The following is a 56,313-nucleotide window of genomic DNA, read 5'->3' as shown; positions in this document are numbered from 1 at the left end:
TTACGAGCACCAGCATGTTCAAGATCGCGGTAGTAGCGGCGGTGATCAGCATAATGATCGCAAAGGTATTCCACTGCAGCGGCATTTGGGCAGTGAAGGGTGTCCCGGAAGTGGACAAATTAGCTGTTCCGTTAGTATTCATGGATATAAATTACGGCGTGCCAAATCGCGGAAAATGCGATTAACAGAGAAACTTCTGCAGTTCAGATTGGACAAAATTCTTTGTGCTTGTGGTACAACTGGTTTTTGCACTTCTCATTGCTGAGCATCTAGGAGGTTCTTCTGCTACAATATAAGTAGTAGGAAAAAGGAGCACGATAGCTTTTTCTTTGGGAGCGGTATCGGTATCATATTGCACACATCATCTAGGTTTTATGGTAGACATTGACATTGTTCAAACATTCGCTGTTGTCCATGCTGATACAGCTTTCAACTGTCTTAAACTGACTGGATAGTGGATGGTGGCGGAACAGTCCGCTAACACGGTGTTTGCAATTACATTACTCGTACTGATCACAATTAAGTATTTATTAAACTACGGGTCACCTTTAGTGAAGCATGGCTAAAAGCACGCACCCGCAGAATGATGGTTTCCATGCCAGCTGGGAAAAAAAATGGATTTAAGACAGCAGTAGACAAACGACTGAGTACTGAAACACTCCGGGTGACCGGTATTTAATTGTAAGTACCGTACAATATGTGACTGTGTAGTAGGGTCACTAGTGTGTACTAGAAGTGAGTGCTATAATAAAAGTTATTATAACAAACATGTAACACAAACTTTTCCGTACACAAACTGTAACACCAGACTACTTTTCCGCTGAAGTTTTTATTGACCGTGTCTGCAAATCTCGATAAGGAGTGATTCCTTGTATTTGCAGACGTTAAGCATTAAAACCTAACCTGACCTAAAAACCTAAAACAAAAATAAACACTCTGATTAACCGTCGTAAAAAAACATAATACATAATATGGCAAGGTGGTGATCGTTAATCGAACATTATTGACTCATTTCAGTCCGTTTTCGAAACAGCATCAGGCCTTTCTGTCGTACCACGGTTCGCTAGCGGCAACGTACGAGCTGCCGCAAGATGCCGTTACAGTATGATTTTCGTGCAGAGAGGCGAGTAGAAATAAACCGAAAAAAATGACCTGATTGACTGTCCAAGAGGTAGAGTTGAATGAACAGTCGCTCCAGGCTACCAGCTTCTGCGGTTTTTCTGTAGCGGCTTGCAATCTTGCTGTGCCTTACAAGCTGCCTACACCGATCGCCGAGTCAACCAACGTACTTCTGCTAAAGCTTTCCGAAGTTTTGTTTTGATGTTTTTCATCTCATCAGCAAGAATGACTTCCACCGCAAGACTCGCCTGGTTACTGCTTGCTATTCTTTCCATCCGGGCTGAAGCTCAAAGCCCTTCTTGTGCGCCAGCAAAACCAGCTAGCTGGAATGGTCTAACCGGCGAAGGTACATCTGCTACGGTTGCGTTACTTGCGTATACATCACATACTTAAACAACCATGTACAAGCTTGTCCGGTAATTTCTGTCGTAAAGGTACAAAATTTGCGCTTAAAACGATGGCCAAGTCACTACGCTTATCGGATTGCCTAATGCGCTCCGCACTTTTTGTCCATTACTACACCGACCGTTTTTTAGCCACCTTCCGCCAGGAAGTTACTGTTATTCTCAGTAAATTGTCTGACGTACATGAAGCCACCAACCAGCCAGATGTATGTTACGTATTTAAACAGTGTGGCGTGGCGCGCCGTAGCATGGAGTCTGGCGCAACAGGCAGATTTGTGTATTTCGCTCTATTGTGCGGGCAGAAATTACCGGACAAGCTAAGCTTGTAAGTACAAACTGGTCCGATAATTTTTGACGATCAAGATAGCGAAGTATACAAATTCACGACGCAGTGTAGTGGCAACTGTCACAGCGCAAACTCCGCGTTAAGTAACTGCTGCTTGTACCTTTACGTAGGAAATTACCGGACAGGCTTGTACATGTATTGATCCGTATGTATTATAGACAGTGTGTGAGTTTGTTTGTATATAATTACTGTATGTATAACAAATATATAAGAATTTTGGTCATTGTGGTTCGTACAACGGAAAACGCATTTAAGCTTCGAAGACTAAGCGGTTTCCATAAACAGATGTGCGGCCGGAGTTTTTTGTCAAACTAGTAATTCTTATCGGAGCGCATTTCTTTACATTCGTCTGCTGCGATTAACTTAACAAAACTCGAATGAATCCATCGACAATGCAAGGGTTTGTTGCAAGAGCTACGTCTACGGTAATGTTGCACTGAATACTGATTGCTCCCGTAGAGAAACTATCACTGTTTTGCAGCACTGTATAAGCAAGTTGATCGAGACTACGCCACCTATGTCGGCGAATTATCCGCCATTGCCAGTGCCAACGTAAACAAACCGCTGAACAATGACACTGGGCTTTTCCTAACCATCGTCATCCAAGGGCAACAGAATGCCCAGTTGGTGGGCGACATCGCCAGTGGAAAGCAACCGGTCAACGAAGCCAACTGTCTCACGATTTCCAACCAGACTGTCACCCAGATTAACGGCGTTATGCAGCACGCTAACGACGTCATTCCCGGCGCCACCTGCGACCAGCTCATACAGCAGAAGGCCAACTGCGATATGGCACAGACCGGTCTGCAATGCGAAGGTGACCATGAAATCATTAAAAATTCAGTTCGCTGTTGATCTAATTGTACTTCTGCAGTACACTCTTTCTTCACTTTAAGACGAACCAAAAAATATAGAATATCTGTATGAATATGTACTACTTCATGAACGATGACTTTTACGGTTGAATGCTTTATGATTACCAATAAAAATATCTATATTTAAAACTGTTTTCCGTATCAATTATTTATCGTGAATTTTGATGAATAAGGCAACGCGTAAAACGTTTTGGTAAAGCATGTATAAATAAGTTGGAAATTTACAGGAAGATATCAATACATTCTCCAGCAGCTGGGCCAAGTGTTCGTAGAGCTGTTCGTCGTGGCTGATGCCAATGCCAACGCAACCAATCCCGGGAAGTATCTGAACAATTTCCTGAGTGCCGCTCGCAACGTCCGCATAATGCAGAGTGTCGTAGCCGGTACCGCCGGGCCATTCAATGCCACGGCCTGCGAGTTGACGCTTAACGACAACGCCGCACAGTTCCAAACTGTTCTCAACTCCCTCACTGATGTTTACTAAAAGGGCAGCTTGTGTCTCGAGCTAATAAATTTTGTGGTATTGTCACTTTTAGCAGTCGAATGTTTTTTTAAATCCGATTTACACTTCCAATTAAAATGTTTTCGTTCAACCGGCACAATGATCCAAAGTCCGCAGCATGCGAATACATCGTAGTTTATACCTGGAGTTGTTATGACATACTGCATCAGCAATAATTGTACAGAAGCGAAAAATGAAAAATCATTAGAAAATCGTGAAGTTATAAACCGAGCGCCATTGTTTTAAACTTCGGTAGCGGCGTCAGCATTCCAGCTGATCTCGGCTTTCTAATACAGAAATTACTGAAATGATTTATCGCGTACATATACTTCTGGTGCATATCACGCGCAATAAAGAAAAGACCTAGTTGACCAAATCCTTGTTTGCTCGTAAGCAACGCCGACAAAAAACAATGAGGAACAGCAGTTTAAGGTCATCAAGGAAGTGGCACAATAAACATCGAATTGATTGCTGCAAGTGTTGGCTTAGTAAGAGTGCACACATCCACCTGTCTCAGATCAACATCCGTCCAACTACGCTCACTGCCATCGGGTTGGAAACCACAGTACCTACAAAATCATAACAAATTCATATTTATGAAAGGCATGCTATGCATAATGCAGTCACATAAATCTCTAAAACCTACAGCTGAAAGAGTCGTCGAATGGAGCGCCACTGATTGGGATACTCCAGAACGTCCACCCAGCGCCGATGGATGCAGCGTACTTTGTTGTGTACTGTTGAATCAAGCGGAGGGTAGTTTATTTCCGCAGCGAGCAGAAATTTGCGGAGCATACCGGCATCACCATCATCGGAATGCAGCATTAGACACGTCATTGTAACTGGAACTTTCCGGTTTCTATCTTTCAGTTCGGCTCTGGTCAGATCAGCTTCCTGCCGTGGAAAGTCGTCGTGCCAAAACACCTGATATTCTATAACCCCGGTAATATCCTGGATTACATAATTGCGCAGCATGAGACGCTGGCAAACGGTCATGAGTTTGGACAAATTGTCGCATTTCCAAATGCGATCGGCGTGATCATCACTGGGCTCGAGCAAGTCGTACATGTCACCCCAGTTCGCAATACCGTATCGTGAGAAGCCATCTTTGATTAGGATATACAACAGCTGCATCCCCTTGATGGTCAACAGCGCTCCTAACACCACTGTGACGGCGCACAAGTCTGTGAACTGGAGGTCATCGAGGAGAGCGAGGCTTTTGGTGCCCGCGGTTAGGGCCTGATTTAACGCCCAGCTGAACTTATACATGGGGTCGCAGCTAACAACGTATTCAGAAAATTTACTCGGTTTCACTATCGAGCTGTCGATGACAAGGTGTCGGCTGGCGCAACCGTCGGATAACAGCTGATGCCACAACGCACAAACCCTTAAATCATAAAATACGACACCTTTATCATAGAGTCGTATACTGCAGGTCGTACACTGTTTATAAAATTTAAGTGATCTTCAAGCAGCGACAAGAGTTCTTGAGAAAATTTTTTGTGTAGACCTTAAAACTAAGAAATCTATCTTCTTGCAAAGGTCAATTTTTGTTTGGCGTTACCTTTTTGCCTTTGCTTGAGTGTACAGGTCCAAACTGATTAGAATGCAGGCCATAACCGGATGAACCACATCACCGATCCATCCATCATTACCTACAATTTCAGACAACACACTTAGTTTGCGATATAAAGCTTTTTAACAGCAAGCTGGAGTACTTATTTAATGCAGTTAAAAAGATCCACAAGACAGAAGCTATCATCTATCTGTTGACTCTAAGCGTAATTTGAAAGTACCGAGCAACAAACAGCGAAGCATTGCTCAGCTGCCCTTCTAAAACATCAAATATTACTTTAGTGCCATATACTCGGTGAATAAAAGGTGTAAGACTATAAGGATACTGAATATTAATCCGTGCTGAGGAACTTCAATCAGAGTATAATTTAACAAGGGCAGATCCGGAATCGGGTACATGTTAGCACAGGCTTGTGTTAAAGTATCCAGGTCCCATTCGGCACGATCGTTAACATGCTCATCACGCAGCTGGGCACAGATAAAGTTGAAAGAATCGCCACTGTTGGCGACGTAGAAGCGGTAGGCAACATACCCGTTACCAGGGGCATAGCCTCCATGTGGAATTGTGGAAGGGGTTTGTGCTGCCGTGTACAGGCATTTTCGCATGGCGGTCAAATCCAGCATCGCAATCCCGCTAGCATTCGGGAAGTGCACGCTGAATTTGCGATAGTGCAGTCTGCTAGTTTGGTTGAGCAGCGGTGGCGCATCGAAAGCGGTATCAATCGCGACGGCAATCTGCCATAAATGGACCACCAGACGTTGTGGCGTAGTCGCATGGTCCAGTTGCACATAGAACATATCCAATCGAGTCGTTGGCGTAAGGACTCTTGCCGGACGAAAAACGTGTGGTCCGTTCTCGGTGTTGCGCAGCGCTACTTGCACTGCGTAACTGCCAGTTGCTGTCACTTCCCTGTCTATTCTATACTTCAAAGTATGCCAAATCATCGCTTAAAAAGCGTTGAGCCCGGATGTAACTTGAGTGAATTTAGCCGACGGGAGCCGTAGTGGAATCGAAGTTAATAAACATGAGATCCTCGTCGATATCCTGAACATATCCCAGCCACCAGTCCCCGTTCTTTCGCTGCACCATAACCGTGTTCCCGTTATTGATCTCGCGTGGCCCGCATGCTAGACCCCGAAAAGGATACGTTGTGATGGCGTCCATGGCAGACGTAGGTTTGCTAATCTGCAAAGAAAACCTGACGAATTACCAGGATGAGATTTGTAACAAGATTTAAGTTTTTCGGCTTTTTAACAACCACACCTTGGTGCGGATATCTTTTCAAATGCACCAACCACCTTTGCTCGAACGAAATTTACGCGGCAAAATTTGATAGTTTTCAGGAACGACTTAATTGCAGATCACTTCGAAACTGATTACTTTAAAACTGAATATCACTGTAACTCAAGTCTTAAAGAGTTAGCGATGGCAAACTCGATGCAGGCCAATGGCAAGCTCATTGTATGACCTTAGGCGCCAGCTGGGACTATGCTTTTAGCTTGGCGGGAGACGTTGTAGAACAACGCCTTACCCGTTTACTGTCTACAGTCAGAGAAGATTGATGATTAGATGTTCTAAAAGGCTATTATGAGAAATGGTGTCAGGGAGCTGAGCAGCCTATCTTTACAGAATCGTTCGATAAAACTTTTCAATACAATGCTCTCTCGATGGCACTGTGTCCTAATATATTGTTATAGTGGCGCGGGTTCGTTCGACTCCCGCGATCGGCAGATCTTTTCGGAGTTTCTATGCGAGCTTGCAAAGGTCCTGGCATGGCACACCACCTTAATCTCGCTGACACAGCGCATATGATTCTACTGCATTATAAGTATACTTTTGCCTAAAATAAGAAAAATGTAAAAATCCTCACAACTACTTATGTCGCTCATTGAAGAAAATCTTCAGAAAAATCTCACGTAGAGAACTGGCTAACGCCGCTCAAAGCGGAGCCAAACTATTATACAACACGGCTGCCGTTGCCAACATGTTTTCTGGATCTGAAGAGAGAGTGAAGAGTCTGAAAACAATGTTGCGAGAGCTGACACCGTTTTTAGACTAAAACCAGGAGGAGGCTAGAATAAACAGAATTCCGCGCGACGAACGAGCGGTTGCCAAAAACCGAAAGCACCACATAACCGATCCATGCGCTATCATAATTATGCAATCCAGTTTATTAAAGCAGGATTCTCTGTGCGAGACTGATCCCGCCTCCAAATCTGATTGGCCAGAACCAGTCCTACCTTTTGATCGGCCAGAACAAGACTTACGTTTCCGATTGGCCAAAACCAGCCTTACGACTTTCAAGCTTTTAACGTTACTAAGCTTTCTAAACCTTAGTGCCTGTAGGAACTTTTGCCTGATAAGCTATAACAACCGATTCTACCTTCTGCTTTCGACAGTACTAAGGTTTCGAAACCTTAGTGCCTGTACGAACTTTTACTGTACATGATCAGCCAGAACCAATAGTTTACCAGATTAGCCAAAATTACCAGATCAGCCGAAACTACCAGGTCCAGCTTTACCTGGCCAGAACTACCAACCAGCAGCCTTACATTGCTGATTGACCAGAACCAGACGTTCGGCTTTCAAGCTTTAAGCTCTTACTAAGCTTTCGAAACCTTAAAGCCTATACGAACTTTTACTTGATCAGCCGGAACTGCTAGATCTGCCAGATAAGCCAGAGCTCCCGGATAAACCTGAACTACCAGGTCAGCCAGAACTGCCAAATCTGCAAGATCAGCCTGCACTACCAATTCTTCCAAAAATTACCCTTCCAAACCCATTAAGCTTTCAAAGCTTTGTAAAGCTAAGCTTTGGAAAACTTAGTACAACTAGGCTTTTGTAACCGGAAAGACACGCGTGCGGTACCCGCCCTAATAAGCCTTTGGTCACCTAAATCCACGCGTGCGATACCCGCATAAATAAGCCTTTAGTAACCGAAAGCCTTTTAAGCCTTTGGTCACTGAAGGCCACGAGTGCGGTACCCGCCTTAATTAGCCTTTGGTTGCCGAAGCCTTTTAGGCCCTTGGTCACCGAAAACTTTTTAAGCCTTTGCTCAGTAAATGTTTTGTAGCTGAAAGGTGCGTGTGCCGGAGGAAACCTTTTCGGCTTTGTAGCTGAAAGGTTAGTGTTGGGGATCCACACTTTTAGGCTGTGTAACTGAAAGGTGCGTGTGCAGGATGAAGCCTTTTTGGCATTGTAACTGAAAGGTGGATGTGACGGTTGAAACCTTTTCGACTTTGTAACTGAAAGGTGAGTGTGAATCATACTTTTAGGCTGTGTAACTGAAATGTGCGTGGGCCGGATTAATCTTTTTAGGATTTGTAACTGAAAATGCGTGTGCGGGAACTATACTTTTAGGCTGTGTAGCTGAAAAGTGCGTGTGCCGGGTGAAACCTCTTAGGCTTTGTAACTGAAAAGTGCCTGTGACGGTTGAAACCTTTTCGACTTTGTAACAGAAAGGTGCGTGTGCGGGAACCAAACTTTTAGGCGGTGTAGCTGAAAGGTGCGTGTGCCGGGTGAAACCTCTTAGGCTTTGTAACTGAAAGGTGCCTGTGACGGTTGAAACCTTTTCGACTTTGTAACAGAAAGGTGAGTGTGGATCATACTTTTAGGCTGTGTAACTGAAAGGTGCGTGTGCCGGATGAAACATTTTGAGCTTTTAAACTGAAAGGTGCGTGTGCCGGATGATACTCTCTAAACTGTGTACCTGAAAGGTGCGTGTGCCTGAACCATACTTTTAGGCGGTGTAGCTGAAAGGAGCGTGTGCCGGATGAAACCTTTTTGGCTTTGTGGGAAAGGTGCGTGTGCGGGAGCCATTTTTTTGGCTTTGTAGCTGAAAGGATGAAACCGAAATCTGAAACCGTGTGCCGGATGAAACCTTAAAGGCTGTGTAGCTGAACGGTGCGTGTGCCAGACGAAACCTTTTTGACTTTGTAACTGAAAGGTGCGTGTGCGGGAACCATACTTTAAGCGGTACGAGGACGAGCTTAGTACATGTGATAGACAAAAAAACTAGCGAGAGAATCTGATAACCATTTGCGTGCTGTGCAACACTGTCAGCCACCTTAGGCTGGCGGTAGCCGCGCGCCGTCACGCAGCCGTTAGCTGAACACGGCCTGCTATTTACTGTAACGCACACTCGTATTAAAATTTAAATGCGAGTTTTGTTTTGGTTTTATAACTTTGTTTATAATTGGTTCTCCGCAAAATTTCCAGTAACCAGTGACTGACATTAATTAACCAAGCTCTTGATAATAACGTCATAAAATTACCATCTAAATATAAAGATTCATCTGGCGAGATGTACTACGATGAGAATATCACCGACGTACGGCTACCTGCCAGTTTGTTTTCTGCACCTGCGATGGAGATTTCTTGCGCGAGTATCAGCGTTGTTTCGGGCCTACCGTTGAGTGAGAAGAGATTGTGGCGTTCACAATCTCTAAAGCAGAAGGTTTTCTTCCATCGGTTGCAGCTGACAAAGTGGCTGCAGATTGGCACCATAATTTCATGAGCGCTCATCCTCAGAAAAAGAGAAAACTTAAAGATTCTCGTCTGCGCGCCGAAGCAGGGCTTATTGCGACGGACAGTAAAGTAATCGCAGCGCTCGAGCAGTGGGAAGCAGAAAAACCTCCAGAAAAATAAGCGAAAACGAAACACTCGTAGCGGACTTAGCGATGTGACAAATACTCCGACTAAAATTAAAAAATCTTTCAGAATGGGTAAAAAGTGAGTCCTCTGAAATTTCACATGTGGTTCTACAAAGTCGAAGTTTTACTGTAAGAAATAAAGTGTGTGGTATTACTGGGGTGATTATTTGTATTAAATGTGATGTGTTTACCAGCACTGACAAACCTGGGTGGTTGCCCGTGTTGCACGGGCCGGGCATGGTTATCAGATTCTCTCGCTAATTTTTGTGTCTATCACATGTACTAAGCTCGTCCTCGTATAGCTGAAAAATGCGTGTGCCGGGTGGAACCTCTTAGGCTTTGTAACTAAAAGGTGCGAGTGCCGGACGAAACCTTTTTGACTTTGTACCTGAAAGGTGCGTGTGCCTGAACCATACTTTTAGGCAGTGTAGCTGAAAGGTGCGTGTGCCGGATGAAACCTTTTTGGCTTTGTATGAAAGGTGCGTGGGCTGTAACCAGGTTTTCAGGCTGTGTAACTGAAAGGTGCGTGTGCCGGATGAAACATTTTTGGCTTTGTGAGAAAGGTGCGTGTGCGGGAGCCATTTTTTTGGCTTTGTAGCTGAAAGGATGAAACCGAAACCTGAAATTGTGTGCCGGATGAAACCTTAAAGGCTGTGTAACTGAAAGGTGCGTGTGCCAGATTAATCCTTTTAGGCTTTGTAACTGAAAGGTGCGTGTGCCGGATGAGACCTTTTAGGATTTATAACTGAAAATGCGTGTGCAGGAACTATACTTTTAGGCTGTGTAGCTGAAAGGTGCGTGTGCCAGATGAAACATTTTAGGTTATGTAGCTGAAAGGTGCGTGTGCAGAAGTTACTTTATAGTCTTCCGCAATCGGAGCCTGTCTGTGTCAACTTGGCCTCAGCGAACGTTATTCCGATTCTACTGAAATTCAGAAAACCTGATTACTTCGAATTGTTTAGCAAAATCCCGCTGTTGACCGAGATAGCCTTTGCACTGCAGCGCGGCGCGTAAGCGCCGCGCGCTGTGCTTGTCCTATATATTAAAGCAGAACCGTTATTCCGGAACGCTCCTGCCTCCAAAACGGTCTGATTGGCCAGAACCAGCCTAACCTTTCTGATTAGCCAGAACCCGCCTAGCGGGTTATAAGCTTTTGCAGCCCCTTAAACCTGTGCTTTTGCGCGCTTGTCCTTACCAAGTTTCCGAAACTTAGTACCTTCACCTGTGAAAACCTTCGCCTGATAAACCGGATCCCAGCTTCAGCATTGCTCCTTACTAAGCTTCCAAACATTAGTTCTTTAAGAAACCTGATAACTTTAATTTACCGGTACCGTCTTTTAAGCCTTTAATAACCTTGCGGTACCACCTTTTAAGCCTTTGGTAACCGAAAGTCCCGCGTGCGGTACCTGCCCTTTTAAGCCTTTGGTCACCGTCCACCGAAGGGGACGCGTGCGGTACCCGCCTTTTTGAGCCTTTGGTCACCGAAGGCCGCGCGTGTGGTACACGCCTTTTTGAGCTTCTGGTCACCGAAGGCCCCGCGTGCGGTACCCGCTTTTTTGAGCTTTTGGTCACCGAGGGCCTCGCGTGTGGTACCCGCCCATTTGAGCTTTTGGTCACGAAAGGCTACGCGTGTAGTAAACGCCTTTTTGAGCTTTTGGTCACGGAAGGCTGCGCGTGTAGTACCCGCCTTTTTAAGCCTTTGATCACCGAAGACCAAGCGCGTGGTACCCGCCTTTTTGAGCCTTTGGTCACCGAAGGCCACGCATGTGGTACCCGCCTTTTTGAGGTTTTGGTCACCGAAGGCCACGCGTGTGGTACGTTGGCCACCGTAGGCCTTTTAAGCCTTTGGTCACTGAAGGCCTTTTAAGCCTTTGGTCACTGATGGCCTCTAGACCCACACTTTTAAGCCGTTTGTAACCGTGGGCCGCGTCAGCGCGGCGCGTCCTGCTTGTCCTATATATTAAAGCAGAACCGTTATTCCGGAACGCTCCTGCCTCCAAAACGTTCTGATTGGCAAGAACCAGCCTAACCTTTCTGATTGGCCAGAACCCGCCTAGCGGGTTTTAAGCTTTTCCAGCCCCTTAAACCTGTGCTTTTGCGCGTTTGTCCTTACCAAGTTTCCGAAACTTAGTACCTTCACCTGTGAAAACCTTCGCCTAATAAACCGGATCCCAGCTTCAGCATTGCTCCTTGCTAAGCTTCCAAACATTTGTTATTTAAGAAACCTGATAACTTTAATTAACTTGCCGGTACCGTATTATAAGCCTTTAATACGGTACCGGTACCACCTTTTAAGTATTGCAGTATCACCTTGCGGTACCACCTTTTAAGTATTTAGTAACCGAAAGTCCCGCGTACGGTACCTGCACTTTTAAGCCTTCGGTCACCGAAGGCGATGCGTGCGGTACCCGCCTTTTTGAGCCCTTGATCACCGAAGACCACGCGCGTGGTACCCGCCATTTTGAGCCTTTAGTCTCCGAAGGCCACGCGTGCGGTACCCGCCCATTTGAGCTTTTGGTCACGAAAGGCTACGCCTGTAGTACCCGCCTTTTTGAGCTTTTGGTCACGAGAGGCTACGCGTGTAATACCCGCCTTTTTGAGCTTTTGATCACGAAAGCCTACGCCTGTAGTACCCGCCTTTTTGAGCTTTTGGTCACGAAAGCCTACGCCTGTAGTACCCGCCTTTTTGAGCCTTTGGTCACCGAAGGCCACGCGTGCGGTACCCGCCCTTTTGAGCTTTTGGTCACCGAAGGTCCGCGTGCGGTACCGCCCTTTGAGCTTTGGTCACCGAGGTCCCGGTGCGGTACCGCTTTTGGTCACGGAAAGCCAGGCGTGCGTGGTATTTTGAGCTTTGGCCGAAGGCCAGCGCGTGGTACCGCCTTTTGAGCTTTTCACCGAAGGTCCCAGGTGCGTGGCCTTTTGAGCTTTGGTCACGGCTACGTGTAATACCCGCCTTTTGCTTTTGTCACGAAAGCCTACGCCTGTAGTTCCCGCCTTCTTTGCCACCCGCCTGTCGCCCTACCTGCCTTTTGAGCCTTTGGTCACCGAAGGCCACGCGCGTGGTACCCGCCTTTTTGAGCTTTTGGTCACCGAGGGTCCCAGGTGCGGTACCCGCCCTTTTGAGCTTTTGAACACGAAAGGCCCCGCGTGCGGTAATCGCTTTTTTTAGCTTTTGGTCACGGAAAGCCAGGCGTGCGGTACTCGCCTTTTTGAGCCTTTGATCACCGAAGGCCACGCGTGTGGTACGTTGGCCACCGAAGGCCTTTTAAGCCTTTGGTCACCGACTGTTTTCTAAGCCTTTGCCCATTGAAGGCGTGTTAGGGTTTTGGTCACCGAAGACCTTTTAAGCCTTTGGTCACTGAAGGCTTTTTAAGCAATTGGTCACTGATGGCCTTTAGACCCACACTTTCAAGCCGTTTGTAACCGTGGGCCGCGTCAGCGCGGCCCGTAAGCGCCGCGCGTCCTGCTTGTTAAATAAGTATGATGTGGCGCAATATTATGTCACATGGCACGCACAATATTATGTCACTCCTCCAATCGAAAATGGTGTAGCAACTACTGTACTCGAATAGCTGGCGAATTTTTTTACGTTTATATTTTACCGCTACTTCAACCTAATACAACTATCCGTAGGTTGCTCCAAACGTAAGAAAGCTTATGATTTTGTAGGTCATTTGTGTAAGCATGACCTTATTTATGACCTTTGCTCTTTAGTAATGAGTTGGCATCACACACTGCTGAAGCTTCGGTACGAGATTTCTCGTAGCGAAGAATCTGTACTTCTATTTGCTGCAAGTTTGCAGTGGCTGGAAGAAATTTTGCACTCTGGATTTCACCACGCCATTGCCCTTATCCCCACGTTTCACCCATATTCAGGGTAGTATCTACAAATGCTGCTAGCAACTCAAGCAAAATCTGGATCGCTAGGTTAACATAGCGGTTACAGCGGTTTTTGCCGTATGTCAGCTGCTGACATCGGTCGTGTCGCTGTCCAAAACTCCCCCGAAAACATACAAATCCATTTTGATTTGGCAACGTTTTGGCCATGCTCTTACCCTGTCAGTTTCAATACGTACAGAAAATATTAAAAATGATTTCATCATTTCAACATTTATATGGTCACTGCATATCATGCGCCACACGGAAAAGAGCAAGTTGCTCAAATAGTTGCTTGCTAATTCAACAAACCGAGTCAAAGTTCAACAAACCGCATTAATTGCTGCAACAGTTAGCTTAGTAAGAGTGGATACCTCCACTTGTCTCAAATCAATATCCGCCCAATTACGCTCACTGGCCACTGCCATCGGGTCGCAAACCACAGTACCTACAAATTCACAACAAACTCAAAGTTTCTTGGAGCCTAGGCAGTCACATAACACTTACAGCTGAAAGAGGCGTCGAATAGAACGCCACTGATTGGGATACTCCAGATTATCCACCCATCGCCGAAGAATGCAGCTTACATTGTTGTACACTGTTGAATTAATTGGAGTATAGTTCATCTCCGCCGCTAGTAAAAATTTGCGGAGCATACCGGCATCACCATCATCGGAATGCAGCATTAAGTACGGGATCGTAAGTGGAGCTCGTGCCCGGTATTCACTGAAACCAGCTTGGCCGCGCGGGAATTCATCGTGATAAAACAGATGTTTCATGCGACCGTCCACCGCGTAATTCCGCAGAACCAGACATCGACAAACGGGGATGAGTGTGGTTAAAGTGTGACACTTCCAAGCTCGATCCACATTATAGTAATCCGGTTCCATTAGGTCGTACCAGTCAGGCCGATTCGTAATGCCATCGTATGTGGAGCTATCTTTAATCAGGATATAGTCCAGCTGAATCCCTTTGACGAAGAGTACCGTCGCCAAAACTTTTGTAACTGGGGGTAAGTACGCAAACTGCGGATGATCCATCAGAGTGAGGCTTTTCGTGTCAGTGGCTATGGTCCTATTCACGGCCCAGCTGAAGTCATACACATTGTGGCAGGAAAGCAGTTTGTAAGATAAATCTTTCGGGTTAAATATTGAGCTATCAATGGCAACGTGTCGGCTGGCGTACGGATCCGATAATATCTGACGCCACAATGCGCAGAATCACCGCACTCCAGCGTTAAATGCGAGATCGTAACCGTAACCTGTCCGCGATCATTCAAGCCCGGTGCGTCCCCGGGAAACTCGTTAAACAAAAACAGATAACCCATTCCGATTGTAATATGCCGCACTGTATAATTCCGTAAAATCAGACGCTGACAGACGGTGCTCAGTCAGGTCAAACAGCGGCACTTCCAAATACCATCGGCATGGTCATGGTCATCAGGTCCTAGCAAGGAGTACATGTCCGGACAACTCACAATACCATCAAATATGTGGCCGTCTATGATTACGATATGGTCCAGTTGAATCTCCTTGACGGTCAGTAGCGTTGTCAATAAAACTGTAACGGCGGACAAGTCTGTGGACTGCCGATGGTCGAGCAGAGTAAGACTCTTAGTTTCAGCGGTTAGGATGTTATTTAATGCCCCGATGAAACGATACTACACGGCGTCGCAGCCGACAACATGTGCAGCCAGTCCTTCCCTTTCAGGATTGAGCTATCGATGACAATGTGTCGGCTGATGTAACGGTCAGTCAAAAGCTGATACCACAATGAGCAGACCCTAAAATGAATACGGTTTTGTGGCAGTATCGGCGTACAGTGTACAAGTACTGCAGTGCGACTGATAAAGTCATAATACGGCTGTGCGTTGCACTAACCATTACCTGTTCCAAACAAATTAAAGAAAAATTTCACAGAACCGTTACCTTTTTACTTCTGCTTGTGAGTGCAGGTCCAAAGTGAGGAGTACATCGGCGATAACCGAAGGCACCACAACACCGATCCATCCGTCATTATCTACAACGTGAGTTGTAAACTTATTCCACTATATTAGGATGCATTCACTGCGCTGCTTTTAGAAAACGCTTGTCACAAATCGGTGTGTGACAAATCCACACTCACCGTAAATTAATCCGGCTTGAGGGACTTCAGTCGCATTAACCGTATTCAGTTTTTAGAGATTCTAACATTGGCGGATCCGGAACAGGATACAATCTCGCGCAGGCTTTGGTTAAGGTGTCCAGATTCCATTCGACATGCTCCTTAGCGTTGTCGTGATGGAGTTGGGCGCAGGTAAAACGTAAGAATTCTCCAGCGACACCAACGTGGACTCGGAGTGCTACGTAGCTGTTACCAGGAACAACTCTTCCAGGTGGATTTGTGGACAGGGTTTCTCCGATCATGTGCAGACAATTTTGCAGGGCCGTCCAATCCAGCTTCGTAATCCAGCCAGCACTGACGAATGGCACGAGGAATTTGCGGTAGTACAGTCCGCTGGTTTGGTTGTACAGCGGTGGACCATCCAAAGCGGGATCAATCGTGACGGCAATCTGCCATAAATGAACCACCAGACGCTGCGACGCAGTGCCATGGTCCAACTGGACAAAGAACATACCGAATCGGGACGTTGCTTTCACAAGTCGGGCCGGACGGAAAACATGTGATCCATTCTCACCCTTGCGCAGCGCCACCAGCACTGCAAAATTATCACCTGCTGCCACTATCTTGTCCAATGTCTACAACAGACCATCGCTTAAAAAGCGTTGCGCCCGGATGTGGCGTGAATGGATCCAACCAGCGGGATCCGTTGCGGAATCGAAGTTAACAAACATGTGGTCCTCATCGTCATGGATATCCTGCACGTATCCCAACCACCATTCACCGTTCTCGCGCTGAACCATCACCGTGTTCCCGAAATTGATCTCGAGGGGGCCGCATGCTGGACCCCGAAAAGGATACGAGGTGATGGCATCCATGTCGTGTGTCGAGTCGAGCCTGTAAAAGGAAGTGTCGAGCCTGTAAAAACCATTTTATGAAGGACGATGTCATAGAAGCGCGAGATGCCGAAACGTACTACAGTGATATGGTTCAGAACTGTGCGATTCGCGAATCTGTCTGTGGTCAGTGTGGTGAAGAGCACGAGCAGAAATCTATCATTGGTCCTATCCAGAGCTAGGCCGATGTTTCAAGTCGTAAACCGCTTGTGCAAAAGCCGAGCTGACGGATTTCAGAATTATTGCGATCAGAAATTGGTACTGTTTTTGACTGGATATCCAAAAAAGAAGTAATATGTACCATTCGACGTGAAAGTTTTTTCGAAAACTGATTAAATTTTTCATCAAAATTCAAATTTCCTGCAGTTGTGAAAAGCCCTCTCAGTGAATCAATTTGAACGTAACTGCAGGCCCCGGGTGCTTGCAAGCAGACCTAGGTTATTTTCGTGTTCCTTAAACCTGTGTCATTACAGTACTGTCTGCAAAGAGTACAAATCGACCACACCACCGTACAAAATAACTACAAATATCCTCTCAAAGGTAACAGAAAGGCTACCTGTTGTGAAGCAAAATTTACTTGGGAAAAACTGTTTCACAAAATTAATAATCTGCAACCACTTCTCACTTCCGTCATGTGCAAAATTTTGGAACGTACTGAACAATAAGTTCGAATCAGGGAAAATTGAAAGAGTGCAGTCGCAGTCTGCATACTGCATAGTTCATATTGTAGCACGCGTTCTTCCCTCGTATGGGAACAACCCCCTGCAGCCGGTGGTTAGATGGACCGCACGGCAGATGCTATGATAATACAGAGTACGAGACGTTTTGCAACACGCAGAGGTAACGAACCTTTCAACCCAGCACTCACGCAGAGTGATGAAACTGCGAACACTAACAGTCAGCGCTTTACTGAGTTTTCTCATTTTTGATTTATTTATTACTTTATACTGTAGTTTAATTTGTTGCACACTGTTTTGCTTCATAATTTCGATTTCTGATTTTTGAACCGATGAAGCCCCGGCATCATTGACTTAGACTGTGGCAGAATCAAATGTAATCCTTCTCCTGTCGTCAGACTGTTCCCGGTGCGTCGACCAGCTGATTCGAGGTCCGCCTCAAATCCCTCCGCTCCACCATGATATCCGAAGGCTTCATTGGCGGCTCACAGGTGCCAATCTCCATGATATCCTCCCATTGGCCCGTAATAATCACTCCTTCTTTACAGCTGTTAGTCCTCCTGGGCAACTCCGGCCTAACCTGGTCCCTGCGCGCCCTCCACTGGCTGAACTGTCGCAGTCAGCGTCGCACCGTACTCCCGCGCTCCACCGACGAAGCACAGTCTCCCCGTGATGTACATCACGTTTCCTTTCATTTCACTTCGTTTCCCCTTGATTCCCCTTGATCCCTCCCTTTTTGCAGACATATGCCACCCTCCTGTCCAGCCTGGGGGACCTGTCGCCCCAGGATCTCCTGCGTAGTCTGGAGATCGCGGCCCCCGGCCTTCTGGATGTCGTCCACCCCCGGGTGTTGACCCCGGTGGGGACGTATCTGGGGAGTGGGCCGCTGCCCCTGGATGTGGGGCTCCTGACGCGGCGGACCGCGCAGGGGCTCCTGGGGGCCACGCAATCGACGCGGAGCTTCACCACGCGCAAGCGGAATCCCAAGACGTTGGGCGGCGGGACGAAGACGGCGGAGGAGAGCCTCCAGGACATTCTGGGGGAGCGGGGCGGGTTGTTGTCCAACTGGTTGAGGAAAGCCAAGGTACGTCAGACTGAGCTCATCAATTTTTTTTTGTAAGGTTTTATTCGCATTCATCGGGTTTTATTTCGTTTATTATCACGAAAGTTATGTCAGTTTATGTTACTGAAAACAATAGAGAAATGCAGAGTGGTCATAAAAATATATTTCAGAATGCTGGAACACAAGAAATTAGGAACTTGATCAGTCAAAAATTTTGTTGTTTTTCAACTTTTAAATTATGGGCGCACAGATCGGATTAATTTATTTTTCTAAATTATTATTGATTGTGAAAATAGTTGTTAATTATTAAAATTAAGATTTTGCAGATTCCAGCATATAGGTATGAATTAAATAAAACATTTTGAAATAATTATGAAATTCGGAACTGATTGAGAATGGTTAGATTGGGCTAGCGTTTGCTTACTGATAATATTCTCGATATAATACGCCTTATATCTGCAGCTTATTGACAAAGCCCCCCTGAAAATCGTCACCGATGAGCACATTAAGAAGTACATGGCCACTGACTCCACGCTGAGCCAGGAAGACTTCAACAAAGTCCGCGTACGTCATCGTCAGTTGATCAGGGAAATTATTCTCGAAAAATTTTCTTAAAGGGAATTATTGTGTTTGCAGTTGGCGTTTCTGGAGGGCTACCTGGCCTCCAACGACCAGAAGGCCAAATCCGGCAACCGCGCGCCGCTGCTGTTGCGCTTCTTCAGTCTGGCCATGTCGGCGGCGCTGCTGGCCGTCGTGCTGGTGATGATCAGCAACACCATGTCATTCCGCGTCATGATGGGCCTCAGTCCCCACGAGGTCACGCCCGAGGATGTCAGCGTCACCTTCAACGACGTCAAAGGGGTAGGCAGTGGCTCTGCAGTTGTGTATTTCACTCGAATATTCTTAAAAATATTTTGTTCCATAAATAATTTTGAAATATTTAGCCAGAATTTATTCTTATTATCTGCTCGACTGTTTGTGAATCTCTGCACGAAATAGATTAAAAAGAAGTTTAAACTAAGTATTTGTTTTACGTTTTGAATTTAAATTTTTAAGATAATCTTTTATAATTAGTAATTGGTTTGAATTTGATAATTGTTTGATTACGTAAGTGGAAAAATACTGATACGTTTCGAGGAAAAAAATGTGAAAAAATGAAATGATTCGTGGTTACTTTGAGACTTTTGGTGGCTATAGTATTCGCTGTATACGCATGGAATTAGTGATTAACTTGTGCGTGTTTCGCTGTTCAGGTGGATGAAGCGAAAGAGGAACTGATGCAGATTGTCGAGTATTTGAAGAATCCCGAACGCTTCGGGTCGCTGGGCGGGAAACTGCCCAAAGGTGTCCTGCTGGTCGGGCCTCCCGGGACCGGCAAAACGCTGTTGGCGCGCGCCGTGGCGGGCGAAGCCGGTGTGCCGTTTTTCCAGGTGGCCGGCTCGGAGTTCGATGAGATCCTGGTGGGACAGGGCGCTCGGCGCGTCCGGGAATTATTCGGTAAGACGGCTATTTTCACTATAAATTTGGCGATTTTTTCGGCCTAAAATATCTGAATTTTACATAGGAAAATTTGTTGTGAAAAAGTGTTGACTGTTGTGAAAAAGACGCGCAAATGATGTCAAAATAATAATAATAATGATAATCGTTTAATCTTTTGACTACTCATTGCCATCGTGCATAACTTGAACAACATTTTATTTAACAGCGAGATAACTTCATAAATTTAAATTAACTTAATGACTAATTCTGGGTTTTTTAATTTAATTTTACTGAAAAATTGTAATATGATTTTTGCACTGATTTTATTTCTCTGAAATGATTTGTGAATTGTATCATTTTGCGGACAGTGAGCTAACCATAAGGAGTACTGTTATAAAATTGTGTTTAAAATTCGAATTATGGTTAAATTATGTTTAGAGAATTGTTTTGCGATTAAGGACAAGAGTCATTTCGTGCTAAAATTATGGTATAATTTGTGCAGCGGCGGCTAAGGAGCGCGCTCCCTGTGTGATCTTCATCGACGAGATCGACGCGGTGGGCTCGAAGCGGACCAACTCGGTGCTGCATCCGCACGCCAACCAGACCATCAACCAGCTGCTGGCGGAGATGGACGGCTTCCACCAGACGCAGAGCGTCATCGTGCTGGGCGCCACCAACCGGCAGGACGACCTGGACAAGGCCCTCACGCGGCCCGGCCGCTTCGACGTGGAGGTGCACGTGCCCATGCCGGACCTCAAGGGCCGCTCCGAGATCCTGCGCTACTACCTCGACAAGATGGTGCTGGCCGCCGACGTCCAGATGGAGGTGCTGGCCCGCGGCACCTCGGGATTCACCGGTAAGTATGGTATTTTTCACAGGTGCAGAAAGTGCATTGATTCCGATTTATAAGAAAATTTTACCTCATCAGTTTTCACTGAATTTCGTAATTTTTAATTACACACTACAGGGTGGCCGAACAAAATGTCACCCTAGGCGTTTGTTTTGCCCTGCGCGAACCACTTAACGTAATTTAAACCGGATAGACTCATTCGATAGACAATTTCATAAGCTACTCAAAACACTCAAATATTTTTTTAGAAAATTGAGACTCCTCGTTAACAACGGCGCCAAGTGAAATCGTGTAGAAATTTTTAGTGTCCCAGCTCGCATAGTTAAAAATTGCGCCTAACTTTTTGTCCTTGCACATGATTTCGAGTTTTTTAAATGTTTTATTTAGAGCAGCACTTTCTCTTTCAGCCGGGAAAATATTGTTGGGATGATGCATGCACTGGATGAGCTAGGCACTAAGCAACCTTTTTGACCGTTCGAAAAAATTACGATTTTTTTCGTTTGTTTTTATAAGTATTTTAGTTACAATTTTTTTGTTCAGTACTGGGTGCAATGAAGAGCGCCGCTTCAACTGGAAACTGTAGGTGGGTGAGTACATACTCTTTTAAACACGGGTGTGAACCAGGACTGCATTCGAAGCGATGGTCTGCAAATTGTTTTCAAAAAGTCCGCTACCCCGTTTCATGAAGATGAAATGTAAGGAGTACCAAATCTTTCGCTCGTTGCCCAGCCAGGGTCACTAGAACGTTTTTATTCTTTACAGTAAAAAAAAACCAGGAACAATCCCCCTTTCCGAAAAAGCAACGTCATAAACAATAACCTATTTGGTTGAATATCTACAATTCAAATTTGAAAATAGGGAAATTTGAATTTTTGTTTCCAGGACATTACTCAGTTCCACCCATTTTCTCAAAATATTTCTGGAAAAAAGGAAACTCATTTATATTGTTGGTTTGACTTAACTTTCTTGTGTCATAAAAAATGCTCTTTCGAATAAAACTAAATCATGTCAATCAAGCACCGGATTGGCCCAGGGCACCATATTAATCCAGGGTGACATTTTGTTCGGCCACCCGGTAAAATATAACGTTCTTGTTGGAAAATCATGAATTAATTTATTTACACATAAAAAAGGAACAGATAACGACTAAAAATAAAGAAAAAGATAATGAATAAAATAACAATGAATAAAATACTGAAAAAATCAGCAAATCATGGATAATGTGCCTGTAATGTGAAATTATTCGTAATTTTTTTATTTGTAGAAATGGGTAAAGAATTTAATTTATTCCATTTTATTTTTTAATTGAGTTCATGTTTTGTTTTAAGTAAAGAATGAATAAAGCATAAATTACTGCTGTAATTTGAATTTATTGTCATAATTTTTTACACAGTGAGGTTTATCTTTAGTAGACGGGTTTTTCTGGCGCAACTGCCGCACATTGTGTGGAATATGGTTTGCGAGTTTATCAGCTGGATTAAATGCCTATTATAATTTAATCTTAAGATTGATTGTGGTAGAAAAAAAATCAGTAGAAAATGTGAAACATTGGTTGTAATGCAGGTGCCGATATCGAGAACATGGTCAACCAGGCGGCTTTATCGGCGGCCAGCGACGGACTGTCCTCCGTGACGATGGAGTATCTGGAGCGCGCCCGCGACAAAGTGCTGATGGGGCCGGCGAAGAAGACCAAAGTGCCGGACGAGGAGGCCAACCAGATCACCGCCTACCACGAAGGCGGCCACACCCTCGTGGCCCACTTCACCAAGGACTCCATGCCGCTGCACAAAGTGACCATCGTGCCGCGCGGACCCTCCCTCGGACATGTGAGTAGCCGCCAATCCGATTTAAATGTTTTTTTACTGAACACGAATTTTTTTTATTTAATGCAGATAACAATAACGTTCAGCAGCTAGAGTGCATGTGAAGCGCATAAATAAATTTACGGGGGAAAATCGGAAAAATTTGGGAAATCTCTAGTTGGTTTCGATTGAAGATTGAAGTGTCTACTGTATCAGCAAGTTTATAAATTCCGCCTGATCATTATGCCATTACACTACGCTGCCATATTATTATTCAAGTTGGGACTTTTATTCGGCAGTAGTCAGTTCACTTATTACTACTTTCGTAAATCAGCTGTGATATTCAGATAATGATAAAAATAAAAATGACAGCAGAGATTTCGGGATTTAGCCATTTGATATGTTTTCCCAATGATTTAAATTTTCAACAGTAATACGAAGGTTGTTGACGGATTAATTGCGCGAATGTACTAACATGCACAAACAAATCGCTTTGCTGGACCTTTTCAGCGGAATAAATAAGTACTTGACGGGAACATGTATCTAACAGTTTCGGTTGATTGTGGTATTATTTATTCTCAACTTTTTTTGTAAATTTTCGCTTCCTTTGTTCCTGTTAATTTTTGCAGAATTTGGTCAAGCAAAATATGTAGTTGCAAATTTGAGCATTAGGTCGAGCGATACAATAATACTCGTACATTTAATTCGTATTGGTCAAAGGATACTAATATCAGCAAACGACGGTAACACGGCTAAAAAACATCACGATTTACTGTGGTATAATGGACCCTACAGCGTACACTGCAGTTCCTTTCTGCTAAACGCTGTGTTTGTTGAATTTTTCAGACGGCGTATATTCCGGAGAAGGAGATGTACCATCACAAGAAGTCGGAGATGCTGGCCATGCTGGACACGTTGTTGGCCGGGCGGGTGGCGGAGGAGCTGATATTCGGGCCGGACTACATAACCTCCGGCGCGTCGGATGATCTGAAGAAGGCCTCGGAGCTGGCCAGTCGGATGGTGAAGATGTTCGGCATGTCGGAGAAGGTGGGACTGCGGTACTACGGGGACGATGACGAGCGCAGTGTCTTCTCCGCCGGCAAGGACCTGGCGCCCACCACCGCCGAAGCCATCGATGCGGAAATCAAAAAGATTCTCCAGGTAACTGAACAAGTCTCTATCTATCTTTCCTTGGCTTTAAAATAATCGTCTTTCCACTGACGAAGTCAGCAAAATCGTTTTACAGTTAATAAGGAGGAAAAATTATCGTCGAAAATACGTACCACCAATAGTAAACTGGAGACAGTCAAAAGGAAATTTTATAGGTTAATAATGAAACCTCTAAAAGAGAAGAAGGAATAAATTGGCAAAAATAAGGCAAGAAATATTGAAAAATAATACATAAAAATTTACGCTTGAATTTGTTACTTTAGCTGATTTGATTGTTGAACCAATAGTAAACCGAGGACATTTTATATTATCGACTGGTTTAATTTAGTGAAATCCCTGCAAAAGAAAAAAGAATAAATAGGCCCAAATGAAGACAAAAAACAACGAAAAAATAACGATGGATAAAATACATAAAAATTCACGCCTTTGTTACTTTAGCTGATTTGAGTGTTGATCGGCATCGTTACTTGTTTCTTTTAGGATTCTTACGAGCGCGCCAGGAATATCCTGAAGCAGCACGCCAAGGAGCACCGGCTCCTGGCCGAAGCGTTACTGGAGTACGAGACCCTGGACGCCGACGATATTCGCACGGTTATCAGCGGGAAAATTTTGAATAAAAAGAAAGTCCTTTGAACGATGAGCACCGATGCTGTTTTTTAATTATTCCTATTATTCTCTGTATGGATGTGTAGCGTGGTTGCCGTTACTGTAAATCTGGTTGTTTTAGCTTCGTCGACTTTAATCGTCACTGCGAACGCTGAAAGCTGCCGACAAACAGAAAAGTTAAAAATGAAAACGCTAATTATCTACATCTCAGGCCAATTAGTGTTGAAATACACAAGTAGCGTGCTTTTTTTCGTAAGACAGAGCCATACTAAGTCTACGTTATTTTTGGAACTTGTAACCGTAGTATGTAATCATTGTTGTTAAACCCGAAGGAAACCATACTAAGTCTAAGTTGATATTTCAAAATTGAGCCACCGCCCTACGCTTTCTCCAGGTATCGAGCGATGAGCGTGTTTATTCTTTAAGACTTTTCCAGGCGAAACAGATGTCGTGAAACTGGCTCACATTTTGTTGTTGGCTTGCAGCAAATCGTGTCGGCTAGAGTGCTAACGTTTCTTTCCAATAAATGCACGCGTGACGTTATCACTGAAAATCCAAAACGGCTTACCGGAGGCAGTCGGCAGTTAGGCAATACTGAGTGCTTTAACTTTCTGACGCAAAATAACACAATGAGACTGGAAAAAAATACACAGCTGCAAAACTTTTCCATAGAAATCACTCCCTAATTTTTTTATCGACAGCCGAGTCGCCGACACTGATACTGAGTCATAAAATAAGCATTAGAGCTACGTAAGCCGAACATGTGCTTTCTTTGCGTTTGCTGGTGTACTGTTGCATATACGCCTACCGAAAGTACGACGTTCTTATTACTGCCAGCAGCGGAAAATACTTCCGCACGGTATTTTATTACCCGAAGCATTCAGTGCGACATTAAAATTCACGTCGTCGAACTGAGAGCGTCTCGTTGCATTTTCTTCTCCCGTTTCAATTCCCAAAAAAATGCCGGTATACGCCGTTATCCTGGCGGTTTGTATGGTGTTGCTGTCATTGAACAGTGTGGAAGGAAATCGCGGTGAGGGAACAGCCGGCTGCCGTCAGCGAGGAGCCAGCACCTCGTGTTGGCGTCACTGCCAGAACAGCTGGGGGAACTGGTGCTACACGGCGGGGCGCGGCTGCCATCCCAACGGCGACATGATCTGTATGACCTTTGGCAACTGCGTCCAAGAGAGGGGAATCTGCGATGGTGCTCCCGCTGGCTGTGTGGAAGACTGTTAAAAAGTTATGTTTAGTGGTACTCTGTCCAAAAACTGATATCCAGTCAGTCCAGAGACCGCGTATACCGAGACGAATATATGCCATTTTCTACATACGATGCCTCTTATTTTCTCTGTTCCGCTCTGAACGCTTGGACTTATCCGTATCGCATTATTTGATTAATTTCGTGTTGATTAAACTTGATGTGACAAAAAACTGACATGATTTGTTTGTATCGTTATGGATACGAGTCATACGACCGAAGAGTCTGGAAGGCTGGAAGCTTGCTAAAGCAAAACTGCAAAAGATCTCAACGTAAGTTGCAGAGCAATGAGTCGGTCGACGACATATCTCTGCCAACTTCCGATGTGAGGTCTTTTGCATTAGCTAAAGCTTCCAGTCTTCGGTCCGAAACGGGCCAATAGCTCATGGTTAAAGGCCTTCCAAGTGGTGTGCGGCTTCCTCCCATCCTCGGACATACAACTGGCCGACGTGAATGGTCATTTAGATACCCTGGCACCTGCGTTAACTATAGAAGTATGGCATCGTTCTATTCGAGCGCCTGTGCCACGGTCCTAAACCGCCGCTGCGTTCTCTTCCGCTTTACCACTAAACACGGGCGGCCGCACGTCGAAGGGCACTGCAACTGAGCCCATCGCGTCAGCCAACGGCGTGTCACGGGTAGCCTTGAGACAACCGCCCTATTGACTCCGTTTTATCCGCGGCATCGTAGTCACAGTGCGTACGTGGTGATACTCCCAAAACAAGGAAATCCTCAATATCCGGTACAAATCTGCCAACGGTGCAATCCCCCTCCCAACTAACATAAAACTACGTACTACTGCCGCGAAAACAAAAATACTCAAGGTCGCGGTTATAAAAAGGTTTTCGCCACCATCGATACGCTAATATATTAGTACCTATATATATGTATCTGTAGTGTCCATAAGCGATTATGTGCGACTAATGCTTAATAGCGGGTTTTAGGCACTTTAATAATATTCAGCTAAGAACAAAAAGTAGAAAATTAAATAACAAACAAACATGATCGCTTAAATAGCGACCTGAGCCGGAAAATCAGTAACAGGACATCAAAGGAATCGAACTACAGATATCAGATAATATCAGTCATCAAACGATGAGATTTCTGTAATATCAGACGATCACTCATCGTCAGTACAGGTACATCTTGATCTGGCTAACGAGGGCATGAGAAAGGCAAAAACATGGACTATGACCACCAGGCCATAGAAACGGGCACACGTGACCAGAGGATAAACATATGGGTAATCCGCTGTCCGGTGATGTAACAGTACATGTGACAAAGAAGCTGATTGAACGCTAGACGACAAATACATGTACGATTAATAACGCGGATTTCGCTATGTTAAACGCTTAAAATGACTGTATCCGTAGCTTTCATGGAAGGTAATCCATGTAGGTATAAGAATAAAGTATACGAGGAGAGAGTATCAGTACGCAGTACACGTGTAATGCGTATATAGATATAACGATCAAATATTGAATATTCTACTAGAAGTGCAGAGCTTTAGGCTAACACTATAATACCAAAGTGAGGCCAGGAACGGCAGTAGCGGTTGTTCAAATACGTATAAATTATTATAAATGATATAAATTAGTGCTCGCAGTAATTATTTTTATTTGTAAAAAACTTATTTGTAAAAATTATTATAGCGTGACCGACTTGACGACGTGACAAAGATTCCCGTTTTCTTTTACACAGAGGACCTTCCCTTCGGTCGATCACATCCAGCTCCCGGTTTTCTTGCTGATCATGAAAGAAGATGTTTTCTTGCTGCTTCAATGGGCTAGCAAAACATGTACGCGATCGAGTGACTGATTTTCTCATATTACAATTATTTTATCAAAAGCTTATAGCTAGAAGTATTGATGATTAATTTCATAATGTGCAGTAATTAACCTTCACTGACAAACCAAACTCAAACATGACGCCATCAAATTCGTTATGCTCATGTTGACCTTTAACCAAAATCACCAACAATTCATTCATTTATTGTCCTGAATTTTATTGGCATTTTTATATCAAATAATAATTCGTCCCCAACAATTTCCCAAAATCAAGACGCGCCAAAATCACAGCCAGCACTGATAAAAAATATGTGCAAAAAGTTAAAAACCATATTTATAAAAAAAGTAAACAAATCTTCAATACCAAATCACAGTAAGAAACGAAATAAAATGCGGCCAACAGAGCGCTCAGTCAGCAGTTGTAATTAGACGCGCATAACATCGCGGAGATAGGCACCGTCGTCGATCTGCAGGATCTCCATGGAGAGATCGTTCAGGGCTAATTCGTTGGCCAGCTCGTAGGCCGTGGCCACGTCGCTGAGCTGGCGCAGGAGTTTCTTCATGTAGATGGCCGCCGTGGGCGGTTTGGCGGGGTCGGCTTTGTACTTGGCGGCGATGTCGCTGACCAGTCCGATGGTCACCGGGAATTTAATACTGAAGTCCTGGAGGTAGCGCACATCGCCCTGGATCACGTAGTTCTGGTAGATCCCGTCCGCCCACTCCTTACTCACGCCGTACGCCTGTTCAAATTAGTTAAGTATTTCTCACTAACGAAACGGCCATAACCAATCAGCGAAATAACTCCTTAACAATCTAAAAAGTTTCTAATAAAATAAATTTTAAAAATACCTTAATTTAAATTTGCGGAAATCTGCACCGGCGTCCGGTACGATCAAATATTACGTGGCAAAATAGTAAAATTATCTATTACGGTAAATAACGATATAAGGAAATCAAACTCAGTAATTATGGCTATTTTGTGCGTTAAGTGTGGGCAAAGACATCGTGAATTATTGAATTTTTATCAAAAAAGCAGCAGACTAACTCGTAAAGCTTTAAACGATAATCAAACCCCGTTTCCAAAAAATACAAAAAGCTTTGGCGAACGTAAAAATAAGATGTCTGAATTGGGAAAATCAACAGCTGCACGAAAACATCAAGCGGCAAAATATCCAGAATATTAATTCCGAGGAAAAATCAGAGAAGAAAAGATACAAACAATTCTTTTTGCAATGTGCATTATGGAAACCAGAGAAAAATATATTTTTATTACAAGCCGAATCTCATTAGGATTGTAATTCTATTATGGCACATTTACGGATTGTTTTATCCAGCATCTTTTGCTATACAGAAAAACGACTAATGGTGAAAAATCACCCACCTGTGCATAGATGAATGCCTCAGCGAAACGGGGATGCTGGGAGACAAATCCGGCGGGATTCTTGAGCGACAGTAAGCGCAGTCCGGTGGGCAGGAAGACGATCTGCAGCGCCACGAGGCGGGCCTGCTCGATGCAGCGCTCCTGCCGGAAGTAGCATTCCGCGCGCGCGAAATTCCCCGCGGCGTCCATCATCAGCTGGATGATCTTCTTCAGCTCACTCTGCGTCTCCGCCGTGTCGACAATGGCCCGGTGCTTGAACACCATCAGTCTACGCAAACAAATTTAGAAAAATTAATTAAAAATGAATCAAGTTAAAACTAATATATGAAAATGAAATTATTTTGTCATTTAGCAAAAATATAAAATTCAATCAAAAAATTTAAATACATATCGAATTTAATCAGACATCTAGCAAAAAGCGAAACAAAATTTAATCCCGTTTAAACGCTAGAAAATGTTAACTGATTCTACGGCGAATATTTTACGACTAAGAAAAAAAACAGCGCGGAAAACCGTCCCAAAACTTGAAACGAATTAACATAAAAGAATGCGCATTTTTTCCACCCCACCGAACACGTTGTTCACCGTGAAAAATTATTTTAAAAGACCTTGAACATAACGCAGAATCTGACAAAACAAATCCTTATAATTATTTAATTTATCATTTTTATCTTATAAAATTAGTAATAATGGGGGAAACAACTGCCAACAATAATAAGGAAATTCAATTTAAATATATGCGGATGATTAAAAACGTGTTACACTGACTTACTTGTCTTCGGCGATCATCTGGAAGGTCTCGCCGATCTCCCGGTGCATGGAGTAATGCGCGGCCAGCATATCAAAATCGTTGTGATCCTCCGGATGGTATTTACGCAGATAATTGAGGATGGCGTTGCGCAGTTTGGGATCCTTGTCGACACCGCGGCCGAACAGCTTCTCCATCTCGTCGGCCTCCTTGATCAGATGGAAGACAAACGTCATCTCCGAGTAGCGCCCGATACCGTTCAGCAATCGCAACAGTGACGCCATCTGCTTCTTTTCCGCTAACAATTTCGCCAGACCCTGGGTAAACATTGAACAGTAAACACGGGAAACGTTCAATTCACTGAAAATCCATTATAAACTAACCAAAATAAAAATTTCTTATTCCATCGTCGGCTTCGTCAATAATGCAAAAAGGAAAACAAGAAACTTTAACAGAAACTGTTATTATAACGCGCGAATTTTCTTCATCTGTTACGGCAGTATTTTCTTATCACCGTACAGTGGCGTACGCTCCATTTTTACAGCCTACACTACACAAACTACACGTAAATCTAAGCAGCCATACAGTTTAATTTGTGCCTAATTAATTAAACGCCAACCTGTGTCTCATATAATTTGTTTAACAGGAACAATAATTCCAACAATTTTGATAAAAAAAAACAGCAATAAAAATAGTTTCATATCAGCAAAAAACAATAAAAAAAGGTTTTCTTTAATAACGAAAAAACAGATTCCTTTCCATTATAAAAGGAAGCAATTTTTATTGGGTTCAATTTCCTTTCTGGTCTCACCTTGCAGGCCTTCATGAGCCGGGCGATGCCCTCCAACGTCCCGGCCCCGTTGAGCACTTCGTGGGCGGCGATCAGCAGCTCGACAGCCAGTTGGGGCGTGGCCATCTGCAGGGTGGTGGCCGTGTCCATCAGATGGTTGCCCAGCGCCACACAGTCCATGGCCACGCTGAGAAACGGTTTAACCGACTCGCCCAGCTTCCGCACCGCCTCCGGGTTGTCGGCCACCTCCGGGGCCTCCAGACCGTGGAGTAAGCGCCGCCGGACGTAGTCGGCGATGAAGGCGGTGACCTCCAGGGGGTTGGCGCGGAAGGAGATGAGACAGCGCCGCGCTAAGGCTACTTTCTCCACGCTGGGTTCGACGAAGACGCGCTCCAGCACGGCGGTGGTGTTGGCGCGCAACAGCTCCTCGAATCCCGCCTAATGACCAGGAAAATGTATCATCAATGTCAAGCTTGTTCCACGGCATCCAGAAACTACCGGTCTTTTCCTTTTCTAGTTTTTCATAGGATATTCTTAAAAAAAATTTTAATAAGAACTCAATATTTACTCAATAAAATAAAAGTGTTTTCCAGTAAATAAATCAATAAATAAAATTTTCGTGTTCCGACAGAAGAAAATTATTACAATCATTCCAAAACCAGCAAACATATTCAAACTCAAATAAATTACTCTGTATTTCTTTTAACCACGAACGATGCCATTATCCTCACTGAAAACTTGCATACAACGTAGATCAGTGGCATTTTATAAAAAATATTGAAGACAGGAAGGGAGGTTAATCCCTTTCAAACTTAGTCTATCTAAACAGACCATTAAGAACTTTCTCTTAAAGTTTAATTTAGCTGTATTTTTAAAATTTAACTCACTTTATTTTCTTACTCTGTACTTTTTTTATATTTTGATTTTATTTTTGAAATTTTATTTGCAGCAGCGGTTTCCTGGCTGCTTATTTTTATAATAAATTTACGGCAATAAAACAGTTTAAAAAAAATAAAACAAACAAACTTAAAATACGTAATTTTCCAAAATAATTTAAGAAGACGACACCGAAAAAATCGGCAAAAATTCTGGGACGTACACTGAGCAGTTTGGTGAGGAGGTAATGATCGAGCAGCGCCTGCACGACATCCTTGCCCAGCGTGCACACCGCGGCGATGTGCCGCAGCCAGACGACCACCGCGTCCTCCTCCAGCCCGTTGTGCAGCGTCGTGGTGCTGACGCGCCGCGTGCCGGACTGCACTTCCGCCTGGATCCAGCCCGGGAGATCCGCCGGGGTCTTGCTGCCCTGCGCCAGCTCGATGGCGGCGCAGATGGCGTCCAGATCGCGGTTGAGGAAGGCGAACTCGGTGCAGATGCGCGCCGCCAACACCAGGTTGCCCAGTTTCAGCAGGTAGGCCGTCATGGCGTCCAGCATCGCGTCGCGACTATTGCCTGCCAAATCAACGATGAGTTGTAACGTTTTTCCCACCACAGGAGTTACCAATTTCGAAGACATCGGGACAATGGTACGGGACAGAATGCCATCTCTTCCTTCAGCTCCTTGTATCATATTCAAAAAAGGTAATGAAGAAATCAACTCATTAGAAAAATAAGGAATTCAACCCATAAGCGCCCGCAAATCGCTAGAACGGCAACACACATCATGCGATGGTATTAATTCCTTCAGAAACTGCAGACAACGTAGATCAGTGGCTTCAAACACCGAAAAAAGTCAAGCCAATACTGAGTAGCGTGATGCGGAGTTACATAGAAAAGTGAACATAGAGATTCTAAAGATTTTGAATGTTTTTTAATGATTCAAATTTATGCTACTAATTAGTGTAAAACTGCGCACGCGAACTGTTATGTGTACTGGCCCATACCTAACAGATATGCCTAAAGTGATTTACTGTTAAAATTTCCATACCAAATGTTTTCTTTACCACGCAAAAACAAATAATTACGGATACGTACACTAGATACCACTAATTTAATCATTTAAAATCTAGTCAACTACCAGAATAACTTTCAAGGAAATAATGTTGGAAAATAATGTTGAAGGAATATATCATTTACCGGTGTTGATCAGTTGGGGAATATCGCGCAGGCACAGCCTGGCCAGACTGAGCAGTTCCGTCTGCAGATCGGCGGGCGGCGCGCCCGCCCCCAGCAGTCCATCCCGGATCCATTCTTCCAGCGGCCGCGACGTACTCAATCCAAAAGTCACTTTAGCCTCCCAGGCAGCGCGCAGTCGCTGCGGCGTATCGTCCAGCTTCCACATGATGGTCAGCAGCACACACTTCTCTTCTTGGGAGTCGGAGGCCAGCAGCGCTTTCTCCAGAATCTCCTGGATCTCCATCAGCGACTGCTTCTCCACCAGTTCCACCGGGAGACGGGCGAAGATGCCCCGCCAGATCTCCATGCGGAACGACTCCGCTGACCATAGGGCGCTGCGCTGGAAATCGCGCAGCAGCGATTTCAGTTCCAGGATCCTGCAGACAAATTTCATTATTTTATTCGGCTTCAGTTGTTCGTAAAATTCTAAAAATATTACAAGCATTATCTTCACCAGAGATATCAAACATATTCGAAAACATTCCCCATTTTTATGCTGTATACTGTCTGCGAATGCAACACGAGATAATCAGCCTATACGCGTAGCAAGCCATCGCACTACAATATTCTGAAAATTTCAATTATGGCAAACGGCAACCAAGCGTTATGGACGGTGCACACATTACGTTTTAGAGCGCTGTCTTACAGGAAAAAGTGAAAACTGCAACTTTACGAATTTAAAAAACTTTTGCACATTAATACATTTACCAAGTGAACAGATTTTAAAATAAATACTAAAATGAAAAATATTAAGGAAAAAAACAGCGAAAACCGTGAATTTACTTTATTTATAAACTGTTAGTTTACTTTTTTTACTTTTTTAATTCAAGAAAAGCTGCTCAGATTAATACAGATTTTCCAATAAATAACAACATCAAAAAATAATAATCCAACAACCATAATCAACTTTTTAAAATTCAATGTTTTCATCTCTTTGAGGCAAGCAAAATACAAAAGAAATCCGAAAAATTCGCGACATACTTTGACGCGTCGGTCTGCAGAGCCTGCGACAGCCCGGCCACCTCGGCAGCCAGGCGCTGCACCTCCTCCCCGGTCCCCGCCCCCTCATCCGCCATCTTCATCACCCCGCTGTCGCGCAGCAGCCCCAGCACGCGGCGCCACTCCCACTCGTTCTCGTACTTGATCTGCTCCACCAGCCGCGCCACCACGCCCAGCCCCGTGGCCACGCCCCACTCGGCGTCCTCCACATCGTCCTCGCGGCGGCCGGCGGGGCTGGTCTTGCGGGCGGCCACCGCCGGGACCTTCTGCAGTTTGCGCCCGAGGGCGGGGCGGTCGGCGCGCTCCTCCATGTCGGCGGCGACGTCCAGGAGGTGGGCCAGGACGCTGGCGGGGTAGGCGGCGCGGCAGGCGTTGCTGGCCAGGCGGAGGTTCTGCGCGGCGGCGTGCTGGTTGGTTAGGAGGACGGTGTGCTCGCGGGTCCAGTGGAAGTCCAATAACGAACCTACAAAAAAACTCAAACCTGGCAAACTTTTACAAGCTTACAGTTGAATATTATTTTTGAATTTTCGTGCAACACACTACCCCGTACCTAGAAACCGCAGAAAAACGTAGAATGTTGGCTTTAGTTTGGTGGCCAAGAGTTGCAGACACAAAGGAAAGTAACCCACTACTTGAAAATTAACCGAAAATACAGATTCCATTTGTTTTTTTCTTAAAAATCACAAAATAGGAAGTGGTTAAACTAATTACCTATTAACACTTTAATCACTTTACTTTAATTGAGTTGTTCACTTTATTGATTATTACTTTAATTAGCAGTTGTTTACTTTTACTTCAAGTAGCACTTCGATCACTTCAGTCAAGTGCATGTTGTTTACCAGTGATGTTGAGAGCCTCCTTGGCTTTGATCAGTTCCGCTTCCGAGAAAGACGTCATCAGGAGAATGCAGAGGCACAACAGCCGGTTGACGCCGGCTTCATTGGCAGCCATCACAGCGTACACCGGCGCATGAAATTCCACCGCAAACGCCAACAGTTCCCGCCAGGGATGCAGAGCTTTCTGCACCAATGCCATCACTTCAATCAAATTGGCCGGACGGTTGTCGCCGCCAGATTTCGCTACAACACGCACCACGTTCCAGTTAAATCATCTAGCCAGAATTAATTAAAATTACTGAAGAGAAAATTAGTTTACGGCGGACAGCGCGAAAGAATTACGAAATTAAAATTAATATCACTGAAAAATAGCCCTGCAACTGTTTATAAAAAGAATGAAAACGCGCAATAAGAATTTAATTAAAGATTCCCACAAAATTTAAATGTGAAATACTTGTCGATTAAAAAAATTTAATTAAAAATCAATAACTAAAAAAATCCAATAACAAAATTAGGTAAATATTCACATAACTCATAGGTTGAAAACTTGAAATGCAAGTAAGCCTTAAAAAACCTTAATACACTACTCAAAAATAATTTCTGTGCTATTTCAAAAAACAAAATTAATCAGTAACATAACGGTATAAATATTTTTAAAAAATTCCAGCGGTGGCTGTTCGTGAACAACCACAAGAAAATCTGCAAAAATCCTACCGGCGCCGGAATCAGCCGCACGGAGATCCTCATCACTGGTGCTAGTCCCGCTGGTCGTCTTATCACTCGGCACCACCCCGATGCGCGCATACAGCGCTCCCCGGACATTCCGCAGCCCGCCCTGATGCAGCTGCTGTTCGGGACGAGCGCTCTTCATCCCGGCGAGGATCAGGCGCATATTCTCCCGCAGATGCGTCTGCGTGAAGCCCTCCACCAGCGGCGCCACCATGGCCAACGGATACTGGAACAACTCGGCAAAGACCAGAAAACCCAGCCAGTCGTTGACGGCGGCGCACAGTCGCAGGTATTCTACAGACAAGGATAGGCTGTACAACTCGCAGAACTGGTTGACCAGCGTCCAGCTGGGCACGGCCGCCCAGGTGGCCGGGGCGATGCCGGCTTGGCGGAGGTGGTGGTGGGTGGCCGGTAAAAGGTCGTCTAAGACGCCGGCTGCCATTTCTGTTCCGTATTTGTACAGCTCGATGAAGGTGTCGCGGGTGAAGGCCTCCGCGTTGGCGTCGGCCAGATTATTTACCTGCAAATTTTAATTAACAAGTATATCTTAATTTGCAAAATTGTTCTGCGTTGGCCTCGGCCGCATTATGTGCTAACAAATATCCGTGTAAGCAAATCACAGTTTTTTTGGCGCAGTTTATGGCAGTACAATTTCACTCTAGAAAAGTGGATAATCATTATTTTGTTATCGAAATTATTGAACGAAGGGAAAACGTTTACCGAAAGCATAAAAAGTACAATTTCGAGGAAATAAATGCTTTCACATCAAAAATTTTATTAACATGTCACGTTAAGAAAACTAAAGATAGCAATATTTTAGACTGATGTGGTGTTTCTGGTTATTTCTTTATTTAAGTTTAATTTGACTTACTTTTACTGAACTAAATTTAACGTGCATATATAATTTCGATTTTAAATTAATGTACGGCAGCTGTATTTATTTCACTCACAGCCTGGTAATAGTTTTTGATTAATCGTGCGCTTTGCACAGTAATGCGCGTGGACATGGACTCGATGCCCAACATCTCCATGAACGCCACACATGTCGCCACGATCTTGTCATCCGTAAAGCAGAACACCGACAAGAAGAACGCCATATCCCGCCCCGCTTGCATCTCCTCCTGAATTCCACAACATTCAGATATATAATAAAAAAACCGTCATATAATGAAAGACAGAAAGTAAACAGAAAATAAATACAATTAAAAAATTAAACTTACATTAAAATTAAACTCCTATTAATTAAACCAATTTGACCCATTACAAATTTGAATTATGAAGATAAAAAATGAGCTAACCTTGAAATTATCGCTGGTCAGCTGCGAGACAAAACTCCAGTAGGCGAACGACGCTCGGCAATTCTTTAAATAATATGTAAAATCCAAATCCTTTTTATAGCCGAACTTCTCCTGTAGATCGGCCTGGGAAAACGACGGGACTTCGACGCTGCGGTAGTGGGTGTTGACGGCGTTGGTGGACTGCCAACCGAAGAGTTTGCGCGGGTCAAAGGGCGCCTGGGATTCCAGCAGCTGGTACACCGTCACCGATTTGGCTAGACGCTCTTCCGGAGACAAACGGATAGGGAATAACGCCGATTTCAGTTTGGGATACTTGGACAGCTGTTTCTGCAGTAGCTCCAGGGAGGCGGTCGACAGAGACGGACATCCCGGCTCCGTAGTCCATGGTCCCACGTCCTACAGACCATTACAATCCGGTGATTGACAAAAATGTCCACGGATTCATTTACATAAAAAAATCAAAAACATATGCTCTAGTCTCTACCCATTTCATTCTGACATTTTTAAAGGTTCAATTAATTTCTGTTGTTCTAAACGCTTTTTATAAATGGTTACACCTTTTAAAAAATTATTTTCAATGATAACAACGATTTCCAACGGCAAATTTATTTTATTCAAACGAGATCCATTCAGAGAGGAAGACTTTGCTTTTACGACCAGAGAGGCCCCCAAGTACTACAAATTCCTCCATTAGCTAAATCACAGTGTGCTTTATGAGTTAAAAAATTATTTTTCTTGATCACAACAACTTCCAACGGCAAATTCATTTTACGAAACCAGACTCATTCAGAGAGAAACACATCGAGAATGTTTTATGCCTGTACTACCTAGTACCTACAAATTCTTCCATTAGCTAGATCCGTTTTGTGCTTTATAAGTTATCGCTGTCTTTATTCCATTTTCCGAATACCGTAATAACTTCAATGTTTTTAACATTCCGGACATTTTCTCAATACGGATTTGCGTACCAGACACCACAGACACGATATTCTCCCCCGTGACAAAAAGGTTTCAAAAACTGATTACGTGGTACTACATGTTTGTATACAAGCTTGAACTCGAGATTAATAAAAAATTATCCAGTTTACTAATGTGGAACGGCGCAGAGAAGACCCTGTCTGTGGTGACCGGTACGCGAATGCGGATTGTGGAAATGTCCGGAATGCGAAAAACGTCGAATTATTTCGAAATCCCCATAGATACACAGTAATGGAATAGCATTCTACAAAGGAGATTCCAAAAATAATTTTCCCTATTCTGTCTCCCTACGATTTTAGGTTATACACAAATGGTATAATTTTTGCTGGATAACCCATTATGTAAACTATGTAAAGAAATAAGAATCAAAAGAATCGAAGAAGAACTTGCCAAACGAAAAACGAAATGGTGAATGCTGCTTTTGCACTTTTTTCAGCACCTTTTTTGAAAATTATTCTTTTTATTGCAACTTCTGACCTGGCAATGTTTTCAACAAAAAACTTAAAGTGTCAACTGCAAATTTAGTACTTGATATTATTGCGATGGCAGAACATTTTGAAAAGCTCAGGATTAAAAGTAAACATTTTTCTTTCATAAGACACCGAAATTCCCTTATTCCAGCCGTTTCGCTTTTATAAATTTATGATGCTTCCCATCGATAAAAAGCACATTTAATGGCCAGTCGTGCGCATCTCAGATACCAAGAAAGTTTGCATTCCACCGACAACAGCAAATTTTTTCATGAAATTTTCTGTTTTTTTACCGTCTGGATGCTGCGATGCTTTCTGATTTTGACACCTAGTCCCAAGCAGTTTTTATTTTGTAGAAAAGTGGTTTGAATAGGACATTTTGTTCAAAACTTTATTTTGTAAGAGGAAAGAATTCTTAACCTAAATATATTTTCTGCATCAAGGAAAATGAGCAGAAAGATTGCGAAAAGTAGCAAAAACTGTCCGGGAAAATCACGTGAAAAACTTTGAAAACCCTTTGGTGTTTCTTTTGGTATTTCTTCCCCATTTGATTGTAATTAAACAAAATAACTTCTTTATACAGTTTGCTTATGAAGGGCGTTTGTAACAATATGGATGATATTAGCTGAGTGCGTTAATGCCGCGAGATACAAAATAGGGAAAATTATTTTTGGAATGTCCTTTGTATGTTAACGATAATCCATAAAAACGAGGTCAAAACATAAAAAAGCACCACAATAATATTACTAGTAAACAGCAAATGTTCCAGGTAATTGGTCAATCTTTCTGTCGTACAACGACGTGTGAATGAAAATGAGATAAACCCTTACACTACGATCACGACGCATTATACCTGCACTGTTAATCGCGACAACCGATTGTCCACTCGTCTTACCTTGGTTAGAAACAGCAGCCCCACCGCCAGCTCCGTCTCCTCCATCTCAATCAGCCGCTCCAGCGTCGCCTCCTTCCCATAACATAACCGGGCGTTGGCCTCCGCCAACTCCTTCACCTGCCCGACATCCTCCATCTCGGTGCGCCGAAACAACAAATACACCGTCAACCACTCGGGAAGCTCACCCTCCCGCGCTCCCACCCACTCCCGGAACCCCTGCTCGTCCGCCAACTCCCCCACCACCGCCACCAACTTCTGCTCCACGCAGAAGGTGATAAACGCCTCCCGGATGGGGGGCGGGAGCTCCAACAGACGCTGGGGATTGGTTTTGTCGAAGAAGGGATGCTGGTCGAAGGCGCTCATCAGGCGGCGGATGTAGTCGCGCCAGTGGGTCAGTTCGGAGGCGGAGAAGATGCCCTGGCGGGCGAATTCGTCGGCTAATGCGCTGTCGTCGGGGATGCGCTCGCGGAAGGCCGGATCGATGAGGTGGGTGGTAAAGTCGGGGCGGGAGTGGATCCAGGAGGTCAAGCGGACGGTGTCGTCCAGGGATAACAGGAGGTCGAAGAGGAAATCGGCCGGGAAGGTGTCCACCAGAGCAATGTCCCTGGTCGTGATGGCCACCTACAGAAAATAAATTTTTAATTTGTGTCATTAATACAAAAAAAAATCTTAAAAAATTGTGCCACTTCCAACCACAAAAACTATATTTATTTTTATGGTTATTTGTTATTATTATCGTATCTCTTACTATTTAAAATACTGTACAATCCTAAAAGTTGCAAAATTCCAAATTTTCCCAAAAATATTTCAAACGGTAAAACTTTCAGAATCACCAAATTAATTTCAGTAGGAAAAATCCCAAAATGTTCAGAAATAATTTCAGATCAGTGCTCTTTTAGATTGATATGAAACACATTATTCAGTGTGTTTACAAAAATACAGGCTGCGCCTGTATCGACTTGATCTAATGAATAGACAAAAAATTAACAAATGCAGCAATTTATTACATATTTAGCAACTTCACTAAAATTCAGCCACCACTATATTGTATCCGCTTTTAACGAGCTTCGTGGTGGCACTGTTCTACGTCTTTTACTGAATTTTACCCAGTTTCCCGCCATGTAAAGAATAGCACTTTCGATGCCAAAGCGTTTACATAGTTAGTCTTTAGTCGAAGTTAGGGAAATACTGAGGGAAATTGATAACAATAAAACATATATAGAAGCACAATCTGTCGGGTTTATGATACCGCTCTTGGCTCTCACGGTGCCAGCGCATATACCTCAAGCAGCTTCTGACGCCGCTGGAGATCCGTCCAGTCTTTGACGGACTCCATGGACAGCGGCTGGGGCAGATGCGCCTCCATTTGCAGGATGTACTCGTACAGAACGGTGTCGGTCTCGCCAACAACCGTCCGACTGCGCAGATCATCGAATAACCATTGGCGCAAGTCAGGACTGCTCGTGGCGTACAGCAGATCCCGCATCTGCTGGTTGACGTCCAAGTTGACAAAATTAAGGATGTCTTGTGCGCCGGATGGGTTGCGCGCTTCTAAATATTCTCTGGAAATTGTAAACAAACAAAAACCGATCAAAAATCAAATTTGTCAATAATACAATTGAAAATGACAAACAGTAAAGGGTATACTATAAAGTATAAATCAAAAATTTACAAATTATTTATTAACCAAAAAAACTACCTACAAGCTGCAAACAAAGTCAACTAACTGGTTGCTTAAAAAATTGAAACATTCATCGGTTAAAATTTATAAACAGACAATCGACAAAAAGTAATCTGTTCATAGATTAGTAGTAATATATTAATTAAGCTACACAAAATAAGTTAACTACACACAAAATTTGCAAACGTCAAAATCAGATCTAGAAAACTAGCCATCTTAATTAGCGATGCACTCACTAGTGATGAAAAATCCAAAAAACCATTACAGAAATGATTTAAACTAAAGTCCGAATATTCCTGATTTTTTTCTTCCGATTATCTGTTTGTCGGTTTTTTTCGCGTATATACGACCCACTGCACTACGAAGCTCAGCAAGAATTACTACAACGTTCACTGACTTCACTCACTAACCTGGCTATGGAAATCGCCGCTTTAGTCGGATAATCCGTCTCCAAAAGACCCGTCCGTTGAGGATAGCGTTTAAGGAGATAATCAACGGCCTTATCGATGATGTCCTGCATGAAGGCCAGCTCCATCACCTGGTTCTCCGAGAGATCCTCCCAGGGATCGGGCGCCGCGGCCCGCGCCACTTCCGGCAGGAAACCGGTGGCCTGGTCGGGGGCGATCACCGCTACCGACATCGGGTAGAACAGCAGGATGGGGTAGGGCTGGTCGGTGGGGAAGGCGATGGCGCATTCCTGGCTGAACGACATCCACACACCCTCGGGACCGGTCAGCTTCTTCACGCCTACCGGTAGCAAGAAAAACACCAGTGACCGTAGGTACTAGGTAGCTATTCAGCAACAACGAGAAGCCCGAAAAACGCAAAAAAAAAGCGACGCTCCCTGAGGCATTAAACCAAATTATTGCCTGTCCCTTGAATATATTATTAGACGCTCAATTTACATAGAGGTATACAGCAGTACACCAATGATCCATTACACTACGAGATCTTCACATGTAACTCTGCACGTTACAACTTCGCCAGTAAAAAAGTAAAATGAAGGTCATTAATTTTAAAATCGTAACGGAAAATGCATTTTTTTGCGGAGAATGCTGATCTATGTAAACCTACGCAATATAAATAACAATCAACTATATTTCAGTTTAACTGTATTATGCAAATAGTCGATCATTTTAAAACACGTAAAATATCTAAATTCAATAAATACGGCTAAACCTTAAAAAAATATTTTATTTTGCAGAGCGTTATCCCTCAGAAACTCACCAAGAAGCAGGATGTGCTCGAAATTCTTGGCCAGGACATAGGTCTCGGTGGGGGTGCAGTGCAGCGCCTGCGGGACGAATCCCTCGAACTCTTCCGGCGCCCGCCACGGCATGTTGACCGGCGCGGCAGCGTCCATCGGCGGGAAGATCCAGCCGGTGGTGGTGTAGTGCTCCTTGGCGTGGTTTTTAGCCACCAACTGCGCCACTTCCCGCTCCCAGACGGTGTTCATGCGACGGCTGGGCCGGCGGGCAGCGATATCCGGCTGGTAGTCTTCCTCCAGGTAGCGGCCGGTCTGGCAGGAGAAGATGGAGCCTTTACTCATCACACTGTCCTCGTTCAACTGCAATGCATGAAATGCAATGCAGCCAATGGACCATGGCGACAATAACCGTTTTAATAAAGCACACAAAAACATTTTCCAAATCAAATCATCCGTACTATGTAATTTGCAGGTTACTGCGCCTGCTGTAGTACAACAGGCAGTGGCCAGCCCATTACTAGAGAAAAACCTTTCGGAAAAATGCAGAATTTTACCAAGTAATAGAAGAGTAGCGACCCAAGTACAAAATATTTAGCGCGGAGACACTGCTACATGAATAATTCTTTTTGAAAAAATGGGAAGCATTCGCAAAATTCTCATAATGATAAGGGTCTTTCACAATCGCCCTGACAGAAGACTAAACCCTTTTACATTGCAGGAGACACTACACTACGAAAATCAATAAATACGTCCATTTTTCCCATCGTATTCGTGCACAATTCCGATAATTTACAATTCAATGGAAAATCTACACTTTCCTATTGTCGTAATATTTATTTCGAACGAAAATACAGTTTACTATGTAGACGTAATCCTTACCGCGGCGAATTGCACCTGATGGACATCCAGATCCGACGTGACCAGCACCAGCCACCTGCCATCGGGTGACAGCGCGATCAAATGGATCTTGGCGGAGGTGCGGGGTGAGAGGATTTTCTTTAGTGACGCCACGACGAGAAACTCTCTCTCCACGGCCGAGACGATGAAGAGGTTGCGGGATAGCGGAGCGTAGAAGAGGCACACATCGCCGCAGGCGGTGGCCACGCCCCCGCGGGCCAGTTTCAGGCAGGAGGTCAGCTGCAGGGTGCGGGTGGAGGTCTGCACGTGGAAGCGCAGGAGATGCTCCGATTTCGCCGTGCAGAACAGCTCTTTCACCGATTCCCCGCCTCGTCCCATATCGCCAGCTGCAAACAGAATATCTTAAAAATAACAAAAACAGACACTTTGGCTTCTTTTTGTACTGTTAAAACTTTCAACTATCCGCGCTTTGGCTTTTCTTACTTGGCATTTAATTTAAATTTTCGAACACACAAGAAATGACAAATTTCACAATGAACATTGAAAACAATCAAATAAAAAAATTAATTTAACATTCGATTTATTTAATCAAACGAGAATTCCGACGAGTCTAAGATTACTGGATAGAAAACAGAGAGCGAGTACATACCACATACAATTACTGGAATCTAACACCGTTGCCCATGTACTACGAAAGCCAGCGAAAATCGAAATTACAGAGACACCAGAAGAGCGCCGTAAAAACACTGGAAAAAATACCAAGGAAAAAGACTGCTGAAATGAGAACTTCACTAGCAAAAAATGTACTGCAAAACAAAAAAACGTGCATGTTTTATTTAGTGTAAGAGAATCTACTACCTGTTGAATTCAAATACCAAAATATAGAAGTCTAAAAAAACCCAAAACGTACTTTTCTCTTATGCGATTCTTTTCGTGAAAACTCCTGACGATAAAAAATTCCACTCTCAAAAAAATACGCAAAAAGCTGAGCAATATTTCATACATCTGAAAATACAAATTCGCTTCTATAAAAACATGTACGTACTGTAATAAAAATTTACGGCAACTGCAGACAAATAAATTATAAAACTACACACACTACCCGTCAGTTTTGAGTCGGAAAAAAGCTGAATCTGAATAGGACAGTAAAGCGGAAAAATAAAAGGAAAATATGAGAAATTAAAACTGAAAATTATTAAGAAAAACTGAAAAATAAAAACACGAAAATAATATCATAACTTAAAAGAAAAATTAATATGAATTTGTAAAACTGAAATAAATAAAAATATATGGAAATACGTAATAACATGTGAAAAGAAAAATCTGATAAAATTCCGGAAGCAATTTTCGATCAGACGGACTCACGCAGCGTAAAGGTATGGAATTTCAGCAGCTGCAGCGCATCATCCAACTGCAACACCAGTCCATGGTCCGCCAGCGCACTGGCCACAAAGGGGAAGCTGAACTGCATCAGCACCACAAACTTGACGGTGTCCTGCGTGTCCAGCAGGTAGAAGAGGAGTTCGTGCGTCGCCCCGTCCAGCAGCACACAACGGCGGGCGTCCAGCCACAGGAACTCGGCCACACTGGGTCGGACCAGTTTGAGCTGGCGTCCCGTCAGCGGAGCGTAGTACAGCTCCCCCGCCGCGGTGAGGCAGCACAGGGCGTCCCCTGCGGGGCACAGGTGGAGAGTGCAGTGGCGGTCCAGGGGCAGCTTGAAGAAGAGGCGTTTCTGCAGCTGGCTGAGGGAGCTCATGATGGTGATGGGGAGTCTGCAATCCTGTTTCAAGATTCAAGAAGTCTCAACTCGTCTCGTCTTCAAGATTCCAACAGGCGCATACAATGCACTGCAGCCTACATCGTTCTCCTAATCAGTATTGCAAAAAAACGCTTCAACAAAATTTTCTAGGACCAAGCTCAAAGTAAACCTAGGAAAATATCAAAATAATAAATCGAAAGCATGCAAAAGTCTTGGTGTCCATTCATTTCGGAAACCATTCATTTCGGAAACCATTCATTTCGGAAACCATTCATTTCGGAAACCGTTCATTTCGGAAACCGTTCATTTTGAAATACGAGTATGTTTTTCGGTGTTTCTTATGCTTTCTTATACTATTTACAATGTAGGACTAAATGGTCGCATAGCCCCATACCCAGTATTCTGTACGCAAGCGGTGCAGTGCACTTGTACGAAACGGATATTTTGAACTCAGTCGTACAGTGCACTGCGCTGCATTCGTACTGAATGTGGAGATGTTGGGTATGCGACCATTTTGTCCTAAGCTGTAGATGACTCTAAGGTTTCTTAGCTTTACTAAGTTCCTAATTAGGTTTCATAATTAGGGTTCTTAATTAGGTGGTTTTCTTGGTATTCAAATGTTTTCTTAGGTTTCTTAGATTTCTTAGGTTTTCTTAATTTCTTAATTAAGTTTCTTAATTAAGGTTCTTAATTACGTGGTTTTTTTTCATGATGTGGTATTATTTAAATGTTTTCTTCTGTTTCTTAGGTTTTCTTAAGTTCTTAATTAAGTTTCTTAATTAGGTTTCTTAATTAGGTTTCGTAATTAAATAGTTTTCTTAGGTTTCTGTATGTTATTCTTGTTTTGTATTAAGTTTCTCAGGTTTTCTTAGTTTTGGTAATTGTTTCTAAAGTTTTCTTATGTTTTTATGCTTTCTTACGTTATACTTTTTTATGTTTTCTTATGTAATCTTATCTTTTCGTTTGTTTACTTAATTGTTTTCGAAATGCTTGGTTTCCGAAATGAACGATTTCCGAAATGAATGGTTTCCGAAATGAATGGTTTCCGAAATGAATGATTTCCGAAATGATAGGGTGCCAAAGTCTTACGATGATGTTTTTGTTTTTAAATTCGATCATGTTGACTGCGTGCTGATTTTACGACAGCTGAGCGCAGTGGCGCAAGTGAGATATGGAGACACGTAGCCGCCGCCCCAAAAGCTCTACTCTAATCGTTTGATAACCGCAGCGGAAATAAATGTTGTGGTAGAGTTTCACCTTAAATTTTACATTTTTTTCAAGTTTCTTTATGATGTACTTGGGATCAGTTATTGGCATCCATGTTTTTACTAGCTGCAAGTTTGGCACTTACTGCTGCACCACGCCAATCATAAACTGCTTGACTCATGGCGCTTGTTCTGTGTTACATATATGTACGGTGACTGTACCTACGAGTAGCTGGTTAGTTACTGTACAATAGCATCGAGTATCGACTGATCGTGAATATTATGTACACTGTCCATTATACACTGGAGCCATCGAATAGAAAACAAAAAATCAAACAAAAATTATTTAAAAAATCAATAGATAGCATTTTCAGGACGTTGTACTTCGCTCTCACAGTTTTTCTGTCCCGATACGCGACGCCCGGTAAGGCGGACAGACAGTCAACAGAATAATCTTTTAAAGGCGTCTCGCCATTCTTGTGATGCCAGGAAATACATCAACGGGTTCAATAATGCATTAAAATAAAAAATGAAACTGGTAGCAGCCAGTGCTTCCAGGCTGAATACATCGAAAAGCAGCATGGTGTAAACCACATTGATGGGTGTCGAGCAGAATACCGCACTGATCACCAGCGCGGTCAGAATGGCGAAATGCCGGCGCGTACTGTGCTCTTTTCCGGCTTTTTGCGGTTTTGCTTTGGTGCTATGCTGTCGCTTCTCAATATCCATGTCGGTTGCCGAGAGTTCGTTAGCGGTGTCGTTAACGGTAAGCGTGGGTTCATCTGGAGCACCTAAACGTTACTGTACTTACACATCGCTTACGGTATTTTCATTATTGTGGAAAAACTTAATGCACTTATCTGTAGTACTAAATAATTTATACAGAGTACATGAAGTACCTAATAACCTATAAGCTAGTAACTGCTTGAACGCTTTTCGCATTCCGGACGTTTCCACAATATAAATACGAGTACCGGACAACAGAAACACGGTATTCTCCAGCTCCACATGACAAAAACTTTCGAAAATTGAGTACGTGACAATTATTGTTTTTATAAACTTATACACTAGATTACTAAAAAATATCATCAAGTTTTCTAATGTGAAATAGTGCGAAGAATATCGTGTCTCTGCTGCCCGGTACATGAATCCATTTTAAGCAAATGTCCGGAAAGCGAAAAACGTCGAAGTACCCCTTGTTTTGGAAAATGCAGCATTGGAATTCGGATTATTGGTGTGATTGAGCGGCAAGGATACTTTGGCATCCGGCACGCGATTGCGGACTTTGAAGTAGATCACCGGATAAATAATAAGTATGGCCACATTAGGCAGCGTCGTCAGTATCACCGAATTTATTACACTAGACGCCATCATCAAGTGAAGATCGTACGTACAGGCATACGGCGGTCGAGATTGCCCAAACCGTACTTCATACACAATGGCTCCCGGCAGGACCATAATCTGGATAAACAAGAACACGCCGGCAACGGCGCAGCAAGCAAACGCTTTATTATGGCGAATACGATAACTATTGGGAAAGGTCACGGCCCACAACCGGTTGAATGTAATCAGTAGATGAATATACAGTATCATTCCAATCAGGACCCAGCCGAGATACAGAACGAGGGAACAGTAGAACGCTCCAAAGGGCCAGGGAATTTGCAGGAAGTTGGCGATGTATTCGAGGGATAGAGTGGAGGACTGCACGGTATCCACGACCGCTAAGCTGATTACATAAACCCCGAAGGGTGTGCGAAGACTAGGCGTTCGGCAGTATACGCATATCAGGGTCACATTGGCTAGTATACTGCAGAATTCCACTGCACCCAGTAGCCAACCGACCGGAATCGTATTTGCAAGACTTAGTGGAACATGGCTCGCGTTTGAAGAATTACCATTAAACGCTGCTGAGAGTGACTTATTCATTTTACTTTTAATCCAGAAAAATGATTACTAGGGGACCTAGACAATGGCTCGATCATGTCAGTACATAAAAGCAATCTGCATTTATACACTTTCCAGAAACAGTCAAAGAGATTTCCTTCCTTGTAGGGATTTCAGTAGATGTTATTGCAGTTTGCACGAAAAGGATATGAAATTTATACTGCAATACAATTTTCAGCCTCTTTAATTTTGCATTATGATGCGTCCCTGCATCGGCGGTACGTGCCCTCCCACACAGAAATGGTCCTGAAATACTTCGATAACGGCAATGGCTATAGACAGCACTGTTTCTTTCGTTATATCCGGTGTTCGAGTGATGCTGCAACGATTGTTTCAGTATTTGATTACAACACTCGCAACATTCAGTTCCACAACGTACATTCCTGCAACGTTACATTCCAACTTGAGCGTCGTATTACGTTTACAACTGCCATCAGAGTGCCTACTCTAAGTCTCGTATGTCATACACAAGGTATCACTTTCATGCCAGGCAGGTCCGATATTGCTAGGCTGTTGGGACTTGGGAGCATTTGTTCACCAATATGATACCAAGTACACAGGGCGTTTTAACGTCATGAGTGCCGTAGGCCTAACGCACCAAGAATTGGTTTACGCAGTACAAATACAAACGTCTCTCAATTGCTCAGAATAGTTTCTTTTATATCCAAACTGCCATTAGAAATTCAAGGGAAACGGCCCGCACAAACGGTCACTGTTTGTAGTATAGTATAGTATTTAGCAGCAAGCCACAACGTTACAGAGAGGAGCTTCGCTTTGTGTGCGAAAGTATCCAGGAAGTGCTGATGTTCAGTAATGTCTTATTGCAAGCACATTAGTAGAAAATGCTTATTTCTCACACTCGCTTAGAAACGTGTTTGCAAAAGTGCATGTCACGAACAAAACAAGCACTGCTGTTAGTGCTTAATTGATGTCAAATTTCGACTCTTTCTCCATAGAATAGCGGTAACGATTTTGTTTTCCTCTTTTTTTGTGTCGGCTATGTACTAAGCCGTGCCAAATATCGATCACTCAAAACTCTATCTCAACAATGTGCCAAGGAAATCATGGGACATTAAGACACCGTGAGTGTGTGCGGATACAAGGTTCATAATTGCGGTGCGTGATTATGAAGGCGGCGGCAACATAGACTGTGCCATGCCACAGCTGCATGTTTACTACATGTGTTGAGCGCATGAGCTGTGTTCCCTGGACTTAGCCCAATGTACGATGAGCAGATAAATTAGCCAGCTGATGTTGTTGACGATAAGGGGAGGTTAACGGTATATAAACGAGTGTGTGAAAAACATTATTAGTAGTATGTATTGTAAGCTGCTGGAATAAAGCCTGCATTACAATACAGAAACATGCTTTCGAGCTTTCAGCTGTCCTAGACCTGACCCGGTCAAGGGTGGCTGAGCGACAGATGTATCCCTCACGGGCAGGATTCCTGAAACGGATCAACGGTAACGGATACGTCAGCTGGTGCTGACCCGGTTGAGGGTAGCTCAGTGACCGAGTATTTTCGTCAGGCGGGATGCCTGAAACGAATCAACAGTAACGGACACGTTAGCTGGTGCTGACCTGGTTGAGGGTAGCTCAGTGACAGAGTATTCCGTCAGGCGGGATGCCTGAAACGAATCAACAGTAACGGACACGTTAGCTGGTGCTGACCCGGTTGAGGGTAGCTCAGTGACCGAGTATTTTTCTCAGGCGGGATGCCTGAAACGAATCAACAGTAACGGATACGTTAGCTGGTGCTGACCTGGTTGAGGGTAGCTCAGTGACAGAGTATTCCGTCAGGCGGGATGCCTGAAACGAATCAACAGTAACGGACACGTTAGCTGGTGCTGACCTGGTTGAGGGTAGCTCAGTGACAGAGTATTCCGTCAGGCGGGATGCCTGAAACGAATCAACAGTAACGGACACGTTAGCTGGTGCTGACCTGGTTGAGGGTAGCTCAGTGACTGAAAGGAATCAATAGTAAGGGACACTTTAGCAGGTGCTAACCCGGTTGAAGGAAGCTCATTGACAGTATTCCGTCAGGCGGGATGTCGTGCTGGTGGCGGTGCAACGGCCCCAGCATTATAACCGGTCGGTATAATGCCGGTAGTGAGTGAAGGACTGCGGAAGAAGTCGAGTGGACGGAATGCGGAGGCTGTTAAGCTAGAGTCATTTCGGAAAACGAACGCCCACCAAAAAACCGCTCTACTAGACACGCTGGTGGATCGGTGGAGCAGGAGAGAGCCGTGGAGTTCCTTGCTGAAGCCGTGTTTGGTCGTTCGGGGATTCTGAACTCCACGGCATTCTGCTGCTCCACCGATTCACCCAGTGAATCCGCGTCTCCAGGTTTGGTGGCAGCCGGCCTTTGCGCCTTCAGCAGTTTTACTCGTAAATTTGCTCTGTAGGAACAACTTTCATGCCATTCGCGGCGCTTCGTTGGCCCGAACTTGCGGCTTCGGAGTTGCGTTTTCCGGGGATTTCCTTCTACAGAGTACACCCGGTCACCGTCCCGTTGATCGCGCTCTTCGCCAGTGGCCAGTACGGCTCTACAAGGCACCACAGGAACCCGCTAGAGCCAGTGAAAGGATTGCCTGGTCCAACAGCCTATAGCAGATATGAGATGTGTTGCGTCTTTACGGTCGCTTTTCTCGCGTTTAACGAAGTGTGGTAATTACTGGTGTTTGGTTGTGTTTTTGTTGACTTTGCTAGCCTAGCATATTCGATGTTCTTCATGGATATGGGAAATCAGCCCAAATTGTAACCACAATAAAACAATTGATGATCAATCAGGCAACACCATTTCAGCTGGTGGCCAGTAGCAGTCAAAAGTGCAGTTGAACCGTGGTATACGTGTACTTAGAAGTACGAAGTAAACGTGCTCGTATCTATATATAATTATTGCTTGTATATTATAATATAATTATTCACATTTGACCGTATACCTACAAATTTATATCTGACGGTGGCAATGGTATTGTCAACATGTTTGATAAAATGGATTACTGTCCGTGTTAGATATAATTTTCGATTGCAATACCCGATTAAAAGAAAAGCCGTGTTGGAGAAACAACGAATTTCTACACTTTTGCGTAACCGAATTCGACTGCTAGAGTGTACCAGTGGTCATCACTGGTCAAGGAAATCATTGCAACTTTTATAGCGAACAAACGCCAAGAAAGATTAGCCATGCCGTGCAAACTGAAAAAGGTCGTTGTCGTACAATCGGATATTACTGTACGGTACCAGGCCGGTCGATCGGTAGAGCATGATTTGTACGGTACATGTCGACTTGACCGCTGTTGGTCCGAGAGGCGACGGTGGCGTTATCCATGCGTACCTTGAATCTTGATGTACTGAACGCCGGTATTGGCGTTAATGAGGTACGGTGTGCTTACCAGAGGGGCTCACTCATGACGAGGGAAGGCCGGTTGAAGTCCAAATTTCGACGAACGTAGCAGTAAATGGACGCCAGGAAGTACGGCCCTCGGAATGAAACACGGGAAGAATTCACTAAATATGAAACTGTTTATAATGACATTTCACTTGCACACCACATATAGATTTCTATAGGGATCTGGTCGAACTAGTAACAAGCGTAACGCACTTCCGCAGAATGTTACTGTAAAATATCTGTTATAGCATGCCGCTCCCGGATTATTCCAGTTCTTTCGTTCTCACTCCGCGGCAGGATGATTTAGCAGTTTAATAATCGAAGATCCAAGATTTGCTTAACTAATCCGTATACAATTATAAGGTTGCAGTAATACCAAGCCATTAAAAATTAATTCCATCCATCTGAATAAAGTTGCCCGATATCTATCGCTGCTGCAACGTAAGATTGTGCAAATTATTGTATAACAGCCAGTGCAGCGTTTGATCATAATTATTGCGCTTCACTGGTTGACGATGAATGATGCAGCGGTTTGCTGATTGTCGTTATAAAAAGCCCAGCATTAATTGTACATCCGCAAATCACAGATTCACAGTCATGGTACTGCAACTGCTTCGTAAGCTGCAAATGCTGATATCGCCTAAAAATCGTTCAAATCTTTTTCGATTTCAATTTTTCCGAATTTCAGCTGCAATTGCCGAAAAGAACTCCTCATACTTATAACCCGTCATGATTTTTCAAAATATTTCTAACGCTTCGACAAATGCCACGCTGGAATTCCAACAGCCGGTTAACGGCCCGCGCTGAGGCGCTGAGTCTGAGTCAGACTAATTTAATTAGCATTACAGTGCTTAAATATTATTATGAATGAATCAAGAATATGACTAAAGCACCAATATATATGATCGCTGTCGTTAGTTTGATGACTTTGATATTAATTTTCGATTGATAAACGTATACGCAGCAGACTTTGCCCATCTTTTGGGTGAGGTGAAAATTTTCCCTATTTTTCCCAGCCCATCTCATCTTTTAGGTGAAAATGAGGATGAGATGGGAAAGAGCTGCAGATGAGGTGAGATGGGCTGGGATTGTTGAAAGATGGGATGGGACCAAGAAGACAAATAAAAACAGAAAAAGTTGATATTTTAACCGGTTTTTCAGGCTAGAAGCACGTAAAAATGCAGCATACGAGCTCCAAAAACATAAAATTTTCCGCGCTCCGCGCGGATTTTATCAATAAGTGAGCATATTTTCTTTTAAAACCAAATTTTTGTTCGCTCGGCAGCTCTGTCGTATGCGGAAATCTAATTCATATTACGAACTATATTGTTTCATTTACTGCAAATTAGCGCTTTGATGTACTACAAGCTTCTCCCGTAATTTCCGTGGTAACCATATACTGTAGATCGCACGTACTCTGTATTTAGCGCAAAATTTTAGCTTAAAATTTCTGCCAGTACACTTCGACCACAATGGCAAATTTTGCTCTTCTCAACATTTAAGATAATCATAAAGGACAAAGTTAATACTTATAATTTATATCGACAGTTTATAGTTTACGTAGGTAGTTATTTGGCAAGCATCAGCCATGCCAAATGCCTAAAGATCGTAGTAAATAGTGTGCCGTTGCGCGCCACTTGTGGAGCTTAACGTTAGCCCTGAATTGGTCCGTATGTCTCCCCTATGAGTTAATGTCTAAACAGATGTACCGATATTATCTTATCTTATCTTATATAACAGCAGCTAAAGCGAAACGGGTTAATGCGCATCTGGAGTGTGGTGCCATTGGACGCGCGTTGAACGCCTTGGTATCACAAGAGACCATCGCACCATTAACCGATGAAGTCATTGCGATGTTAAAGGAAAAACATCCAGGTCGGCCCGCTGACCTGGATGCACCGGTGGGTAATGTGGATGCGGTCGCTGCTGATGTAACTTCCAGAGAACTGATAGCTGCCCTTGAGTCGTTTGATGTAGGTACCTGTCCAGGACCGGATGGTCTACGCGCTGATCACCTCAAAGACTTGTTGTCTGCGCAAGGAGAGACCCGTCGAAAGCTGTTGGACGCCTTGGTGAAGTTTGCTAACCATTTACTACATCACGAAATTCCCGCAGAAGCCAGAGATGTGTTTTTCGGAGCTAATCTCTTCCCGTTCTTAAAGCCCGATGGAGGCATTCGCCCTATAGCCTCTGGTTGTACGCTACGTCGTTTAATCGCCAAGATTGTGTGTTTCCGTTTGTCAGCAGATATGGGAGACTATTTCCGCCCAGTACAGTTTGGGTTTGGGACGAAGAAAGGAGCGGAAACGGTGGTGCATTGTGCAAGAGAGTTTCTACAGACGCCATCGACTGAAGCACGAGCCTTTCTGAAGTTTGACTTTTCTAACGCTTTCAACACCGTCAGACGAGACAAGATTTTGAAAATAGTGAAGGAGCGCATACCCGAGTACTACAGGTTCTTTTGTTCGGCGTATGGAGAAGCAACAACGTTGTTCTGCGTTTCCCCTAGCACTGGAGTTACCCTTTCGTCAGACAGTGGTGTGCAGCAGGGCGATCCCAGTGCTCCTATGTTATATGGTTTACTAACTCTAGCGCCTTGTTCACTGTTAAAAACGATCATTAATCTGTGGTATCTAGACGACGGAGTGAGTGCAGGTAGCCCGCCGACAGTTCGCGACGCCTTTTTGGAACTCCGCGGAGCGGCCGCTGAAATAGGCTTGGAGCTAAACACGAAGAAATGCGAACTATACGTAGACGGAGGAACAGCCTGCGAGCGTGCGGAAGTGGTCCGAATGTTCATGGATGTGGCACCGGATACACACGTTGTCACAGCGGAAAGGCTGGAGCTGTTGGGATCTCCATTATTGGCGGAAGCGGTCGAGAGCGCGTTGATGAAGAAGGTCGGTCAAGCACAAGTGCTGGCCGACCAGCTCGGTATATTGCCTACACATCAAGCACTATTTTTGTTGAAAAATTGCTTGTCGCTGCCGAAGTTGTTATACCTCCTTAGGACAGCTGAGTGTTGGCAGTTCCCGGATGCGCTGCATAAATTCGACGAAATGATTCGGACCAAGGCGGAACAGCTAACGAACGTTGCAATGACCGAAACGGTATGGGAGCAAGCTACGCTACCAACGAAGTTTGGGGGATTGGGAATGGTAAAAGCAGCAGATGTGGCGCTCGCTGCTTATGCCTCGTCGCTGCATGGAGTGGCCAACGTCGTACGCAATATAATAGGCAGTGACGCAATCTCAGAAAAATGCACGCGCCTCACCGAATTATGGACGGAACACTATTCGACGGAAGCTCCCCGGATAGAAAACCGCCAGTTCCAGTCTGCTTGGACAGCAGTGCAGCACACCAGGACTGCGACCCGCATGATGGAGAATGCCGACGTAATTACCTCAGCTCGTTTGTTGGCTGCATCCTCATCGGAATCGCGGGCATGGCTTGCTGCATTACCAGTCACAATTTTTGGTAACTTATTGGAAGATGCCCATTTACGCATAGCCGTGGCTCGACGATTGGGAGCCCCAGTATGCCAGCAACATGTATGTCGCTGCGGAGTCACAGTAGACAGTCTCGGTCATCATGGACTTGTATGTAAGCTGGCCAAAGGAAGACACGGTACTCATGCCGTGTTGAACGCCGCGACAAAACGGGCCCTAAATTCTGCCAGAGTGCCGTCGACGCTTGAGCCACCGGGACTGGATAGAGGAGATGGCAAACGGCCAGACGGTGTAACCGCTTTTCCTTGGCGCAATGGGAAACCGATGGTTTGGGACGTTACTGTTGCCGACACGTTTGCCCAAACCTACATTGGCCAGACCTCACGTGTTCCAGGAAGTGCAGCGGAAATAAGAGAGAATCGAAAGCTTGAGAAATACGATGGACTGGCGGATCGATACATAGTGCAACCCTTGGCATTTGAAACCACGGGAACTTTCGGACCGCGCACAAAGAAATTCTTCAAGGAATTGTCCAGAAAGATTTGCGAATGTAGTGGTAACCCTCGGTCGGGAGAGTTTTTGCGTCAGAGAATCAGTATTGAGATCCAACGTGGAAGTGCAGTGTCTGTCCTCGGAACATTTAGTGACATGAGAGACAGCGAAGATGTTTTTTTAGCTTTTAGATTGGCTGATCGGGAATAATTTGTACCCGATGTTGTTTTTCATGGCAGCTTTGCTGTGGTTTTGGTTATCTTATCTATATTACAATGATTCGTATGTTTACTATTGATGGGGTGCACAGCACAATAAAAATGCCGGATAATACGAGCTACCCGTACATGTATGTGTCCCACCATCCGCAAGACTACTTGGCTGCAACGACTTAATTGGCAACAGCCACCTGATTAGAAATGAGCGAACACTGGAATATGACTCGGTAATCGAAATTTAATATAAACAACCAGTCTCTCACCGCCTCTCGCATGTTGGCTTTCCGTCACATAATTGCATCACGCATGCGGCACCTTAGCAGTTTATCTCATTATAATGTACTCACCTCGCTTTATTTGTGTAGAAAGAATGCTATGTATTTTTCTTTTTACGTCGTTTTTAAAAAGTCTCGCTAAAAGTGACAATAGCTTGTATTATAATTGCGGCTGTTTTTAACGCCCCGTATTTACGGCGTTGATCGTTGTCAGACTAATTCTGGTGCAGTGTAGTTTGATAAATGTTGGACGAATTACGGGACGTCGTGAAGACTTCTGCCGATATTTCCGGTGGAGTATCTCACAGGTTTCACCCCAGCACTCCTTTCCGGACTCAGCCTTTTACTAGTCAGACTCAGCCTTTTAGTAGTCAGACTCAGTCCTTTATCAGTCAGACTCAGCCCTTTAGTGGTCAGACTCAGACTCAGCGCCTCAGCGCGGGCCGATTCGGGCTGCCGGTATAATAGCCACAACCTTCGCTGCCTTTTTGCTTAACGGTTTTGTGATGTCCATACTGCTGAAAGGACGACCGGCACCATTTGACATTTACATAATTGTCCTCCTCGGCAGCAACATCATCTTCACGGCGCTGGACCCACGTAGCCTGCTGAGTTTGTGGTACAGCCAGAATGTTTATCGTCCCAGCTGTATTCTGCTGAACTACTCCACATGGATCGGCACCCCGACCATCCTGCACATCCATCTTCTCATCGTGGTCAATCGTGCTTGGGCCATTATGTGACCGATTTCTTACCGGAATCGGCATACAGTGCTGGTGGCAATGTCGTTGTGCTTTGATTATTGCGGTGTATGCGCATACCCTGTACATATGTGCCCATGATTATCCTAGATGACCTTTATTACCGTCTTCCGTTGGAATATGGATGCGGGTTGAATGACGCAGCACAGCATCTATACTACACAATCGCCGGTATTATAGGATTTGACCTGCCGAAAGTCTTGGTCCCTGTGTCATATCTGTGCGTAGTGTGGAAGCTGGTGCGCAGACGAAGAGCGCTGGCGCAGAATCCCTCATGACATCCTACCTCGGCGTTTGCACACTCCCAACGTGCCAAAACGCGGCCTTTTGTTATCATGAGTTTGTTTGCGCTGTCCGCCCTGGTTTGTTGGTTTCCCGGTATGATTTACTACGACATCCAGATGTGGGTCGGCATACCAGCAGCGCAGAGAAGAATTATCGGCCCATGGGTGACTCTGCTGTATTCGTTGCAAGTCCTACTGGATCCGCTGTTTGTGTTGGCCAGCCTGACGAAGCTGACCGAGTACATTGTATCGCTGTGGAATCGATTAAGGATTCGTTGCCAAAAATAGACATTATGTGTATGACTATTATTGCACATCTGTCTGTATGTGAGACATTTCGGCAAGCCTGTGCCAGAGTTTGCGAACACATTTTGAGGGAGGTTGAAGAAGAGGGTAATAAATCAGTTTGCCCTTTTTAATTTGGCCTCTGTCTTTGACGCTGTGAATATCGCCATCGTCTCAATTTACCGTTAAAACCGTTTCAGAAGCCTGTTCCGTTGATTTGCCGTTAA

General features: G+C 44.2%; 5 protein-coding genes across 6 annotated transcripts in view; 3 read left to right on the top strand and 2 right to left on the bottom strand.

Moving 5' to 3' along the window:
* LOC129590774 (5-hydroxytryptamine receptor 1D-like) overlaps nucleotides 1–142 on the bottom strand; it is a 1,209-nt gene extending 1,067 nt beyond the window's left edge. The window contains exon 1 of the mRNA XM_055486146.1: nucleotides 1–142. This exon is cut by the window's left edge and continues 355 nt beyond it. Within this exon, the coding sequence (XP_055342121.1) occupies nucleotides 1–142 (142 nt within the window).
* A 1,129-nt stretch (nucleotides 143–1,271) lies between these two features.
* LOC129590846 (uncharacterized) lies at nucleotides 1,272–3,379 on the top strand. The gene is made up of 3 exons (XM_055486273.1): nucleotides 1,272–1,465; nucleotides 2,351–2,686; nucleotides 2,972–3,379. The coding sequence occupies exons 1-3, from the start codon at nucleotides 1,321–1,323 to the stop codon at nucleotides 3,226–3,228; spliced, it is 738 nt and encodes a 245-aa protein (XP_055342248.1). The 5' UTR covers nucleotides 1,272–1,320; the 3' UTR covers nucleotides 3,229–3,379.
* A 13,835-nt stretch (nucleotides 3,380–17,214) lies between these two features.
* Nucleotides 17,215–24,186, top strand: LOC129590761 (ATP-dependent zinc metalloprotease YME1L-like). Its single transcript, XM_055486132.1, has 10 exons — nucleotides 17,215–17,514; nucleotides 17,572–17,697; nucleotides 17,766–18,107; nucleotides 18,549–18,650; nucleotides 18,723–18,947; nucleotides 19,340–19,583; nucleotides 20,068–20,421; nucleotides 21,979–22,241; nucleotides 23,064–23,378; nucleotides 23,868–24,186. Exons 1-10 carry the CDS (start codon nucleotides 17,482–17,484, stop codon nucleotides 24,018–24,020), a joined length of 2,157 nt encoding a protein of 718 aa, XP_055342107.1. The 5' UTR covers nucleotides 17,215–17,481; the 3' UTR covers nucleotides 24,021–24,186.
* A 3,072-nt stretch (nucleotides 24,187–27,258) lies between these two features.
* Nucleotides 27,259–43,999, bottom strand: LOC129590792 (spatacsin-like). The gene is made up of 17 exons (XM_055486169.1): nucleotides 43,389–43,999; nucleotides 42,045–42,409; nucleotides 41,186–41,525; nucleotides 40,369–40,705; nucleotides 39,560–39,839; nucleotides 38,278–38,898; nucleotides 35,935–36,330; nucleotides 35,587–35,757; nucleotides 34,622–35,156; nucleotides 33,911–34,150; nucleotides 33,054–33,534; nucleotides 32,034–32,449; nucleotides 31,057–31,409; nucleotides 29,979–30,395; nucleotides 29,192–29,484; nucleotides 28,420–28,687; nucleotides 27,259–27,778 (listed from the first exon to the last, which is right to left on the bottom strand). Exons 1-17 carry the CDS (start codon nucleotides 43,777–43,779, stop codon nucleotides 27,464–27,466), a joined length of 6,219 nt encoding a protein of 2,072 aa, XP_055342144.1. The 5' UTR covers nucleotides 43,780–43,999; the 3' UTR covers nucleotides 27,259–27,463.
* Nucleotides 44,000–51,841: 7,842 nt separating this feature from the next.
* Nucleotides 51,842–54,496, top strand: LOC129590817 (uncharacterized). Of its 2 annotated transcripts, none has more exons than XM_055486221.1 (2): nucleotides 51,842–51,988; nucleotides 52,063–54,496. In XM_055486221.1, the coding sequence occupies exon 2, from the start codon at nucleotides 52,176–52,178 to the stop codon at nucleotides 54,471–54,473; it is 2,298 nt and encodes a 765-aa protein (XP_055342196.1). In that variant the 5' UTR covers nucleotides 51,842–51,988; nucleotides 52,063–52,175; the 3' UTR covers nucleotides 54,474–54,496. The 2 variants fall into 2 exon arrangements, with proteins under 2 accessions (XP_055342196.1, XP_055342197.1); XM_055486222.1 differs by lacking the exon at nucleotides 51,842–51,988 and having other exon boundaries at nucleotides 52,114–52,130; nucleotides 52,287–54,496.
* The last annotated feature ends 1,817 nt before the right edge of the window (nucleotides 54,497–56,313 follow it).

This window comes from Paramacrobiotus metropolitanus, unplaced genomic scaffold (assembly GCF_019649055.1).
Source record: "Paramacrobiotus metropolitanus isolate TYO unplaced genomic scaffold, Prichtersi_v1.0 Parri_scaffold0000042, whole genome shotgun sequence".
Classification (NCBI taxonomy): domain Eukaryota; kingdom Metazoa; phylum Tardigrada; class Eutardigrada; order Parachela; family Macrobiotidae; genus Paramacrobiotus; species Paramacrobiotus metropolitanus.
Note: the sequence above shows the minus strand (reverse complement) of the source record. Positions and strands in the feature narration are given on the sequence as shown.

Bases quoted from the DNA above. Each gene is read 5' to 3' on its own strand.
- LOC129590846 (XM_055486273.1), top strand. From the start codon at position 1,321: ATGTTTTTCATCTCATCAGCAAGAATGACTTCCACCGCAAGACTCGCC. The intron at 1,466-2,350 runs GTACATCTGCTA...ACTGTTTTGCAG, and splicing joins GAATGGTCTAACCGGCGAAG to CACTGTATAAGCAAGTTGAT. The intron at 2,687-2,971 runs GTGACCATGAAA...GGAAATTTACAG, and splicing joins GACCGGTCTGCAATGCGAAG to GAAGATATCAATACATTCTC.
- LOC129590761 (XM_055486132.1), top strand. From the start codon at position 17,482: ATGATATCCGAAGGCTTCATTGGCGGCTCACAG. The intron at 18,948-19,339 runs GTAGGCAGTGGC...TTCGCTGTTCAG, and splicing joins CCTTCAACGACGTCAAAGGG to GTGGATGAAGCGAAAGAGGA. The intron at 22,242-23,063 runs GTGAGTAGCCGC...TGAATTTTTCAG, and splicing joins GCGGACCCTCCCTCGGACAT to ACGGCGTATATTCCGGAGAA.
- LOC129590792 (XM_055486169.1), bottom strand. From the start codon at position 43,779: ATGAGCTCCCTCAGCCAGCTGCAGAAACGCCTCTTCTTCAAGCTGCCC. The intron at 38,899-39,559 runs GTATATGCGCTG...TATTTTCTGTAG, and splicing joins GGCGTCAGAAGCTGCTTGAG to GTGGCCATCACGACCAGGGA. The intron at 28,688-29,191 runs GTAAGTCAGTGT...TTGTTTGCGTAG, and splicing joins CAGATGATCGCCGAAGACAA to ACTGATGGTGTTCAAGCACC.
- LOC129590817 (XM_055486221.1), top strand. From the start codon at position 52,176: ATGTTAAAGGAAAAACATCCAGGTCGGCCCGCTGACCTGGATGCACCG.